The sequence below is a fragment of the Sphaeramia orbicularis genome, chromosome 21, assembly GCF_902148855.1.
Source record: "Sphaeramia orbicularis chromosome 21, fSphaOr1.1, whole genome shotgun sequence".
Lineage (NCBI taxonomy): Eukaryota > Metazoa > Chordata > Actinopteri > Kurtiformes > Apogonidae > Sphaeramia > Sphaeramia orbicularis.
In genome coordinates, this window is record NC_043977.1 from 43,845,556 (window position 1) to 43,917,644 (window position 72,089).

At 36.7% G+C, this 72,089-nt stretch overlaps 2 protein-coding genes across 2 annotated transcripts in view; one reads left to right on the forward strand and one right to left on the reverse strand.

Moving 5' to 3' along the window:
- The first annotated feature begins 1,347 nt into the window (after positions 1-1,347).
- Positions 1,348-58,363, forward strand: LOC115412752 (integrin alpha-V-like). Its single transcript, XM_030125392.1, is given in 33 exon segments — positions 1,348-1,901; positions 4,581-4,708; positions 19,761-19,852; positions 20,726-20,840; positions 21,756-21,817; positions 22,483-22,531; positions 26,625-26,747; positions 27,330-27,374; positions 27,467-27,510; positions 28,507-28,563; positions 29,459-29,511; positions 31,475-31,550; positions 32,051-32,180; positions 32,300-32,397; positions 34,068-34,161; positions 34,277-34,322; positions 36,697-36,804; positions 37,175-37,230; positions 37,791-37,945; positions 39,170-39,307; positions 39,492-39,559; positions 39,733-39,877; positions 44,004-44,096; positions 44,363-44,442; positions 50,080-50,160; positions 50,324-50,429; positions 51,825-51,983; positions 52,085-52,216; positions 53,421-53,534; positions 54,691-54,798; positions 54,957-55,017; positions 55,020-55,075; positions 57,908-58,363. Coding segments are annotated over 33 exon segments (3,132 nt in total). The 5' UTR covers positions 1,348-1,734; the 3' UTR covers positions 58,001-58,363.
- Positions 58,364-65,068: 6,705 nt separating this feature from the next.
- LOC115413064 (alpha-aspartyl dipeptidase) overlaps positions 65,069-72,089 on the reverse strand; it is a 16,366-nt gene continuing 9,345 nt past the window's right edge. The window contains exons 6-8 of the mRNA XM_030125820.1: positions 69,271-69,327; positions 68,196-68,278; positions 65,069-65,243 (exon numbers count right to left, since the gene is read on the reverse strand). Coding sequence (XP_029981680.1) covers positions 65,177-65,243; positions 68,196-68,278; positions 69,271-69,327 — 207 coding nt within the window. The 3' untranslated portion in view covers positions 65,069-65,176. The remainder of the gene's footprint in view (positions 65,244-68,195; positions 68,279-69,270; positions 69,328-72,089) is intronic.

Below are 72,089 nucleotides of genomic sequence, written 5' to 3' on the forward strand. Positions count from 1 at the left end.
GACGTGTGTTGCAGACTTCTTGACCCTTGTAAATGATATCTCGATCTCAATCAGTCTTTATCTGGTTAAAAAATGGTTAAAAAAAACAGTAATGATAAAAAAAAGTATGTAAGTAAGGCAAGACAAGGCAGGTTTATTTATATAGCACATTTCATGTACAAGACAATTCAAAGTGCTTTATATAAAACATTAAAAGCTTTACAGCATGGAAGCAATAAAAAGTATAGGCATGAGAAAAACAAAACAAAACAAAAATCAGATAAACAGATAAATGGATAAAACAGACAAGCAGACAGACAAGCAGACACGCAGATAAAACACCAGCAAATAAAACAGATAAAAAGTTTTAGCTTAAAAGGAACAGTGCAGATCTGAACTGATGAATAAAAACTCTTTTCAAATGCAGCTGAGAACAGGTGGGTCTTTAACCTGGATTTAAATAAACTGAGTGTTTCAGCTGATCTGAGGTTTTCTGGAAGTTTGTTCAGACATGTGGAGTACAGAAGCTGAACGCAGATTCTCCGTGTCTGGTTCTGACTCTGGGAACTGACAACAGACCGGATCCAGATGACCTGAGGGTAGGTAGGTAGGTAAGTAAGTAAGTAAGTAAGTAAGTAAGCACATAAGTAAATAAGTAAGTATGTAAGTAAATAAATAAATAAGTAAGTAAGTAAGTAAGTACAGGGGTTGGACAAAATAATGGAAACACCTTAAAAAATCAACAAAATATAATTTAATATGGTGTAGGTCCGCCTTTTGCAGCAAATTCCAGCCTCAATTCTCCGAGGTATTGATTCATACAACTTGTGAATTGTTTCCAAAGGAATTTTAAGCCATTCTTCAGTTAGAATACCCTCCAACTCTTTTAGAGACGATGACGGTGGAAATCGACGTCTTACTTGAATCTCTAAAACTGACCATGAATGCTCAATAATGTTGAGGTCTGGGGACTGTGCCGGCCATACGAGATGCTCAGCTTCATTAGAATGTTCCTCATGCCATTCTTTAACAATTCTAGCTGTATGGATTGGGGCATTATCATCTTGAGGTGAAGGTGTTTCCATTATTTTGTCCAATCCCTGTAAGTAAGTAAGTAAGTAAGTAAGCAAGTAAGTAAGTAAGTTAGTAAATAAATAAATAAATGAATGAATGAATGAATGAATGAATAAATAAATAAATAAATAACAAAGATTATGTCAGTTTCATTAAATATATGATTATTACACTGTACACAAAAGGCACATGTTTGGTGTACTTTGTTTTGTCTTTATGTGTGCTTTTATTTTGAAAATTCATTTCCGGATGTAACGTTTACTTTCCTGTCACTTTCCTGAATGTTAGTGATTGTGCGATGACACACTTCCACACACTCACATACACATACACACACCGTCACGGCCTCTCCCTGGCTAGTTACCGTGTTTCTACTGTTTCTGTCGGTTAAAACAGCTAAACCAGACCGGACCGGGACCGTAACAGCCGACAGTTTCCGTTACAAACCGCGGAAATGTCGTTAATGTAACAGTTACATGACTGCGTGTTGCGTTTAGGGCTCCGGAGGAGAGCGTCTGTAAGGCAGTCTGAGATTTTAAACGGGCTTGAGGACGCGCTGTCGGCGGATACATCGTTGAGGACTGTCCCGGACGCTAGCTAACCGAGTGTCATCCTCTCCCTCGTCGGTGTTTTCATCCCCAGTTGTCCCGCGGTGGTCTTCACCCCTTCACCCCGGCAGCCATGGCAGGAGGACGGACAGTTTTCGGTTTGCTAGCGCTGCTCTGTTTTGACTTCCACCCCTGCGGCTCATTCAACCTGGACGTGGACAAACCCTCCGTGTTCTCCGGACCGGACGGAAGCTACTTCGGCTTCTCGGTGGACTTCTTCCAGCCTCCAAACAAACAAAAGTACGGCTTCAGTCACACAAGATGATAATAAAGAGGAAGGTTGCGTTCACTGCCATGCCAGTGTAGATGTTAGTATTATGTTGTGATGCAGGAGTTACTACATGCTTTGTAATTTTACCTCAAAATAATGGAGTTAAATTAGTGTAAAGTAAGTAAATGTCTGGAAAAACAGCAGAATTAGATCCCAGATTGTCTCTTAAATACTGATTAGGATATTCTGTCTGCCTTTGTTTATGAGTAGATAGTGTAAACATAAAATATAAGGTGTGGTTACGCAGACTGCTCCATAAATGTTCAGTGAATTGAGTCATAAAAATGAGTATAAGAGGCCTGTGGCTACAGTAAGGTGATGAAACAAGACATGATTAGGTTTTTGTGGAGCTGTTTTTAATGCTAAACTGTCTCTTAGTGCATGTATTGGCACCTTTTTTTTTTAATAACTTCATGTGCGTGTGTTACATCCCTCTCCAACATCATGTCCATTTTAGTAACAGGATTGACAGCCTTACCTCTCCTTTCCATTCATTCTGTGTGTTTAAAGGCAAAATATAACCAGGCATATTCCGCTATATCCATCAAAACCAGTCATAACATGCCAATAATCACAACTTTGAACATGCATCTGTATGTTTTTGTGTTTTCAGTTCAAAGTTTAAATAGAAGAACTAAAAGCAAAAGACAGAATCTCTCACTTTTATCATCGATGGCTTATGTAAGTGTTTTATGTGTACTACAAAGTTAGTATTAGATGCACAAGCAACTGAATATAGTAAGGAATATATTCTGTTGCTTACTAGAAATTAACACTGTGTCAAAAAGTCTTGTAGAATTGAGTTTAGCTGTTTTCATTACACAGACAGACTGTCCTGACAAATTACAACCCAACAGCATCAACAGTCAATATAATTGATTCCATCTAAATTAGTGGTGTCCTATAATGGTGCCTAACAGAGCCAAAGCCCCACAGAGCTTACACAGTTAACTTTTTTTTTTCCTCCCCTGTGCATTATAATCCTCTGAGCAGCTCTTTTGCTTTGCAGCCAAATTGGGAAGATAAACCTAGTTTCACCCCTGCAAGTAAATGAAGCTGGTGTGACTCCAGTCTATACTGTGTAACAGCGCTGTGTGTGATACATTTAGGGAAATCATGAGTCTCCATAAAAGCCTCACTAAGATAACTCATCATTTGTTGTTTCCATGATGATAATGATGGAGAGTGTGTTAGCATATATCTACTAGAGTCAAACAAAAGGGTCCAATCCGGCTTGTGGGGTGAATTTTTTAAATGCAAAAATTACACTGAAGGATGTCAAAATCATTTTAGTTCAGGGTCCACATTTAGACCGACATGATCTAAAGTGGATCAGACCAGTAAAATACTATCATAATAACCTATAAATAATGATAACTGCCAATTTTCCTCTTTGTTGTTGTGTAAAAAAGTAAAATTACATGAAACTGTACATTTACAAACTATCCTTTTACAAAAAATGTGAATAACTTGAACAAGTATGAACAACCTGAAATCTTATCAGAGAAATAAGTGTAATTTTACCATTATTCTGCCTTCTACTAAATGTTTTGTGTATTTGTAGATCCACTGTGATCTGTCAGTTATAATGCACATTTAAATGATAAACTGCGACATAATATTGTTAAAATTGCTTAGTTTAGTTTATTTTGAATATGCAATAAAACAAAATAATCCTACTTAGTCCTTATAAATTAAACAGATTATAACTAGAAAAGCACTCAGAAAGTGCAGACCTCCACCAAGGCAGATCAGCGCCCCCCCCCCCACCCCCCACCCATCACCACCAAAATTTAATCATTTGTTCCTTGCGCCAGTATCAACATTTCCTGAAATTTTCATCCAAATCTGTTCTTAACTTTTTGAGTCATCTTGCTAACAGACAGACAGACAAACCCCGATGAAAACATAACCGCCGCCGTTACAGTAAGCAGAGGTAATAACACAAAACAAACAGACAAAAACCTATACATATACATGAAAACAAAGTATGACTTCATTTACATATTCGAAAAGGAGTGGGAGGTAGTGCTTGTTTTTCTTAAGAAATTTTAGGTTGTCCATGTTTTTGACATTTTTAAAGGATACTTTGTAGACGTAAACATTTTACTTTTTTCCACTGTTATTATTCTTTTGGTCTGGCCCATTTGACATCATATTGGGCTGAATGTGGCTCCTGTACTAAAATGAGTTTGATGCCCAGACTTAGAGGATACAACCACTGGGTGCATTGGCTGATCAGTACTTAATTGTACCTTGATGTAGACTGGAGTGTGTCCAGCTGTGGTATTTGCTTGGTTTATTTGTTTGTTTTACACATCACACCTGAGTATGACTCATTTGGTTGTTTGCCAAACCACAGAGGGGTTTATGTGTTTTGTGAAAAATGCTGCAAAATTACCTTATTCTGTGATGTGATGTGTTAGTCAGTCATGACCGTAACCCGATTCATCTATTCCGCTATGGATAACATTTTCTGTGTCCTCTGCAGTGCTCCACAGCTGAGTGGTAATAGGTTGCTTTTACTGAACATCATGTTTATTCCATCATGGTGAAAATATGCAGTATTACTGACATTAGCATTTTCTGACAGTTTGTCTCTAAAGTCGGTATTGGATAAAAATGGTCCTGTTTGCTCTTCTCGTCAGGTCGGATGTTCTGGTTGGCGCTCCTCGGGCCAACACATCGGAACCCAGCAACGTTGTGGAGAGAGGGGCTGTGTACAGTTGCCCCTGGAGGAGCAGCAGGTGTCAGCAGCTGGTGTTTGACAACTCAGGTAACTCCAGATGTTTGGTGAAAAACCGCATTCTCAGATTAACACTGTGAACCTGCTACACACGTCACCATGCGTATGACTGTCAGTGTGTGCATACTCGCACTCGTGCACTAGAAGTAATCCAACAGTGCACGTCGTCACACCCTGGTAGAAATATATTTATTTTCTGTTTCACCTTGTTACTGTAATGCACAATGACTGAATAAAATGTACTTTCAGTCAACTATGATGTAATAGATCTTCCACCCCTTTTCGGGAGGCAGCCATAATCTATGGCAAATAGCTAGACATAGCTGTCTATGGCTAGGCAGACAGGCAGACAGACAGATTCTTGTATAATAGGCTGTAACACCATCAGGACATAATTTTTTCTATTGACCTTCCCTATAGCCACTATTTTCGTTGCAAATTCTGAGTTGACAGGCTGTATCTGATAACCACATTTGTCACTTTATTTTTAAAATTGAACTAAATAAGATTCAAGATTCAAAAGTTTATTTGCTGTTTGTGCATATACACATAGGAACTCTTGTGCGGTCACTCATAGAGTCAGATAAAAGAAAAAACAAAACAAAACATAATTCTGTTTTTTAAAAAAAATGCCATGTACACACACACACACACACACACACACATATATATATATATATATATATTTATTTATTTATTTATTTATATATATATATATATTAGTGCTGGGCAGCAATTAAAATTTTCAATCGCGATTAATCGCATGGATCATGGATTTCTGTGATTAATCACAATTAATTGCATAGTTATGGGGGGTGGTTGCTGGCATCAACAGCGTGTATTGCCTTTAAGTGATATTTCAGACTCAAAGTACTCTGGTGATAAAAAATAATTCCACATTGCAGTGCTTACAAACAACTTTGGCCTTCTCAACCCCACCATCTGAAGACATTTAAAATGAAAATGTCCGTGGAAAAGACCGGTACTTTTCTCCATGTTTATGTCCCCACCAGTTTATTTCCGGTTGTGAGTGATTGACAGGAGTCTTAAGCCCACTAATCAGTACTAATACTAATAAGCTCAATAATATGTGATGTTCAGTTGTTAAAAGCAAGCAAAGGGGGCCCTCTAGTGGTCGGAATAAGTTGCACTAACGTATGTTTTGTACTTGCGGTGTTCCCATAGCCAGTTCAGACATAAGAAGGAACTAACAGACACGTTTCTTTCACTCTGTTTGTATGGCCTGAAAAAACATTTGTGTGTGAGTATTTTATGTTCAGTTGTTGTACGAATGAATAGTCTAAAATATCTCTGATGCGAACCTTTGTTGCTGGATAAAAAGACGTAAATCTTAAATTAATCTGTAAATGCTAATTGTTAGCGTGTCTATGGATTTTCCCATTCAAGTTAGCATCGAGCTAGCGGTCTTTTTCCCATTCATTTAAATCTATAACGCCATGTAAATGTACTAAGGCAATGAACAGAACTGAGACATATTTTGTATGTGTGTTGCAGTTTTACAGTGAGTCTCAAGTAAAAGATTTGGAAAGAAGTTTTTGGCAACCGGCTTTTCTTGGGAAACCTGTTGTCTATCTGGTGAGCTAATTGCTATGCGCACACAAGCAGGGGCAGAATAATATGAGTTATAATAAAATGGCATTAGAAAGAGATAAAAAAAATTGTCGGCGTTATTTAATGAATGTGTTAACGCGGTAATAACACGTTAACTTGCCCAGCCCTTGTGTATATATATATATATATATATATATATATATATATATATATGTATATATGTATGTATATATATATATATATATATATATATATATATATATATATATATATATATATACATATATACACACATATACACATTAGGGCTGCATGATTAATTGATTTTAAATTGAAATGGGATTTTTTAATTTGGACGATTTTTAAAAAAGGAAAATCGTCAAATCGTTTTCATCTCTCTCGTGCCTCCAGGCCGCGTGCCCGCGGGCTCCCATAGGCTCTTCCTCCTATCTGTGAGAGCGGTCTGTCACAGAAGTCTGTATAATGACCGGATTTTAAATCTGTTAATGAGCCCGGAGTAGTGATACCAATGTAAGCTGCGGTTTCACACACGGATCCCGCAATTGAAATATAGCTACATGGGGATCACTCATATTACGTGGTCCACGCTGGACTGATGCCTAACTTATCATTTCTGTGGGCCCAGATACCCCAAAAAGGAAAAAAAAAAAATTTTTTTTAGAATTCATTTATTTCTCTTACCTGCTAAATTTTTCATTCACAAATGTAAGTTCTGTAACACAAAACCAAATATTATTTATTTTTTTGAAAGATGGTGAACTTTATTTAAAACTGTTAGATAAATCTGGAACCAAAAAGACTATAAAAACCATCAATATTTGCTCTGATTTGGACATTGTATTGTAGTGTGTTTCCCCTGGCAAACTTGTTATGTTATTTTCTTGTGTATACATTGCTTGTATACTCTACTACATTCAACGAAGATTTAATGAAAAAAAAAAAAAAAAAAACTTCTGTGGGTTCATCACGTGATACCATCACAGATTTGAGGAAGGGAGCAGTGCCTTGCATTGTGGGCTGCTCACGAGAACGACATGCTGACTTCTGTCGTCTTTTGTAGTTTTACCCAAAAATCGGAATCGAAAATCGAGTTTGTAGAGGAAAAAATCGGGATTTTATTTTTTGCCAAAATCGTGCAGCCCTAATATACATACACACATACATGTACACACATACATGTACACACATATATACACACACACACACACACATATATATATATATATATATATATATATATATATATATATATATATATATATATTCACACACATTATATTGCACTATGCCCAAATTATTTTGCGTTGACCAAGAGCCTCACTGTGGCAGGGAAGAAGCAATAAAACAATGCCAGGACTTGAAAATACACACCTTCTTTTTGCAGCTCTCTCCTCTCAGTCCAAATCAACAGACTAAATGTAAAGATAGCTTCCCTGATGCTGTTTGATGCTGTTATGGAGCAGTGATCCTTTTCCACATTTCCGCATTGAAACACAGAGCAGTAGAGTCATGTTCAGGTCGCATCTGATAGAATCTGATCAGTGACTGGTCATTGCAGCTGTCAGTCACACATTTAATCCCCCCACCTGTCTGAGATTAGCCAAGAATGGGACGTTACTGGGTAGATTTTCTACAGCTTGGAGACACAGGGAACGACGCTGAAGGCTCATGTTCTCTCAGATCACTCGAATGTAGTGCTGCAGCTATTGATTATTTTTGTAACTGATTAATATATAATTTTTTTTTCTTTGATTTGATTAATTATTATGACAAAAATGACAAACTTGTCCTTTATTCCAGAACCAGCTGAAACAACGACCATAAAAAGTAGAAAAGCAAAAGGATATACAAAAATATCTGAATAGAAATGACAAACAATAACAAAGTAAAAGTATATATAAAAACATCTATAGATATGAACAATAAACAAATGACATCTACAAACAATATGTGTGCACTGATGTATTCATCACATTTGTATCCAACCTACTAACAAGTTAAGATGGAATTAGCATACAACTTAAATAATAAAGCTAAATATTTTTAATGTTTGTGTGAAAGCTTAAAACTTTTAAAGGATAAAGTGTTGGTTCTAATGAAGAAAAGAGAACATATAGATATTTTCTGCCTTTTTTGTTGTTGTGTTGCTTGTGTTGATACTGGCGCCATGTGCATCACAATAGGGGAAACAACAGAGGAACCAATGTTTAGCGGCAGCAAAAATTAAGGAAACAAAGCTTTTAATCAGTAATTTTTTAATGGATGTGAGTCAATTAATCAATTCATTGTTTCAGCGCTACTTGACTTACAATACACCGAAAGGGAATTATAGAATTTTTGACCAGTGACACTAAAAACATCAGTCAAGCACTGCAGCTTTAAAATATCAAGTAGCTGCTTTGTTTATGGTCCTTCATTTATCAAGTTTGGTTCTTAGTTCTGGTCTCTGAACTCTAGTTTAGTTTCCTTCTGAATGTTGATGTGGTTTTGAAAAAAGGAGGAACAAGGAGATGTTCCATTAAAATTCATGGCCCAAAGAACTGATCAGTAAAAAGAAGCTGCGTGTCGTGGCACGACTGCAGAGTTTCAGAAATCGAGTGACGTGCGAACTTTGCTCAAACTCCAGCTTTATTCACCTTAAGCCTTTTATAGTCACCCTCAGACCCTGGGCCCCTGTTTCCCTGAATAAACCCATTAACCCTGCTCCCCAACCAGGCTCCAAACACACACCCCTCCAGCCCAGCGTGTGGTAGATTTTTAACTGTTTTTTAGATCACCTTTGGCTGTTTTTGTGTAATTATTTAATATACATAACATATCTCAAACCCTGAAATTATTTACATTGGTAAAACCTACCTCTCCTTTCAGTTTTTGTTATTGTCCTAGCTGATAATAGTAGCCCACGCTAGCTTTCACATTTTGCAGTAACAGCGTCTTATTGATGGGATAATAAGCACTGAGCTCAGCCTGCTGTTCTTATCTCATGTCAGGACACATTCAGGAATGTAAGCCTGAGGTGTGTGGACTCGTCAGTACGCAAGCTCCTTTTCCCTGTTTTACTCTGTTTCTATTTATTGTTAAACTGATCTGCTTCCAGAGGCATATTTATACAGTTTAACTCATAAAGACCCAAACAGCCACCGGCGACCAAAAGCATCTACTTATCTAAAATGTTTAATAATTTCTGATCCACTAATTCTATCAATACATGTCAATAACTGATATAAAATACAGATTATCATCTTTTCATGGTCATCAGATATGACCCATTTGGACATTCAGACGCTCCATAGGGAACATTGAAACATCATCTTCTGCGACATTGATTCACTAGTAAAACCCATGGACTTGGATCAATAACAGTGGATGGAGACATTTGTTTTTATGTTCAGTTACTGATATTGTTGCTAAAAAGTCACTTTTTCTTTAGTTTTCTCTGTTTTTGATATAATAATCCTCAACTTTAATCTGAGTTTTAATGAACATCTACATGATCAGTAAATTAAATATGGGAAAATAGCTGATTTTCACTGAAAAAAATGCAAAATACAGAGGATAATATTATAATGAATAGTGATAAATCACTTAAGAAAGGTTAAGAGAAAAAAGAGGTCTTTATGGGTTAAAGTTCCGAGAAGACCAGTAGAAAGATAGCAGTAGGTAAATACAAATACATTTATAATAGTTATTCAGTTATTCTTGCACAGATGGAGAAAACATGGTAAAATGTTCCAGGTGTGTTCTCTTTAGGGTCTTCTCAACATTGCTATGGTTCCTCTTCTGTGAAACCAGTAAGATAAACATTTTGCAGATGTGCTGGTTTAATGAGAGGCCATGTTAGGTCTGACTCTGGACATTTCTAAACAGTTACATGTGGAGCTTTAATAGCGTCAGATTCACTTAGCTCTCATTTCCTGTTAAGTTTAAAGGATTAAGTATATTTTCCAGGTTGTTAATGGTAATGGTTGACCCATTAGAAATGATAAAAACTGTATTTGTGACTGTTTCTGATCATTACTTACCTTTCCAACCATGTTATTCATCATTTAACCACTCACTCAATTGCACTTATATCAAAACTTACACTCACATGCACTTGCCTTAAAAACTCTGACGTCACTTGCTTATTTGCAGACAAAATGACAAGCCTTTACATGACTACACTAGTGTTTTCACTTCAGTGTTTTGGCTGTACCGTATTGTTTGGAGAACACAGGCTATTTCAGATTCACTTTTATGGGATTAATATGACTGAAGCATAGTGGTACTTTAAGGGTAGATATGTTTATTATAGGGCTCATTCAGAATGGAAACATAAGTAATATAGATTAAAAATGAATGATATTTAATTGTGATGAATCGAAATGAATCCAAAGAAACCCTGTGATTTAGCTGATTAAAAATTTTAATCGTTTGTCAGCACTAGTTTATTATAAATTCATTATGCACTGAATATCTTTTTTTTTTTTTTTCCAGAGAAAAGCTTTCGTGGTTTTGTTTCTGTTGACTCCATGTTACTTGCCACTTTAAAATGAAATAATAGAAGAGCATATGAGGAAATTAGAGGTTTTTTTTTTTTTGCTTGGGAAAAAAAAGATGTGAAGTCCTGATATTTATGTCCTGGCTCAGCCTGTTTCCTGAGTTAAACCAACTCCAGTGTTTCATGTAAAACAGGAAAACCACTCGACACATACTGTGCATTGAAAGACTTTCATGATCATGTCACCCAGGCAGAGAGAGAAGCAGCAGAATCAGTTTGTCTGCCTTAAGCCAAGCCCTTAAAGCCAGTTGCTGTCCCAGCATCCTTTGCGTACTGTTTTTTTTTTTTTTTTTTTTTTTTTTTATGGCTTAGGTTACATATATAGTCATACCATTGGAAGCAAGGTCATATAAATAAACACTAAACCTACACAAATTTAGTGTAGAACCCAGTTGTGTTTCTAAATACAGTATGTCAGGAAATAGATATAAAACAATCACCAGACGTACTGTAGTTCTGTTTTAGGTGCTTTAGGTCTGTGAGCCATGAATATGAGATCGTATTTGAAGGTACTTTGTCAAAGGGGGAGGGTTTAGGTTGTTTTTTTTTCACCACCTTCTTTTTTAACATGCAGGTTATTACTTTGAAAAGTATTTATTTTCTTTATCTTCACGTTATCTGATGCAGTTGTGTCCAGTGTCGTTGTCGTCTTCGTTGTTGTCTTTGTTGTCGTCTTCATTATCGTCTTTATTGTCGGCTTTGTTAGCAATTTCTTCAAACATCTTCTCTGACGAAACTACTGGTCGGAGTCATTTCAGATTTTTATGTAGCTGCCTTGGGATAATGTCTACGAAGATTGTTCACAGTTTTCAGATACTTGGATTTTAAAATTTTTGACGAACTTTTGAAATGTTTCAAATTTGCCTTGACTTATAAGGGGCCATATTTTCATGGCTTGTAACATGGAAATGGTTACAGATATCAATAAAGTTACTACTGAGCTCTGACAGGAAGTCTTATATGGACTTTCATTCAATTAGTCAAGTTCCCACCCACTTCTATTGGGAGATTGATCTCCTGCATCCAGACCACAGGACTCTAACAGAGCAGCAGAACCTGACAACCTCACAAATTCAACTTGTTATTGATCCTTGATAGAACATGCCGGTGGGATACAAGGCCATTGGTTCTATTTTTTGGCGTGTCATAATTCAACATCTTCTGCCAGTGTTATTGAAGGACTAGGTACAGCTTTGAATGATAGAAAAATGTCTGCAGGGAAAACAATGAGACTTTTAGTTCTTGAACTTTGGGCACAAATTAGGTCTCTCTGTATGCAACACTATTCAGTGCCATTTAAATACACTTGTTGTAGGTTTTAGTGTGAAAATTTTTTACACAGAGAGCTGCCATAACAGCACTGCTTCATTTCATATGTTGCTAAATACCAAGGCTGTCAACCTCATTTCTAAATTACTTGGAAAAAGCTATTGCACACCCAGTTTCAAATGCAAGGAATTTGCAAAATAATGCTAACTCACAGGTAGCCTGTTGTCAACCAGAACAATGTATGTTAGTACAGAATAATATTATTTATTATTTATTTTATGATATTATTTATTTACATAAAGCCACTGTGCAAAGTGATTCTGTTTGCTTCCAACTTATCAGGGTCTCATATTAGAGACTTTGTCCTCTTATGTTCCAGACCAGTTACACATTTTAGAACCATGCAGAACAAAGGAAGCCTGAGTAAACGCTGCTGCTTTATTGCTGTTTTATCTTCTGTCCTCAGTCGTACTGGGTGTGGTCAGTATGTCCACATGACAGAGATTACGCAGATGAGGATTATTATTAAATAGAAATATTTCACTGCGTGGTAGCGTCAAAAACATCTGAGCTTCTGTTGACTAGATTCAAAGAAGAGATCGATATGTATCACTGTTTCCCCTCAGCAAGAAATGGGAGGATTCTTCTGTCATTTTGTCAATAAAAAGTCTGCAAAAAAGTACCTTATATACTTGGACTGGTCTTCATTATCAAGAGGATTATGAAGTTAATGTAATAAATTTGTATTAACAAAACTACAAAATGAAACCAACATGGAACCAATAAAAAATAATACTAATACTACTAATACTATTACCACTACTAATAATGCAGATTTAGTTACACAGACAACCTTTATCTTAACTTGGCTTATAAACTATGATGTAGTGAATGGCATCTCCCATCAAAGCAGTGGTAGGTTGTGATAGTTTCTCTTAACATTATTTTCATCAAATAAGGGTCAATTCAATGAGATCTGTTTTGAATACTAAACATTTAGTGATTGGCTGAAGCCTGGTAAAAGTAAGAATCCTGAAGAAAATGCTCAAATTAGGAACTTTTTAGATTCAAAGGGCATCCAGTAGAGCTATGAGACTTTCATATGGGTTCATAATTGTCTTAAAAACCCTTTCATCAAACTTGTACAAACCTGCAGAAACCCTGTGTGAGAAAAATTGTCTCCTTAGGGCAACACAGTATATGAAGCAACATCTGATTAATGCCCAAGTGATGAAGGTGATGCAAGTAAGCCCAACGGCAGCAGGATTTGTGCTGTGTTTCAATTAGTTGTGATTTATAGAGATAGATTTGTTCTTGCTTTAAGCTGTGAAGATGGGCAGAAAGACACCTGGGTCACATAGGATGTGACTTTTACTTGATGGGGGTATTTTGTTTCAGCTGATATCACCCTTCATGAAAAAAAATCCACACTGCCAGAAGTTGTGTGCTATTTATTTTATTTACTGTATTTCCTTAAATAAAAACGGCTTCTCTATTACCAGTTTTTTTGATGTCTGTCATGTAGTGTCCTGCCAGTTAAAAAAATGTTCACCTCTACAAGTTTTATTTAATGTAGTCAAGAATTTAATCCGTCTTTTTTTTTTTTTTTTTTTAGCACGCGCTGTTCTAGATCACACATCTGAAGTTTTACTGTCCAGTTTCAGTCACTGCTGAGGTATCTTTTACTTTTTCAATGAAACTTCTATTCACTACGGGACGACAGTGCTTACACAATAAAAGCTGTTAAGTAAGGGTTTCTATGCACCAAAATCCTAGAGGACCTTTATTTTATAACAGTTAAAGTGAATCTGGAATGGTTGTGCTTATGACATTAATTGTGTTTTGTGTATTACTTATAAGGATAAATGGATAAATGAAGCAGCCATTGCCAGCCATAAGTGATGTGTCATCATTAGCCCCTTTTACACAGCACTTCTGTTATTTCGCCTATATTACGGAACGACGTCTGTGTAAACAAAATGATGGGATCTTTATCACGGCTTTGTAACGCCTCTGGAGGTAGTAACAGAATCGTGATGAAGGTGGAATCATAATTCTGGAACACTATAAAAGGAACACCTCTCGTGCTGCAACCAAAGTGTGACGTTTTGATGAAGTATTGCGTGTGCAACCCCCACACCGGGGGGGATTTAAAAATGATCGCTGGCCGTGTACAGTACACAAATATATCACCGCGACCAGAAAGATGTCAAACTGGGGAGACGCAGAGATCCGCGAGCTGTTGTCACTTCGGGCGGAGGACTCTGTCTATGCTAACATTTGTGGAATGGTGAAAGATGGGTCCGACTCTGGAGGGGTTAGCAACACTGCTATGCACGAGGTATTTCCGAGGCGCAAGGTATACATCACACCATATGCTGCGCTGCATCACCACCCCGCAGGTGGTGATGCAGGTCCGCTCTGTATAAGTCCAACCTGTCTCACCTCTGTTACTCCTGTGTCTTGGCTGTGGAAATCGGTCAGTGGTGGAAAAAAGTTGGAATCATCATCTCACCTTTTTCTGGGATCTCTGTCTAAAAGTGGCTGTTGATTCCGGGTAAATCGAGTGCGAGTAAACAAGCAGCAGTCAGTGAGCGAGACTGAGTGGAAAGCACATGTTCAAGAAACAAATTATGGGTAGCAATTTTGAGGAAATGGGTGTAAATGGTTACCTATTCAATCCGAAAATGTGTCATCTTAGACTGATGTCTGCTGCATGGGGTCAGTGACCAGTTCATCTCAGCTCTGATGAACCCATGAGGGAGGCAACATGTCTGTGACCATACCTGACTGACGGAGCAGTTACTTAGTACTCGTGCATACTTGACATCAAGCTATAATGTATGTTCCTGGACGGAAACTGATGGCACGATACATGATCTTTTGAGATAGTTAGCAATGAAAATTCACTACAGGTACCCTTTAAGGAAGTGATGTGTTTGTAGAAAAGCCTATTGCAGTAATTTTAGTTCTGTAAATATGAGCAAAGCAACAATTTTAACAATTCTTACATATTTAGAAGAAGAAATTAGAAATGAAGACCTGACTCCATCAAATAAAGGCCTGGTACCCTCTGCAGCTGAGGTAAACACAGACCCTGGACAGTGTTTGACAAAATACAGTATTAACAGTTACAATCGGAGTAACTGTTGAAATAAACATCAAGCTAAAAGTAAATAATCAATCTGGAACCTTACACCAAATTAACTGTAAAGAGCTTAGGTGGGTCCCATTTTTCTTTGCTGATATTTGATTTTCCCTCAGTAATTCCAGTAAATCAGACTAACATTAGCTCTAAGCCAAATGACTGAAACCAGTAGTTGAAAAACGTCCTATAGGGTAAGATTACTGTGTCTGTCTTTATCTACATTAATACTCGGTAAAAGTGACACAAAAGGAGAAGGAACAGTGATGTGCTACAACAAAACATCAAGTGAAATATAAAGTGGTTGTTTGAGGCAATGTGCAGTTGTGACTGATGCGCGGTGTGGTTGGTATTTTAAGACAAAAGTCAGCCACAGATAGGAAGTGAATACAACCCCACAGTGATGCCAACACATAATACACACCATGTTCCCACGGTACCACCAGCATACAAGACTGGGGAATATGGTTTTAAGGATAAATGTCAAAGTCTTTCATTCTATTTCAAAAGTTTATTTTTGGTTCTGAGCAAAAGTTGAGGAAACGGATCCTAGAACTCAATCTATGCATAGAAAAACATTCAAAACATTTATATTTCTAAAGCATCAAAATATACATGATGTAAATCTAACAAAAAAGTATCTGTTTTTGCTAATGTTTACTACAAAATCATTTTACATTGTGATGAATATTATTGTAGTATCATCCAGCCCCAACACACTCACACACTCACACACACACACACACGCACACACACACACACACACACACCACATCACACATTTGTATCAGACATAATCTATTCTACTGATGTTCCTTTGAGCCAACAACCTACACCCTCTGTAGGCACTGAAAGAGCCTGAGACTGTCCCTCTGGCTGAACACTGTTAGTGCCTGATGACTGAGTGGCCTAGTTATGATTTTGTGTGTGTGCGTGTGTGTGTGTGTGTGTGTGTTCCTGCCACAATAGAAGTCTTTGTTGTCAGTTTGACCTATGTGCGTGATTGCTGCAATGGGCAAAGCTTTACTGGACCAGAGAACAGAATTAACTGGAATTCTTCTGTTAGTGTGGTGGGTGTTTGTTTGTGTGTCTTTGACTCAGTCCTTCCTATTTTGACTGTCTAACCATCATGCACCACAAGCCATTGTTCCTACTGGGGGTTTTATATTTTTTTCAGTTGTGTGACTCCTCCACTCATGGTGCAGTGTATGTACATACATGCACATATATGTGTGTGTGTGTATATGTAAGATTTTTTTTCATGTAGTATGTTTTCTTTTTTATCTTTTGTTGCATTACAGTTGTAGGATGAAGGGAGCGAGAGACAAAATCACAATCAGACGCTGAATACTGTTACTGTGGTTTATCTTCAGTGTCTCTGTTTTCTACTTGTTTGTGCCTGTTAGCCTTATTGTGGTGACTGGCTGATATTTATACACTCATAATTCTGAAGCAGTTAGTCTATGATAAATACTATGGGAAAAATGTGGTAAATATTTGTTGATGGTAAATCATAAAGCTTGCAAAAAGTGTTTTTTTTTTCTTCAGTAAATTGCAAATAACAATGAAGCTGTTTTCATCGTTGAGTAATTTGCCAAATAATTTCTCTTATTAGTCTATTATATAAAATGGTGAACGCGCCTGTTGTATCCAAATCCCAGAGTACTGTCTTCACATTCCTATCATCACAAATTCCTGCGTGAATGAAGGGAATCCTTCATTGATAAACAACAAAGATGCTGTTGTCATGGTTACAGCGCTGTTAAGATGGTAACTAGCTGGCACAAATACTTGGCATTGTGTCCGACTGGTTCCCCACGCTTAATGCAGGAGCAGGATTAAATGACCGCTTTATTTTCAAACTGGAGAAGCTTATGTTTTTTCACTGTTTGGGGTTTTGTTGGATATCAGCCCAAATTAACCCTAAAAACCCAAACAAGACTTGAAATTCAGCAGCAAACATTTATCAGTAGGCAAAACTGATGGGAAGATCCCTACATTTCGTCACTCTCTGTATATCATTACCCACCAACAGAAACCTTAATCTGCCTTATCCTTTAGTTGGGACAGATTTTCAGGAGACGACTACTTTTTTTTGAGTAGTAACTTTGAGCTCAGTGGTGTTCAGTCACTAGTGTTTTTTCATATTTGACCTGGAGCCAGGTCCAGAGTGTGAGCAGTGCAAGGGCGGCTGCTCGCTGCCTCTTCCTGGCTTTTACTGCATTCTCTTACAGAGCAGAACAGTGCACAGGGTCCAGTAATTAGAATTTTTTAATTTATATTTAACATTCCCCAACTATTTCCTTGTGTCAAATAGGAACATAATTAATATTACTGTTTCAAATTCTAATTAGTATTATTAAAATCATGTTTAATTACCGCACTTTGAAAAACTCACAATGATACTGCTTATTTCCTGGACAAGAAGCAGTACTCCAGGCGTGCATGCAGTTTGCAATGTTTGGCCTCTGAAAACATAGCAGAAGGCACCCGCATGGACAATACTTTGAGTGTTATGCACATTTGATTTCTACCTTATAGAGCTGCACGATAAATCGTTTGAGCATCGTCATCGTAATGTACATGTGCACAATAGTCACATCGCAGGTCCTGTGACGTTGGAGGCAATTGATCTCAGTGTGTTCTCATCTGATTTCAAGGGTACCTGACACACACTGTGCGCAGCGATCCACCAATCACATTCATTCTTAATCAGTTTGTTGAAACAGACCACCCATGTTTTGATCATTTATTTTTTAAAACTTATAAAAAAAAAAATCTACAAGTGTTAAACTGTACTGATTCCAGCCTAAATGAGTACTCGCTAGTTTCCCAAAGCCTTATATAACAGTGTATGAAATACTTTTGGGATTTAAACTGCCGCTTAGAAAAAACAAACCACTAAAACATGACATTTTGGGCAAGTGGGGATAAATGTGGTCAAACTTTTGACAGAACTGTGCTTTTTAGTGGACACTTTGCTGCTTTTCTGCACTACATTACATTAAAAAATGATCTGATGTGGATATGAAGCACCATGGTTGGTTGGTTTCACACTCCCTGTTGCAGTCAGTAATTTGAAGATCCGGTGTGTCTGTTAGAATGATTGATTTCTCAACATTTTGACAACTAGCTAAACCCCAAATCTGGCCCCTTTTTTAACTCATAAAAGATCCACTGCTAATTTTGTGGCAGTTCCAAAATAGTTTGTTTTCTGTATTTAGCTTTTTTAAGTGATTGATCAACCTTTATTATAATATTGTCTTCTGCATTTTGCAGTTTTTCAGTGAAAATCATGTATTTTCCTGTATTTCATCCACTGATCATGTAGATGTTTATCAAAGATCAGATTAAGTTGTGGGTTAGAAAAAGTGACCTTTTTCAGCAAAAATATCAAGAACTGAACATGAGATAAATGTCTCCATCCACTGTCATTGATCCAACTCCATAGGTTTTACTGATGAATCAATGTTGTAGAAGATGACTGTGTTTCCAAGGTAACTACAGAGCCTCAGAACATCCAAATGGGTCATGTCTGATGACCATGAAAGATGACAAACTGTATTTTACACCAATTATTTGCATGTATTGATAGGATTAGTGGATCACCAGGTATTAAACATTTTAGATCAGTAGATGGTTTTGATGGACGGTGGATGTTTGGGTCTTTATGGCCCTAATAATAAACCGAGTACTGGATTGTAGTTCCTGCTTTTCTAGTTTCTCTCAGACATTCATCCTGTCTGTCCATCTGTTGACTGATGTAAAGGCTGAGGACCATCAAAGCAAGGGAATGTCATTTATAGATTCAGCTGTGTGTGAGGGCGGCTGTCAGTCCACTTCTAGGGTTGTCTAGACATACTCTATTATTGCATATGGTAATGGAAAAAAAGTTTTTTGGACACCCTTAAAATTTTACACAATCTAAAGTATTATCAGGAAATATTTTAATTTCAGAAGGTGTGTGGCTGCGTCAGATAGACACAAGCAAAGTAGATTTTTAAATACTTGTTAATAAGAAAACTTAAAAAACCTAAATTCTTGACAATTTCAACATGACATATCCTGGATGTGTTTCATTATTTTGCTGAAACATCCAGTTTTGACTTTGATGCTCAAGCAGAAGGGAGTATGTCTGTTTGGAGAGAAGTGCAACACTGTTCAGTGACTTAAGAGTGATTCTTAATGTGATACATCACAAATGCATGGGGTTTCCAAAAACTGTATAGCCCTGTTTGAGAGGTATGAGATAGGGTTTGTTCAACTAATACTATAAGGTTTGGTTTTACTGGACTTGACCCAGATTTTTTTTTTTTTTTTTTTTACAACATAGCATGTTAATATCATCCTCTCAGGAATAAACTTGCATTTCCTCTGCACCCATACACAAAGCATAACATATAAGGATGGAATATAGAAGCAGGGGTCATCGGGACGATTTAGGAATCATTGTTGTTAACCTCCACTGGGCGTCGCTTACCTCTGATGGTGTTTTCCATCAGGCCAGTCTGTAAAAAGTCTGTTTGTTTTTACAGATGACAGGATCAATGCAGATGATGTACCAATGGAGTTTAAGTCCAAACAGTGGTTTGGAGCTTCAGTCCGATCTCATGGAGAACACATCCTGGTAAGAAACACACAATCACACAGTCCTGCCGTCATCACTCTTCTGTAAAGTTTGCATGATTATAAATAAGAGGCTTTCAGGGCCTTCCTCTCAGGCTTTGAAAATGAATGTTCAATGGCCCTGACCTACCAGGTGGTCATTTAATCCAAGCTTTGGCAAACATTAAATGAGTGATTTTTTTTTTTTTTTTTCTAAATGGAATTATGCATTTTAAAATATTTCCCTGGGGTCTACATAAACTGTAAATACTATGCTTGGGTCTGAATTCTCCATGAATTCAAGTCCACAGGTCCATCTTCAATCCTATTTCTGAGTAATGACATCAGAAAGGTCCTTTTGAGCGCCGGCCCTTTAAATGCACATGAGCCACTTTACGCCCCACCCCCTCCATTTTAGGTAATCAGCTCAAAGTTTGGACATATTTTCAGTATGGAATTCAACCACTGCTGACAAACAATTATGGCGTACTCTGAGAAATGTTCGTCGGAAGTTTTGACCTTATATGTGCAAATGTCATGACGTAACTAGTTATAGATGTAACAAATTAAGCAGGAATTGGAACAGGTTGTAGAAATCTACTTGATTTTTGCCAAAATGAATATAAAGATAGCTTTGCAGCACCTGGAGGGTTCAGATTAAAACTTTTTGAACTATTAGGGCCCAAATACACAAATAAATGAACCAAAGACTAATAAATGTGGGTTCAGCAAAATATGATGCCTTTAAATATGATAATTACAATTCTGTGCTGCAGTCAGTAGTCCATCAACTTTACAATATGAAAAATGATATGGAAGGATATGTGTTTGATTTATTTGATTTCTGAAGCTCTTTTGGTCTGTGTGCTTTTATTCTGTATTGTGTGTTTTCCAGGCCTGTGCTCCTCTGTACCAGTGGTCGACCTTTGGTGTCTCTGAGCGAGAGCCAGTCGGAACGTGTTACCTGAAGAAAGGAGGCACCGTGGTCGAGTATTCACCCTGCAGAACACGTCAGTTCTCACTTCTCCATTCCCTCTTTGTTATCCTGCTTTTGTGAAAAGGGTTTACTCAGTCCACTGCAGGCCAGGAATATAATTCCAGCTTCACAGGTTGAAATATCTGCACTGCAGTTACCAAAGATGACAAAATTTAATACTCAGACAGAAGCATGTTAATAAAAACTAATTAAGATTTTGAAAGTGAAAATCTCCACCTTATAACCACATAATTATGATTACACACAACTATGTTTTGCACACTTATATTTCTTTAATTATCATATTGATAATATATTGTCTAGTACATATTGTACAAATTGCTGTGTTAATTTTGTGTCTTAATAGAGTGTTTATATATATATACACACACACACAGAGCTATGTATGTGTTTGTCTATGTCAGGGGTCTCAAACTCAGATCCTCGAGGGCTGGTATCCTGCATGTTTTAGTTGTTTCCCTCTTCTAGCACACCTGACGGTCGTTATCAGGCTTCTGCAGAGCTTGATGGTAGGCTTATTGTTTGAATCAGGTGTGTTGGAAGAGGGATACATCTAAAACATGCAGGATAGTGGCCCTCAAGGACCGGAGTTTGAGACCCCTGGTCTATGTACAGATTTATATATGTATATATTTTTTTTCTTTTTCTGTTGTATTGATCATTTCTGTCCTGATTTATATTAAACTTGAACAGAGTGACTATAGCACCCAATAATTTCCCCCTGGGATTAATAAAATATTCAGATTCTGATTATTCGCATTCTAATCAAACTCAGTTACATACTAAACTTTGATGGCTAAGTTGCATTAATCATCTCCCAGTGATATGGTTCAGTGTTTCTAACCACAGGAGTTTGTAGTGTAACATTAAGCTCTCACTTCTGCTTCATCTTGTTATTTCTGATGTTCGATTACTGTTTTATGTCTAGGTGCCAACTCACCTGAAGGACAGGGGTTCTGCCAGGCTGGCTTCAGTGCAGACTTCCTTAAGGTAGGTCAGCTATCAGTCAGGTTGAAAAAAGTGTCTCTCTCAAAACTTTAAAAGACATATGTCCGTTAACAGACATTTTATATGTCAGAAATATATGAACTTTGTATAAAAATACTGTACACATGACTAAACAATGACCTCCTGTCTATGTAGAAAATTATGCCTCACCCACATGTATAGAGATATCATTTAAATCCATTTTCATTCTTCTTTTTCATATGAAATCCCATCCACAAAAGCACTAACTGTTACAAAGATCCCTAAATACAAACACAAATACTATAAAGAGCATGTACGTACACATACTGACATAGGGAGTATCATAGCAGACTCTAAGTATCTTCACTGCAGAAGGAGTTTTCCACAAGATGTAATTACAGTGACCTAATATTGCGTTTTCACGTAAATGAAGAGAAGCTGCATTTTAAAAAACAGCTGTGTAGGTGTGGACGAGGCCTTAGAGTTATGGGCGGGGGTTTGTTTGTAGGCCAGCAGAACATGCACTCAGGCTCATGTGGTTCTGGAGACCGACACATAAACTGTTAACCACTAACACCTCCAAATACAAGAATTAGTTCTGTTGTGAATAAAGGGACCGAATAAAAGATGGAACGTCACACATTTTTCCTATTTCCCTATTTCCTTTTTTTCCTTTTGCGGTGCAGACGAACAACAGAGTGGTAGTGGGAGGACCTGGCAGCTTCTACTGGCAGGGTGAGTGTTTTGTGTGTGAGAATGTGTCTGTGTTGTTACAGTCTTAAAGCAGCTTCAGAGACTGAAAGAGAAAGTTCAGACCAGGCCAATGAAGGCCATGCTGTCTTTCCTTCACTTTTTCTTGCTCTTTCTCTCACATTTACCTTGTGTCTGTGAAGGCTGAACAAACACGGAACATATATTGTGTCAGCTGGTGGCTTCAGGCAGATTGATTGTAGTTTCTTATCACCAGAGCTTCTAAGAGTATTTTAAGATAATCCCTTTTTATTATAACCTGGCTACATCTATTTTCCCCTTTTTTTCTCTGTGTGTTCATCATTAATAGAAACATTTTACACACCAAATAAATAATGAGCTTTCCCTTTATAAGTAACCTATACAGCATGACAAAAGTATCAAAAGTACAACAAAAATAAAGAACACTTCAAAATACTCATCAGTACATGGCCGTAATTGTCTGTTTAATCTGATTAGCACAAAATTTTAAGAAGGAAGGTAAGAGAATGCATTTGCAAGACTAAGTTTGTGTATCAGTATAACAGTTTGAGCAAATTTGAATTCACTTTTTGTTGCTGATCAGTGTGCCATTTCATACTGCATTTCTATTGGTTCTTAAAGCAGTGTATGACTTTCATCAAAAAAAAATATAATTTGTAAAACCCCAGTGATAGCCTAATTATCACAAATCCATTAGTCTTTCAGTACTTACGCACCTGAATCACTTCCCTCACGATGAACAACTTCGAAGATAACTCCATCATAAACACAGTCCTCTTGTTTACATAACAAACCAAAACATCACTCGGGCCTTTTCGGAAATTTTGTTGCAAAGTGCATTAGGGGAAGCGACAGTGGTTTCTCACAGTTTCAGCAAGAAAATGAGCCAGATCGCTACAACGTAAAATTATACCATCTACCAGGGTTGTCTTAAAGAATGACTGTAGTCGGTGGATGGAGGTAAAGGCGACATTTGGGTTTAGCACTCATGGAGAGACTGAAAATGCTGCTGCATGAAATTCCCATTCCCACAATGCACTTCGCGACATGCATCACCCGAAATGTTGACCTATTTTTTAAAACAACAAGCCAGATATAATCACAATGCTTTATTTAATGTATTTAATACTAACACAGTGTTATTTACACCTTGTGGTGGTTCATACTGATATACACTACCGGTCAAAAGTTTTAGAACACCCCAATTTTTCCAGTTTTGTATTGAAATTCAAGCAGTTCAAGTCCAATGAACAGCTTGAAATGGTACAAAGGTAAGCAGTGAACTGCCAGAGATAAAAAAAAAAAAAAAAAAAAGGTAAGGTTAAACAAAACTGAAAAATAATGTACATTTCAGAATTATACAAAAAGGCAAACAAAAAATGGGTTAACAACTTAAAGCAGTTCTGCAGCAATGGAGGTTGATCAAGCCTCGAAAGTTGGTGCTACCAATTCCTACAGGTGTCCTAATGTTTCTTAATTACTTCCAACCCCCTCTGTCTGCATAAAAGTAGTGTTGGAACACACTTTGGTACCATACCGTTGGGAGCATTATTTTTACAGTATTGTACTGCAGAAAGTAGTGTGTTACTATAAAAATGGAAAAGAGGAAAAGGCAATTAACGATAGAAGAGAGACAGACCATCAGAACACTTAAAAATGTAGGTCTTTCCTACAGAGAAATTGCCAAGAAAGTCAAGGTGTCAGTAAGTCCAGTTTCCTTCACCATCCAAAGGCACTCAGAAACTGGGGGAAATGCTGACAGGAAGAGGTCTGGCAGAGCCAAAGACACAACAGAATCAGAAGACAAGTTTCTGAGTCAACAGCTTGCGTGATAGGCGACTCACAGGACAACAGCTTCAAGCACAGCTCAGTAGTGGTCGTAGTAAGCAAGTCTCAGTTTCATCTGTGAAGAGAAGACTTCCAGTTGCAGGTTTGATCAGTCCGTAACATCTTCTTCCAGTCTTCAGTAGTCCACTGGTGGTGTTTCATGGCCCAGGCAAGCCTCTTTTTCTTGTTCTGAAGTCTCAGCAATGGCTTTCTTGCTGCAACTCGACCCATCAAACCTGTGTAGGTAAATTACAAATAAAGACTGATCTCTCAGTAACAGTTCACAGATAGTCTTTTTAAATGTGACAGATTGATTACATTTTCACATTTTTTTAGATTTAATTTTTTGCGTCAAATTCGAGCTATATGTTTATGTCTGAGGCATGGCTATGGTGTAAAAGGTACAATTGATAAAACTGGTTGTAACTTTTTCTACAATTTTACAATCTTACAATTTTTCTACTATTTTAAAAAGGATAACAGTTCCATAAAATACAGATCTTTAGCTATAAAATGAGCCCACTTGATAAATGATGTATGCAAATACTTTTTCATGTTGATGTTCACTTTCACTTGATAGGACCCTTAAAAGACAGTTTTTACAGTATGCGCTTAAGCTACAGAAGTGAGTTTGTGTTCGGCGTCTCTATACAAATCTTACATATGGTGAGCAGCCTGACAGCTCATGGAGTTGGCGGTGTTCCTACAAGTTCAGACTCATCAGCCAGCATTACCTCCCACTGAACCGATGTGTGTATCATCACAGCTTTAAGAGTTTAATAAGCAGGTGAGGTCCGGGCAGGTTAGGGTTCAGACAAGGTGTGGGTTTGTATCGGCATCGTTTCATAATCTGTGTTTGTCTGGTCGTCTGACGTTAGGGTGTGACACAGAGGCCGAAATGTGGCCCTTATAGCCCAAGTGCTGACTCAGTCTCTCTCACACACACACACACACGCATACACACACACACACACACACACACACATACATGTTTTCCCTCTTCTCCTTGTATGGCCAGGCTCTTCCTGGGGTGTGTTAGTCTAATTATTATTTCCTGTTGAGTCAACACTCACAACAACAAACCACACACTCGCGTACGTACTGGCACACAGCTCTGTTTCTGATTAGACAGTTGTTAACACTCTGAGTCTGTGGCAGCTGTGTGGCTCATTTAATTAGAAGCTGTGTGTGCTTTTCCTTAACCAAAACTGGATCAGCCTGTAAACAGACTTCTGTGTTCTTTTTTTCCTGCTCCATACTTGACTACGTTGTGCTCTTCCTCCATATATTGTTTAACTCCTGCTGCTATTTTCTGTTCTGAATTTTCTCCTTTTGCCTTGTTCCAGTCCTATGTTTACACTGTACATCTGGTGACTTCTTTCATACTCTACTCTTATCTTCCTGGGCATATGCTTCCTTAGCACTCACATTTTTTGTTCCATTCTTCTTGCCTTTTTTTTTCATATTTTTCCCTAATTCTCTAGGTTCCTTCGTCGTTCACCTCAGTCTCTTTAGCCTGTATCTTTTTCCCTTTGTTTTTTTTTGTCTTTCAGAAAATATTCAATTTTGATATCAAGATTTCAGAAAGCTGTAGCTTGGAAATGGTTAGAGATAGTCATACTATAAATGAGAAGAATATTAGGTATGACCCAAAGTTTATGAGGGAGTAAATGTACTCATCTAACTTGCATATTGTGACGTCACAGGGTGGCAGCCATATTACATTGTATAACTTTTAGTGAAATTGAACTTTGAACAAACTTACATGGAAGTTTTCTTTGTGTTTTGGTTTTTTGTCATATTTTCCTTGAAATAAATGAATGTAATCACTAGTAGAAAGTAAAATGCAATAAATTTTAGTAGCTTTTTAGCCAAGCACCAGAGTAGCTAAATATGTTCTTATCTAGCAAAACTAAAACAAACAAACAAAAAAAACAAAAAACATAAACTTTGCTTAGTCACTAAACTAACTTTGGACCATACCTTTCGAACTGGATTTTCTTCTTCACTTTGAATAGAAACATGTCTTGAAATGGTGTTAGGATTGAAGGGGTACATGTCCGCCATTTATTGGTGGAAGGTGATAACAAGATTTGGCAACTCTATCTGGAGCTATGGTCAGTGTCATTCATTTATGTTGCTTGTTGCAATATTGTGACTTTGGCGCTTAAAGGGTAAATGCTGTTCTTTCTGTTTTTTTTCCCCCTCATCTTCCTTTCTTTCACCTGCTTTGTATCTTTTGTTCTAATGAGCTGTTTTCTCTCCCCAGGCCAGCTGATTTCCGATGACATATCAGAGATTTTTAACCGGTTCAGCAGAGATTACATCACGCCGTATGGAAACACCCTCACCACCAAGTCAGCCAGCGCTCAGTACGACGACAGTTACCTAGGTAACCACACAGTCACACATATCTTTATTCAGTATCATCTTTCAGACCTTTAAGTTAAAGTCTGAGAACATATTCAGAATGCAAGTAAACTTAATAATTAAAACATGAGCCAACTCTAGAAAAGATCACATGGAGGTATAATATTTTGTGAAAAAACTCAACATTTCTGACATTTAAGATGTAATTTAACCTCCTCATACATTTGTACATCATTGAGTTTAATATTTTCTTTTTGCAAATGTATGACTTGATAACCTCAGCAAATATTCCAGATTTTCTCATAAGTTTGTGACTTTTTTGGTAAATTTAACAGTAATACCTCTTGGGTTTTTTGTGTGAAACTGTCAGGAACTAATGGTAGTTTTTGGATCTTAACTTTCAAAACGGTATCAAACTGCCATTATTGTTATTTCATGCACAATATCCTTTCACTTCCATGTCAAGTGCTTTGGGTGCCTTGAAAAGAGCTATAGAAATGCAATCATTTTTATTACTATTATTAGTTAGTTTTATCCCTAAGTACTTCTAAAATAACTGCATGCCTCTGCAGTCTCTGAAGTCACGTCTCTCTCTAATCCCCAGGATACTCCGTGACAGTCGGAGACTTCAATGACGATGGGAAGGACGGTAAGAAGGCTGTCTAGTTGTTCTTCAGTGAGTTGCTTGTATAAGCACATAAATAGTCACAAACACTGAGCTGTGTTTTTTCATCTCTATAGATTATGTGACCGGGGTACCCAGAGGGGACAAAGCAATGGGATATGTAAGTCTAAAAAAGTATTAAGTCATATTAAAGCGCATGAGTAGAAGAAAGAGTCTTAAAGGAATGTAGATCCCTGGTTAAGATAGAGACTAAATGTTCATAAAATGGCTGTTGATGTTATTTTCAATCTTAATTAACTAACTTTCTATTGATATTGATTTACTGATTATCCAATACAGTCTGTTTTGCTGCTAACTTATCCAGTGTAATCATTGTTAATTATCTTTTTAAGAAGTTTATTCAGTGAGAAATGAAGACATTTAAAAGATGATAAAAGATGTCCTTTTTTTGCAATCCAGTCCTTAGAGGGGTTTTCTGCATTTCCCGCAAAAATCTGAATTTTAGGCTTTAAAAGTACTGAATGTTTAAATTGCAATTATAGTAGGTCTTTTGGTTGTGTATAGGTTAAGTAGTAAACTAGAAGAAAACAAAAACAAACAAACAAACAAAAGACTTGACTTGAAACTCATAATTATGCAAACTTTGCTGCCAGACATTATTAGATTTATGTCTTTAGTTTGTTTTAATCTGTTCTTATATTATTCATATTATGATTTATTTCTATTATGATTATTTCTGTAATTAATTACACTGTTTTTTATTAATTAATTGATTGTTTGGTCTATAAAATGTAACAAAACTGTCATAGTGTCCAAGATAGCATCGTCAAATGTCTGATTTTGCCATAATCCAAAGTTAGTGAGTTTACTATCACAGAGGAAGAAAGAAACCAGAAAATGTCAGCATTTCAGAAGTTGGAATTACAGACTTGTGAATATTTTTAAACTGAAAAAAGTACCATTTTGTAACTATTCAAGTCAGTTATTGATCATCAGAACAGAATAGTTCGGCTTCAAGTGATTGGTCTTAAAAAGTCTTACATTTAACTTGAAACCTACAGAAACTTCTCATGTGTATCAGATATCACCAGTCTCTGTAACTACTGCTCCACATTTCTGAAGCAATTTGTTTAATACTCTGATTTTGATGTTTTAGGTGAATATCTTCAACGGCCTCAACATGGAGTCCATGGTCAACTTCACAGGACCGCAGGTCTGGACGGACATGTGTAGCATTATGCTAAAAGCTAAAGTGCAATTTATATTAAAAACCAGGGAATATGAGCATCAGTATGTTGAATTACAGTAAAAGGTCAGGCAGGGTTGGAGAAAGAAGGAAAAAGGACAGAAACATGGAGGGGAGGATAAGCTGTTATTAACACATGTTGGCAGAGATAATAACAGACTTCCTCTGCACTGTCCTGTCCTTCCTTCCATCTTTGCAGCTCTGTCTCAAATATGATCCTTATTCTCTTCTGAGTCTGAAATGAAAATAAATGCTTTTTTTTAAATTTCCTCTTTTTTAAGCATAAGAGACATATCATCTTCCAGTCACATTAATCTGTCACATATTCCTCACAGTGCACATATTTAAATACACATTCTCCATCAAACAAGGTGCAGTAAGGCTAATACGTTTCTGGTTGTCTCTGTCCCACTTTCTTTGGGATTTAGCTAATTCTCTCTATCTTTTTTTTTTTTTTTCTTCAAACATCCAGAGAGAGAGAACAGCATGGACATATCTAGCTTTGTAAAACATTCAGTGAAAAAGAAAGATTATGAGCAATAATACAGAATAAAAATAAAAAGTATAAAAAGGACATATTATATCGGATAGTTTCCTTTTATGTAACTAAGGTAACATTTGGCATGTATTGTTTCACATAGTTTTCCCATTTTTCCCAATGTTTGACAAATATTTCTAATTTTACAGTGAAGGTGACTTTTTCCATTTTGTTAATGTCCCTGGTTATTTTAGCCCGTTGCTGAACAGTTGGCTCATTTTGTACCATCCATTTTTGTGGAAAATCAACACATATTTAACATATAAAAGTAACAGCAGCTGATCTCACACTGATGACAGTGTTGCTCTACTCTCTGTTTTGTAGATGGCTGCCTACTTTGGACACTCTGTAGCTGCCACTGACGTTAACAACGATGGGTAAGACTGTGTTCTGTCAGTAATTACAACATTTTGTATCGTGGGGAGTCACATGTTCATAATGGTCGACTCTAATGAACTTGAGCTCTGTCATTATCTGCTGCCACAGCTTCTGGCTACTCTGTTTAAAGGGACTTAAAGTGTCTTATAACATCCGTTAACCTCTATAGGAAAACGTTACTAGAAACAAACTGATGCATAAGCTTTTCCCAGTCAGTCAGAGCTGATCTACAAAAATATAAACTGGATGGGAGAGTGTATCATCATTTAGAGCAGACCTTCCCGAATTTTTTAGATACTTATGTGCCATAACATCTGCATTTTTATTGACTTAATGATTATCAAAATATCACTGAATAAATTCACTCTGCTGCCTTCAAGTTGACATGAACTCACAAAAAAATGGACTATTTCTATTAACTGTAGTAATGAAAAAGAATGCTCTTCTTGGCTTCATACCATTGTTATGTATTTTATGCTGCCAATTTGCGACTTAATAAAAATGGCGTCTGTGACCCATTTTCAGTTCAAGCACTGTGCTGAACTTTACAGTAGTACTGTAAGTGAGGTTTGTGTGTAATCTGAACTACCATTCAAGATTTTTTTTATTCTTTCTGCAAACAGTTTTGTGTCAAAGTATTGTAAAGTAGGCAAAATAAAGTGAAAAAACACGCCATTTGACATTATCATACTTTTAACTCCTCTTTCTTGGATTAGCTGTAAAAAGGAAGGCAGATATTTAGAAACAGAGAAAATAATTGGAATATGAATTATTTTCTTCATGTATAATAAACACATAAACATGGTGCTGACTAAATGCATATATCCACTTGGTCGTGGCATTTACATAGTCTTAAAAATAGCTAAAAGTTAATTGAAAAGTCACAGCTTGTTGAAAAACCTAAATAGATTTTTACTGATGTGCAGATTTCTGTTCTGTCGTATTTAATGTTTTTCTGTCCAGCACCTACAAAATACACTATTTAAATTCTGCTCTATTATGCTAGAGACTATGATGTCCTCAGTTGTTCTTTGGCAGTAGTAATGCACTTTAAATACATCAGGTTACCAGTGGAAAAAAAGGTTAAAAAGACCACAAATGATTTCAAACACACAGTTTTCTGTTGTATTTGATGAGGGAAAGAAATGTATTTGTGCTGTAATATATGTATTTATATACGTATATACACATTACAACATTTGTGTGTGTGTTTCTGTAAATGCATTATATCTGTAAAGGGGCAGGTGTTTGTGGTCAATAAAACCACCAGCAAACTGGGCTCAAAGTGCAGCATTAACCTTAGAATTAGTTTGAGCTTTGTGGGTTTTATCCAACATCACTGACACACATGTTCTGCAGCTGTCCCTAAGATGATGAAGGATACTATGGAGACAGAGCTGTGGGTCTGGACACACGAGCAACAGTCTTTGGTGTTATGGATCCTAATGTAATCCAGATTACTTCAGTAGGCATTATGAAAGTAGTTCCTTACATGTAGATTAGTGTTAAACTCGATGCAATAATTGTTTAGACTTAGAAAAAATTTACAGACATAAGACATAAGATACTTTATTGTCATTATACAGGAATGTACAATGAAATTCAGGTGCGCTATCAGTATACGGACTCATAAAATAGCAATAGTAATGAATAGTATTAATAACTGTAAAATATAAATATATAATAAAAACAAAATATGCATCACTCACATATCAACATCCATACATTCATTCCCTCACACATCCTCCTTCTTCTCCAGGATAGTAGATTATTATGTAATTGCTGCAATTATGAAGCACGTCAGTCAGACCAGAAATGAAAGTATTTGTCTCCCTTATCTTGTATGTTCTTGTGAATTCTGTTTGTGATGCAGGTTCAGTATGGTGTCCTCAGGTCTTTTTCCTTCATTATCAGTCACTGCAAGTGTTCATCCTTTATGTTTTCTTTCCTTCTGTTTGTCAGTTTGATAGATCTGTTGGTCGGTGCACCTCTTTTCATGGACAGAGGATCAGACGGCAAACTGAGGGAGGTGGGACAGGTAGGACAAATGCAGAAATAATTACCTAAAAATTAGAGGAAAAAAAGGGTCGAATTACTATGTGAAAAGCATTACTGTAAATGTGGTGTCTCACAGACTTTGTTCAATATATACATTACACTTCTTCTCACATCTAACCAGGCAGGATATGACATTTTAAAGTCATCATTTTCTCCAGAGGAATCGGACTGAAGATTAGAGTCCAAAGCTGTCACATCTGATCTTTAAGCTTCCTGGAGAGAAGCCACTTTACTCTGAAGTCACATAGATGATATCATATCCCACATAATCAGTCACTGAACATCTGTAAAAATCTGCAGACTCTTTCCACATGAAAAGAGTTTCATAACTGTTAACTTAGGCGTCCTTCAGTATCATAACTTAACATTGTGTAAAAGAGCTTGGTACTGACATTCTATTGAAATTTGACATATTAGAAAAATAAATGGAAACCATATCAAATGGTGACAGGCATGACAGGTTTTGTGTATGTCCTCCAGGTGTCCGTGTTCCTGGGTCGAGGTGGGTTTTCGTTTCATCCATCCCAGATGCTGACAGGGACGGAGGTCTACGCTAGATATGGCTCTGCCATCGCAGCGCTTGGAGACCTGGACATGGACGGCTTCAACGGTTAGACAGACCACCAGAACTGCACCCCCCACACACACACGCACCACTGACGTGTCCATGGGTAAAACCCTGGCTCCAGCCTGAGGATATCTGATCTCATCATTTTCTTTCCCTTCCAGATGTGGCCATCTCTGCCCCGTACGGAGGTCCCGACCACCATGGCTTAGTCTACATCCACAATGGCCGCCCCCGGGGGCCTGACCCTTCAGCCTCCCAGGTAAATACCACAACCACATCACTACGTCAAACTAAAGAGTTTTGCTCAGACAGATGCATGTGTCTCTGTTGTGTTTTTAAAGGCAAACTCTGTAACTTTTCTGCCTTGTCTTTGGAAACAGAACTGTTGTATCCTGGCACCTCTTCACTTTGAAAATGGGGGACAAGCAAGGAAAAAAAACTGAAATAGAAAAATATTTCTTGATTCTGCCGCAGCGGTTATATTCTAAAAACTCAAATAAACACACCCACACCTTTGCAAAACTCTATGGGAATGTTGTAGAGGTAAAACACAGCTGACACACAAGCTCATTTCTGCTGTGTGTCATAACAGGTCAGTTAGAGGAGAAAGAAGTGTGTGGATGTGTGTGTGCTTTGCCCAGAGTTTTGCCTCTTAGACAGAACTGAACAGTGAGTGACAAGTGCGAAAGAGGAGAGAGAGTTATTAAACAAGTTGCTTTGTTTTTATTCATATTCTTCTGGCGCACAGATGCTGAATGTTAAACGCGCTATCTGACCACTGATGCCCAGAACATCCTGAACACAGCAAAGCAAGAGGAAAAGGAAAACCCAGGGGTTGAGAGAGATGATTAAGAAGGAGTCTGTTTAGTGTTTTAGGAGAAAATGTTACATGTTTTTCCATTAAATACTAACATGGGTCATTACACAGCAACTCTGGGTAGACCCTCACAGTTCAGTTCAAATTGTAGATTTTATTTGGGGGGGGGGGGGACCAAACCTTGAAAAATATTTATATTAAGTTGATGGGAACTTGTATTTGCTGTTTTAGATTTGAATGAAAATCATCACTAATATGTGTATTAAAAATGTCACCAGTGACAGTTCTGAAATTAAGTTAATGAATATAAATAATTTACTACCAGAACAAAGAATCTTTCTTTAAAAACATAATTTCTCCACAAGCTTTCAGTTTCTCATTTTTTTGTGTAGTATTGAAATAGTTCAGCCAAATTATTATTATTATTCATTCATTCATTCATTTTTTTTAAAATTTTTTTTTAAATATATATATATATATATATATATATATATATGTATATATATATTTTTATTCTTACATGATAACTGTCTTTCTGGTAGGAAAAGTGTTATGAATGAATGAATGAAATAGTTCAGCCAAATTATTATTATTATTATTATTTTTTATTTATATATATATATAATATATATATATATATATATATATTTTTTTTTTTTTTTTTTTTTTTTTTTTTTTTTTTTTTTATTCTTACATGATAACTGTCTTTCTGGTAGGAAAAGTGTTAAATCCCTTACAGATATGTAACAATTTCAAAGATATATTAATCCATTATTTAATATTTCATCAAGAATGACACATTTTTGTGCTTGTCACTGACTGACATGTTTTTTTTTTCTTTTTATATTAAACTTGTGACCCCAGATTGTCTATAAATGGCTCTCACAAAGGATATTCATCAGAACCACGTGTTGCATAACTTAATTTTTCTAAGTGGATTAAACCAGTAGTCTGAGCAGTCTCATGATGCTACTCTGGCATCTTTTATCGACTGATCAGTCACATTCACATCTTTCTTGTACATCGTTGATATAATGAGAACAAAGCTCAGAAAAGTTGTCTTCAGTATTTCACGTTTAGATTGATGTAGTATTTTGTGTCTGGTCTCACAGGTCCTGCAGGGTAAATGGGCATCCAGCTACATGCCCGCTAGCTTTGGATACTCCATGACAGGAAATACTGACATAGACCAGAACGGATACCCAGGTACACACTTATGCTCACCAGTGCAGGAGCGTACGCACCATCACGGCAGGAGACTAATCAACACGTGTTCACTGCTGCTGTTAAAGAAAAAGCTGATGTGTCTGTTGTCTTGCAGATTTAATAGTGGGAGCTTTCGGAGCAGACAAAGCTGTTTTATACAGGTAATCAAATTCTTTATCATACAGTGTGTGTATTTGTGTTGATGTGTGCAATGCGGCCTCCCCTGCTGTGGATGTATGAAGCTGCTTGTGGAAGCTGAGACATTTAATGAGCAAGGCCACCTCTGATATCAAAGAGCTGCTGCTTTCATTCACTCTTCTCCTACTGGCTTTATAGACGCCATTAGGATGCATTAACCCGTTCAGTGCTGCAGTAATCCTTTGAACCATCAGCGTTTCTGCTTCTTTTCTGTCTCTATTTACTGGCTTTTATCGGAATCAAATTACTGACCAGTTATGTTTAAGGACATATTTTATACCAAATCTGTTGTGTGGAGTCTTGAGTGGAGTCAACTTAAGTACCATTCCATCAAATATAAACATGAAGGAAACACAATATTGCATCAACACATTGACTTAATATAAAAGGGGCTCTGTGTCATGCAGCGCATGTTTTAAACCATTAAACAAATATGAAACTAGAAAAGCACTCGGAGAGCGCAGACCTCCACCAAGGCAGATCAGCTCCCCACCCCCCACCCCCGATCACCACCAAAATTTAATCATTGTTCCTTGTGCCAGTATCAACATTTCCTGAAAATTTCATCCAATCCGTCCATAACTTTTTGAGTTATCTTGCTAACAGACAAACAAACCCTGATGAAAACATAACCTCCGCCATTCCTTGGCAAAGGTAACAAAGTACTCTCTATTAGAGGTCGACCAATAGTGCATTTTAAAGGCTGATATATTAAAGGTAGTTTAAAGCAGGCAAAAATGTTAAGACTCTGTTAACCAAATTTTAATACATATTTCTAAGTGATAATAAGAATATCTAAATCAAAGTATGAATACATAAATAAATACATAAATCTGGATCAGTGAATGTAAATCTTTAATTGAAGTAATTATTCAATAGATCTAATTGCAATTAAGGACTGATCATTTCAGTCTGTTCATGTGTAATCTGTTTTCTCGATTACAAGGAGTTGTGGCAAAAACAGGTTTTGTTAAGTCACAATGACTTTGACTTTTGGTACACCTGAACATCGGTGCCAATTTTAATGAAATTCCTTGAAACTGTTCCTGAGATATTGCATTTTAAACATCATCAGGGCCAACAGACTTTCTGACCAACCATAGATACACATAGAAATCAAAGCACAGGACTGCCCCGGTGGCTCAGGCATCACAGCAGCCACCTGGGTTCCATTCCTGGTCCACGAAGGATCATTTGCTACACATCGTCCCCCTATTTCTCCAGTCTCTTTTTACAGCAAAAATGCCCAAAATACCTACATAAAAAATCTATACATCAAACTGCTAGCGGTAATTTTATTTTACCAGCTATTAATTTTCCTTAAATTCAGTCAATTTCTATTTTCTTTGGATCAGGTTATGCTTCCTTTGCAACAGCAACATTTGCAAACTAAACTGCAGCTATAAATAATAAGATCAAGAAACGAGCAGAAGAATAATCGGTGGCTCGTGTCAGTGCCCGAGCCCCTAATTACATGTGAGAAGGCTTTGTTTGATCGGTCAAACAGATGGTGTGATGCTGCAGGGTGAGAAAAGCTGCACCATATTGAACTATTTTTACTTTAGAGAAAAGCCCATTAAACAATTTATGGACAGTTTGTCACAGTTTCAGATTCACTCTGATTTAGGCTCCTGTTTTCCCCTTATTCCCCATTGTTTTTGGGATGTTACATCCTCAAGCAGCATTAAAGGTAATCTAACTGAATAAATGAGTTCGCTGGTTTAAATGTACTTATTTAAGGAGTATTATTCTGTTACTCTGAATATGATGGCATTATATTTGGATAGGCACAACATAAACAGAATATTCTGAATCGTGCCTTTTTCTGAATGGAGCAATTTTCAACTAAGACATGGAAATGCTGATATTCTTGTTTTATGATGATTCGTTGGGCATGCGTACAGAATTTTTAGAATATGCATCTCATTTGTGGGTTTTACTGCAGGTGTTGACACAAACCCTCCTGTTTATGCTCTAATGGAATGGAGATAAAGAACCCCTCTGCTCAACATGCATACACTAAAAAAGTCCACATTAGTTGGATGGAAAAACATCTACTTTAAAATATTATGAAACAGGATATCAACAGGTTTTTGGAAATATTGAAAAGCCGACCTTTTAAGAAACAGCTTGAAAGAATGAAAGAGGGAGTCTTTGTTAACACACTTGAACATCTGCCATCAGTGGAAGGCTTACATAAACAGGAATTATTGTGGAATATTAATTTTCAGTCGCCGCTTGAACAGCTTATCAGAAATCTCTTTTGGAATAAGTGTCATGTAACTGTCGCTGTAATGTAATTGTCTGTCTATGTGTGTGTGTGTGTGTGTGTGTCAGAGCCCGTCCAGTAATTGGTGTGAATGCAACGTTAGACATGACACCTCAGATCATCAACCCCGAAGAAAAGACCTGCACAATCCCTAGTACCAGCACACAGGTGTCCTGGTGAGTTCACACATATTTCATATTTTAATAATCATATCCCATTATTAGTCTGGACATCAGTTAATTTCCCATTAAGGATCAATTGAATGTCTCTCATGTCATTAGTCGCTGCTAAACAAAAAGAGGAATTACTGTCATTTGGTTTTCAGTGACTGAATCTTAATCTGGAACTTTTACACTTCATGTTGTTTACAATATTTTAGCTTATACTGACATCAGAACATAAAGTTGAATACAGTATAAATGTTACAGGTTTATATTCATATGTCAATTTTGAGTTTGTGAATATGCGATTATTAAATTTTCCTGCAAATATAAAGAGAAACAGTAATATGTGGGAGTTAGTGATTGCTATATTTGTGTTTTTCAGTTTTAAGGTGAAGTACTGCCTGAAGGCTAGTGGCCGAGGGGCTCCCGATACTCTCAGTAAGTTAAACTAACGTTAACGTATCTGCCAAATGATGCCATAGAAAAATGTGAAGTGAATGCAGATCCAAATTATTCAGTGTCAAATAGACACAACCACAGCTGCAGTAGTTAATTCATCATTTCTCATGTGATCAGGGTTTTTCCTTCTACTACAAGGCTTCAGCACACCCAAACCATTAAGTCAAAAGAATGTCAGATCAGCTCTATTTACACAAAGTTTTGTATGTAATTATAGTAATAATGATCCTGAATTAAATATTTTGATTGAAAAAGCTGCTTAACTCTTAAAGAAACTTAGGAAAAGGCATATGTGAATATGAGACCTTTGAATGTCACTGTTGACAGATTTCTTTTATAAATATGTAATGGCTAATCAATGAAAACTACATGACAGAAATAAAAATAACAGAAATAATTTCTTTTGAATAGATTACAACCACTTGCAATTCTTGTCTTGTCTTATCTTAATCACCTAAACCATCTCACCCACCCACCCATCAAACCCACCCACCTCTTTTTTTTTTTTTTTTTTTTTTATTACTCCTTTCACACACTAGCATTCCGCGTGGACCTCATCTTGGACCGTCTGAAGCAGAAGGAGGCGACTAAACGCGTCCTCTTCCTGCACAGTCGGACCTTTCAGTATTCTAAGAACATGACGGTGTCGAACGGCAGAGGTCCGACCTGTGAGGAGCAGCCCGTCTTTCTGAGAGTGAGTTAAGTCAACAGCAAACACCGACACTAAAGACTAGACTAGACTAGAGTCACATTGACAGCATTTCCACGCTGATATATTCACAGCATGCACTGAATAATCATTTGATTATAAGGTGGCTTGATAATGTGCGTAACTCATTGAATATTATTCAACTGTTGTTAAAACAACAGCCTTTCCTTCTATCATTGAAAAACTTGGAATATCTTCATATATAAATATTTTTAATTTCTAAAATTGACCTTTTGGTTGTTGGATGTTTCCTGCTTCCCGTTGTGCTCTGATGACTTCAGTTTTTCCTCACACTTTTAAAAGGTGAACCCTAGATCACAACTAGCCCCAGAATTCATGTGATCATTGTCACAGATCCTTTCTGTTGTTTAGATTCAGATTTTTGTCAGCACAGAGAAAGTGTTTTCTTTCAGCAAATGAAAGTGACAAAACTTGTGTGGTGTCAAAGTCTGACATCATCTTGCATAGTGAAAAATCAAAGATTACGGCTAAAATAAATTGAGAAATACTGCCTTTTGTGTAGTCGATCATGAAAATCTTTGTACAAAGAGCTCCAGAACCAAACTTAAACAAAATTTGACCAGTAACAACAATAACAGCTAATCAAGTCTCTAAAATATAGTTGATAAAAAAAATCTTTGAAGTCTTGAATTTACAAATCTGCATCTAATACCTTAAAAAAGATTTTAAAATGTATTGAATTTGATATTGTAAGTCATAAGTTATGTTTCCATAAATCCCTTTGCTGTATTATGTGTAAATGTGTCTGGGAAATGTCCAAGTTGCAAAGAAAATAACATTAGTCTACTTAGTTCCTCTTGTTCCAACCTCACAATTTATATTGAAATTAGGAACCAATTATCGCTAACTTTGCAGAAATGATCACAGAACATTCAGCCCGACACACATGCAGCCGTCATTTGTGTGTGTTGCCCAAAAAAGCTGACTTTGGAAACTTTAAGGGATGGCTCACAAGCAAAAAGTAAACAAGAGGAAGTGCAAATTTAATCATTCCTGGTTGGAGAAAAGATCATTCTCGACCTAATTGACACGAGAGGAGGGGAACGGCTGTGAAATGGGCAGTAAATTCTGTTCTAAGTAGTCTTACAAAGGTTTTGAAATTTAACTTATAGGAAACGTAGGAACCCTGTAAAAGATTCACTTGTATCAGTGAACCCTGTCTGTGTCATGTCTCGCTCTTTCTCCCAGGACGACCGAGAGTTTCGGGATAAGATCACCCCCATCTCCGTGGTGATGGAGTACAGTCTGGACTACCAGCAGGCTGCGGACCAGAGCGGACTGTTGCCCATCCTGGACATGTCCGCCCCATCCAACATCACCAAGCAGGTAACACTGTGTGTGTGTGTGTGTCTGCGTGTGTGTGTGTGCGCGCTCACATATACCATGTAATTACCATGTAGGATACTCCGCAGATGTTAATCACATGTTTTGATAATAGCGGCTGGTATCACTTGGAGTCTTCCCTTTTCTTCTTTCTTTTAAACTATGCTTCCTTCCTCTCTTCCCTCAGGCTCACATCCTGTTGGACTGTGGAGATGACAACATCTGTAAGCCGGACCTGAGGTTGTCAGTGAAGAGGTGAGAAACTCCTCTTAGTCATATCGTAACATTCATATCTTAGACTAAATGTCAACAAACCAGCTGTGTGTTTTTAATTAGAAATGGAAGGGAAACCAGACCAAGCTAAAGAAAACAGTATAATCTGTGTAGCACATGCTTTCCTTCTGTAATCGGTCCTTTGTTCGTTACAGTGATCGACAGCAGATCTACATTGGCGATGATAATGCTCTGACGCTGGAGGTCAGTGCTGAGAACCAGGGAGAGGGGGCTTACGAGGCCGAACTCCACGTCTACCCTCCTCAGCAGGCTGACTTCACCGGAGTGGTCCGCAGTCAGGTAATAATGTAACACACCAATAGAAGAACATAACCCTGGTTCTGTGTTCATTATGATTAAGAAGGATCTGATCTGCACGTCAGACGAATGGTACCTCTGCGTGGAAAGAAATCATCCTTTGAATGGGGTGGTCTGCAAACACTGGGGGTACCATGATGCTAAGTGACACAGAGTTACCTGGAAAAAATGCTCAACACTGCAAAAATCGAAATCGTTCCAAGTGTATTTTTCTCATTTCTAGTCAAAATATCTCATCACACTTAAAATAAGGGCATAATCATCTAAGAGTAACTTTTCAGTGAGATATAAGAACTTATTTTTAGACAATAGATCTTGAAATCTTAGTTCAAGAAATCTTACCAAGATAATTTTCACTTGTTCCATTGGCAGATTTTTGTTTTTTTGCTTAATTCAAGATTTTTTTGCTTAAGCTGCGGAGACTTTCGTGACCAATTTTAACAACCTTTGCTTCCCACAATGCACGTCGTGACAAAATTCCGAAGATGCCAGTTACCTCCTGGCTCTTGTAAACACATGGTTTGTTTATGGTGGATGGCACTTTGAAATTGTTCACTGTGAGGCAAGAAATTCAGGTGAGTAATCACAGAAAGACTTACAGATTCATGATACTTAGGCTATGACTGGGGTTTTATACAGATTTGATGAAAAAATTGGTCACGAAAGTCTCCCGCACCTTTAATTCAAGCCAAAAAATCTGCCAAGTGAAAATGATCTTGGTAAGATTTCTTGAAATAAGATTTTCAAGATCTATTGCCTGAAAATAAGTTCTTATATCTCACTTACAAGTACTCTTCAGGTGATTATGTCTTATTTTAAGAGTGATGAGATATTTGACTAGAAAAGAGAAAAATACACTTGGTAACATTTTGATTTTGGCAGTGAAGTTGCTACATCATTGGACAGGACACCTGAAATGTACATTGATGATGAATGACTGTATAAAACCAACCATAAATTAAAGCTGCAAGCAGCATTGGGCGGGACCTCGCACCAGGCGATCCGCCTCCCCCGCGATCCACCTCCCGTGACCGTCGACACCTCAGCTCCACTCGCACCTCTCCGTCCCCATACCAGTTCCCACCCTTTAGTGTCCGTCCTCCTTACATCTGTACAGAACACCAGTAACCCTCTGCTGAAACCACCATCACCTTTAAATGAGACTTTTATTTTGGAAACCCTACTGTGTGTATGTGCATTTGTTTTGTATGTGAGAGAAAGAATCAGTTTAAAAAATGAATTGAAATTGTATGAATAACTCAGCATAAAAGTGATGATTTATCACATTTAAGGCTATTATTTTGGAAAAACCCTATTGTGTGAGCATGTGTGTCTGTGAGAAAGAGTACTTTTGAATGAAGAAACATTGTACAAACAGTTGAGCGTTTGGTCATAAAAATGAAAAGAAGTTATGTAATAGACATTATGTATTATTTTTGATAAGGGTTTTATTTTGAAAAAATGTAGTCCGTGTACTTTTTAATGTGTGTAAAATGTCCAGTATCAACAATACAATGCAGCAAAACGTGTTTTAAAATGTGAGAGGGGAGAGGGGAAAAAAAAAAAAAATTTCCTTGGATAGTTTGGGATTTGAACCAGGGCCCTTTGTTCCATAAGCAGAAGCTCTTACCACTGCACTATACACAGACACTGCCAATATGCACCAGCAAGACATTCATAGGGATTTGTCATTGTTAAATGTGAAAAATGTAGTCCGTTTACTTTTGAATGTGTGCAAAATTTCCAGTATCCACAATACAATGCAGTAAAACCTGTTTTAAAATTAAAAAAAAAAAAAAAAAAAAAATTGGATTGCCTGGGGTTTCAACCAGGTCCTCTTGTTCAATAGGCAGCTACACTAACCCACTGTACTATAGACAACACTCTTGTAAGAGTGCACCAGGAAGAGTTTTACAGGGACTTTGTCATTACGAAAAGTGAACACTAAATATAGTCTTCAAAAAATCGCCATAATTCCATACCGTAGGTTGTATCTGAAAAATTCTTTCACTTTTGGATTCTGCAGACTTGTGGGAATTTAATGAGGTATAACTTTTGTGTCAAAAGTCTGAAATGAATAAGCAGTAATTGCAGAAACGTAGAGTAACTTTCAAAGGCAGATTGCCAACTTCCTGTTGGAGTTAGCTCATGAGTGTCAGTGTATGATTTGTCGGGCTCAATCAGACCAACATTTTGCCATTTGTTTCATGTTTCTGTGACATTCCTACTGGCCGCTAGGGCAGATTTTGTGTGTTTTTTTGTACAAAGATGGCGCCACAGAGTCCATTTTGGCACCCAAGGGGTTAATTTTGATATTGTATGAAAGTGTTCACCAGCCATGACATACATGGCAAATTTGGTGAGTTTTTGGAGCATGTTAAGGGGGTCAAATGGCAGTCTAAAGTGGAAAAAGTATGAAAATAAACAAATTGCTATAAATCAATAACTGTACATCCTATCTCAAAAAATTTTTGCATGTGAGAGTTGTGCTGAGTCCCCTGAACGCGTAGATGTGTCACATGTGGGGAAAACTCCAAAGTGAAAAATGAGTTCCAAACATCGCAACTTTGCGGGCTTCTAAAAAAAAACTAAGACAGTTATGGAAAAAGTGCGAAGTAACTTTTTTGAGGAGGGTTCACTCTATCTTTTGGTGCTATTTAGAAGTCAATACGACAAACGGTGTAATCGGAGTTAGTTTTAAAAATTTTATTTTTAAAGGCATATTGCGAACTTCCTGTTGGAGATAGCTCATAGGTGTCAGCGCGTGATTTTTTGGGCTCGATTAAATGAAGGTTTTGGCATAGGTTTCGTGTGTCTACGACGTTCCTACTGGAAGTTAGCAATTTGAGCATTTTATTTTGAAAGACAATTTCTTGAACTTCCTGTTGGAGTTAGGTCATGAGTACCCGTGCATGATTTGTCAGGCTCGATGAGACGAAATTTTGGCGTTGGTTCATGTTTCTACGACATTCCTACTGGGTGCTAGGGCCAATTTTGTGCATCTAGGGGGCGCTAGAGAGCTCATTTTGGCACCTATGGGTATAATTTTTACATTTTATCAAATTTTTCGCCAGACCTAACATGTGTGCCAAATTTGGTGAGTTTTCGAGCATGTTCAGGGGGTCAAAATCCAGGTCAAAGTGGTGTGTGAATAATAATATAAAAACGAACGAAAAACAATAGGGCCTTGTTTGCAGGCAAGGCCTCTCACTGTGTGAGAGGGCCTTACCTTTCGGCTCGGTCCCTAATTACTGCTTTGTTTCTGGATCACCGTACCCACAGATAAAATAGTTACTTGATTTCATTATGGAATTGTAAAAATTAAATTCCAAATATATTAAGCATTAACATTCTGAATTCCTGTGACAAAGTAAAATGGCAAGACTGATATGTTCTTTTTCCATAGCAAGTACCAATAATCTGCTAAAAGTGTTTGTACATGGAGCAAAAAGGCGTTTCACATTCTCCCACAGGAGTATGCAGCTTTAATAATAAAACCAAAAATACTCCGGTTACATCCACACAAATAAGTTTCACTTTGAAAAGGTGTCACTTTTGCTGAGATTGCACCTAGTGGCAGGGTAAGTTGGCAACACTGCTGACCCTGTTTTAGACTATAAACTCCAGGGTTGTGTTGTAGATGAATGGAAACAAAGACTTCTAGAAATGATGACTCAGACACCCACATTCACATCAGAAAACAAGATGTCAGCCTTGGTTACCAGCTGGTAATTCAACATGGACAGGAAATTCTGCCCTTATTGTCTCCATTGGCTGTTCGCAGCTGTTGTGTAGTTAAATTCAGCTTTTTATAATATTACTGATTACATTCTTAGTAGATAAGCTGCTATTCCAGTGTCCAGTGGTGTTATCAGTTCCATTGGTCATGTGATAGGTGGTTCAGGTATGTTGAAATGCTCAGTTTATTTCTGAACTTTGCTAAAACTAGTGTGGGCACAGATCTCCACCCACAGTAGTTTCAGCCATTTTAGAATAAAAACACAGTATTGTTGATGTGACCTCACACAGACACCTTTAGAACCAGAGAAAACATTGGATTCAGTCGGTGAAATGTGCTCTTATCTGTCCTGTGTTTTGTTTTGAACAGACCCTCACCAGGCTGTCCTGTGCTTACAAAAAAGAAAACCAAACCAAGATGGTGGTGTGTGATCTGGGAAACCCCATGAAGGGAGGAACCAAGGTTAGCAGTGACTGCATTTACCAACTGCTGATTCATCTTATACTCAGAACAGAGTATTTCAAGAACCTCTTTATATCTACTGGCTAGAGCAGATGGTATTTTTGTACTTGCCACCATTTTCTAAGCTTTTGTAAATACTGAATGTAATAAAAATACAGTTGCATTGCATTAATTCCACCTCTACTCTCTCTACATGTGCTGTTCTGGTCACTTAATCACTAATTTTATTCCTGCTTTCTGTCTTTTCCAACGTTGCGTTTGTCCAGGTGTTGGCGGAGTTGCGGTTCAGTGTTCACCAGCTGTCGGAGGAGGACACTTCAGTCAACTTTGAACTGCAGATCGTCAGGTACGGTCCTGTCTGTCCTCTCAATCAATAATGGACTCATGTCTATTAAGGCCCAGGCACCTAGCAGAGGGTCCTTAGACCTAGTCCCAGGCCATTTCTCAATACGTGTTCTTGTCTGTTCTTCTGTTCTCACAATTTCATGAAACGTCATCAGTCGGCGCCCAAGTTATGTTCCATTTGAAAGTTCGCACAAACCAAGAACGCATGAAATACCTGGATGTCGTTCTTGTCTGCTAGCTTAAACTACGGGATGCACTTGTGTAGACTTGGCTGGCAATATCCCAAGATGTATTTTGTTCCACTCTGGAATTCTACTGCAGCTTCTGTGACAACTTAATTCAGAAATGTTTAATTGACTAGATGACTCTCATTAGAGGATGTGATATAATGTTAGAAAATGAGCGAGAGGCAGAATAGCAAGAACTATATCTTTCTTATCATAATGTGGGATTCAACAAAATGTATTCCAGTTTTGAAAAATATACAAAATGTGTAAAACATATAAATGACATGTAAATAGTACAAATGTATTGAAATCAAATCGAATAACATTGTGGTGATTTGAGGGAAATATGTTAGGGAGCCAATGATGGAAATATAGCAGACACAGGGAGGAAAGTTCAGTTATACACAGCCGTTCCAATTATAGAGAGACTGGTGTTCTTCGGAAGAGCTTTCTCTGGAATCGTTCTTAACAAGACCGTACTCACCAAGTTCACAAGACCGTATGCTGCGAACTTGATATTGAGAAATTGCCCCAGTCCCTCCCCATGATGCTACCCTTAGCCTTTGAGCACCATCTGCTGGGCAGAGGGCCACAGCCCTTATGGAGTGAAAGGAGAAATTAGGACACACTTGGTACATATGATTATAGTCCGGTACTATACAGTTTATTTTAAAACTCCTTGCTTGTTGGTATAAATTTTAATAAAAAATCAAAGCAGATCTACATGCCAGATCAAGGTGGATTAATCTTTTGGTAACATCCAGGAAACATGTTTACACATTAGTGTTTCACATGAGAGGGGAAATGCAAGAAATGTACTGCTGTTATAGTTTTCAAGCTTCAGACACGGATCATAGATATAACTGTAAACACACATTGTGATTTACATTAACCCATAAGGACCCAGTGTGACTTTTGTATCAGTTCCCAAATGAATTTTTCTCTATTTAACCTTTCCTAAGTGATTTATCACTAGTTATTATAATATTATCCCCTGAATTTTGCATTTTTTCCAGTCAAAATCCTCTATTTTCCTATATTTAATTTACTGATCATGTAGATGTTCATAAAAGCTCAGATTAAATTCAAAGGTTATTATATCAGAAACAGAGAAAACTGAAGAAAAAGGGACTTTTTCAGTAAAATATATCATTAATTGAACATAAACCCAGTGTGTCCATCCACTGTCATTGATCCAACTCCATGGGTTTTACTGGTGAATAAATGTTGTAGAAGATGACAGTGTTTCCACATTCACTACGGAGCCTCCTGAAAGTCCAAATTGGTCCTATCTGATGACCATGAAATGATGAATAACTGTATTTTACACCAGTTATTACTTGTTTTGATAGGATTAATGGATACAATCTCCATATTATAGGCAAACATATATTAGGTATTCCATCATCAGTAAATGAACATATTAAGAAAGATTTAAATTAGCATTTTTCTGTTTCTTTTCACCAATAGCTGCAACTGCCTCAGTTCATAAAGCATTTCTTTTTTTTCTACCACTCCATTCTCTGGTTCTACGTTTCTGCTTTGGCCTCTGAAATCGAGCTTTAAACAGAGGATGTTTCATTTTAACTGATGCAGTTGTGATGTTGACAGTGACTGGTCACACTACAAGAGAAACTAATGTAAATGTGAAACTGAAGAGCCCACATGTCTACGTGGAGACGGTGTAAACTCTGAGCGGTCACTGCTGCAGCGTTGTCGACATTTGTGCATTTCCCTCCACAGACTCAGTCTTTCTGTCGATGTTCATTAAAGCAGAGCCGTATTCCCCTCAGCTTTCTGCTCATTTAAATGACTAAAGACACTGAATGAAGGAAAACGGCGCACAGCTCTGCTCAACCCTCACACACAACAATACTCCTCAGTGAATTTATATCTGCATGTGTGTGTCTGTGCATCTCAGTCTGTTTGTGTTTCTGTGGGAGAAAGAGAGAGAGAAAGTGATAGAGAGAGGTATGTTAATGATGGGTTTCAGTCTGACAGCTCAGCCTTCTTTAGCTCTGCTGCTCGACAAACACTCTGGATCTTTGGTGATAGTAAAGTCCTTTTTCTGTGGATTTATTTAGCATTAGGCATGTTGACTTTTTGTTGTTTGTACAAGGGTCATATTTGAGCCACAAAATTGACAAGTTGCAAACATTTGAGGAAAACAGAAAGCAGTTCTGTGAAACAATTATTATTTTTTGTTATTATTATTTTACAACAGATCATATGTTTTAAGATTGAATATGTGTTCATCCAGTTACTCTGTTGCAACAGAAGAAACTAATCACATTTGGATTTAAATATCTGACAGAATAAGTGTGTTTTGTGTAATAATCTTTAGAGGCCTTTAAATTATACCCACAGGGGTATATAAATATACTAAGAATTCCATGCATCTGTCCGAGATTTTTGTCCAGCTGATTTCTCGGGCACTATTTGCAGTGCACAGTTTGATGGTGGAATTTAAATTTTTGGATTTTTTTCAAAATTTATGAAAATTTCAACTTAGTCACCTTATCCAACTGATTTCTCAAACACAATTCACCCAATTCTTTTCAAATTTAACACATTCTTTACATGTGCCTTTCTCCTGTTTTTTTTTTTTTTTTTTTTTCTCAAATCTTATAATGTGGTCCTCCAATGTGAAAAACCCAGTCCATTTTTCCATACTGCTTTTGGTGTTGGTTAAATTACTAAACATTTACAGAGGGAGGGAGACCGAGACCAAATCATGACCAAGACCAGGAGGTATCCAGGACTTTGTGGAAGTGTGAAGACTAGAAAGGAAACCCAATGAGGACAAATTAGGAACCATAGTCTTCAAATAGTTACAGAAGAATATGATTGATGTGGCCAAACCACTTAATTTTCTCACCATAACAGACACAACAATAATCTTGAAAGTAATGTAACTATGCAGGATTACCAACCTCAGATATGGAGTTTTGCTGTCGTCCTTTCACCACATTTTTTCTTCTGAAGTTCATCCAGATATCTCATGATCATTGCATTGCAGAATTAATAAGCTGCTGTGTGTTTTCTCTTGGATGGTTGAAAAGTTATTTGGGGTACCCTAGTGGTTCACCTAGTAGAACATATGCCACATAGACTCAGGTCCCTTCACAGCAGTCGGGGTTCTGCTCTGGCCTGAGGCTGTTTGGTGGATGTCATTACCCTCATTTTCTGCTGTTTCCCTCCACTGAGTCTCTCAGTAAAAGGCCAAATTAGTTACTGGATGCGTTTGTGAAAGGAAGTTTTACATTGATTCACAATATTAAACAAATAAGTCACACAGTGAAAAGACAATTCAGCATCATCCCATAGTTGTAATAAAATACTGTCCTACTTGTATGAGACTGAAGGAAATACTGACTGATATTTCCATCTTTTTTGTCTTGTTTCAGAGTACACAGCTTCATGATATTACTGTAAATTGCCACTAGATGCCACTAAATTTCAAACAGTGGATTTTCAAGGGAGCATCCCATAGATTTTTCATGTTTTAGTATTACCAAGACATACAACTATATTTAGTCTTTTTTAATATTAAACAAAAATTTATAATTTCAAAATCCTAATGTCATAGAACAGAAGCCAGAATCACACATTATTTTCTTGGTTGCTTGAATAAAACCACTAGGATGGTCCTTTAAAGCCTAATATTAATGTAGTTTGGAGGTTCTTTAAACATTAAATCAAGAGATTCCTCATATACAGTCACAGAAAAAAAATATTAGACCACTCTTGTTTTCTTCAATTTCTTGTTCATTTTAATGGCTGGTACAACTAAAGGTACATTTGTTTGGACAAATATAATGATAACAACAAAATAGTTCATAAGAGTTTAATTTCAGAGCTGATATCTATCCATTTTTCATGATTTTCTTGGTAATAACCAAAATCACTTCAGTTCTTACATCAGTATCTATGGCACTGTACTGCCAAAACAGTGCTTTTAGGCATTCCATGTTTTCTTTTTCTGTCTGTTTTAGTCACATGATACAATCAAGTTAGTACTTGATTGGATAACCATTGTTTTAATGACTTTTGATGGTCTAATCATTTTTTCCGCAACTGTATATAAAGATATACTCTTTATGCTTGAGGAAATGAGACGGAACAGAACAGTAGATTGTCCTGTCTCAAAGTGAAATTTAAGACCATCTGTGAAATCTTTCAGGTACATCGAATAGGAAAGCACAAATGCATGTAAAGGTGTTCCATGAAAACATTTACACAACAGCTGAAGGCTATAGGCAAGCTGGCAGTTCTCTCTGAAGTTTCCATCAGAGGGTAAAACACGCCCCCATGTGGCTGATGATAGCATAGCAGCTACATGGCTTAGTGCTTTATGTATCTGACCTATAGGTTTTCATTTTGTCTGTGTATATTTTTACCTCCGCCAAGGAGATTATGTTTTTGCCAGGGTTTGTTTGTTTGTTTGTTTGTTTGTTTGTCTGTCTGTTTGTCTGTCCGTTAGTGTGCACATAACTCAAAAAGTTATGGACAGATTTTGATGAAATTTTCAGGGTTTATTGGAAATGGGATAAGGAAGAAATGATTAAATTTTGGTGGTGTTTCGGGGGTGGGGGGGCCCATTTCCAACAAACCCTGAAAATTTCATCAAAATCTGTCCATAACTTTTGAGTTATGTTGCACACTAACAGACAGACAGACAAACAAACCCTGGCAAAAAACATAACCTCCTTGGCGTGGGGGGGCCCACGGGGGGGGGGGCCACTGATCAGCCTTGGCGGAGGTCTGCGCTCTCCGAGTGCTTTTCTAGTTAATCATGTTATGATACAGTATCTCATGTCACGTAACCCATAAAGACCCAGAGCTACTTTTGTGGAAGTCCAATTAATTTTTTCTCTCTATTTAGTCTTTCTTGAGTGATTTATCACCATTTATTATAATATTATTCTCTGATTTTACATTTTTCACTATAAATCATATGTTTTCCTATGTTTTCATTTCTATTTTTATTAGATGTACATGAAAAATCAGAGTAAATTCAAAGGTTATTATATCAAAACAGACAAAACTGAAGAAAAGTTACTTTTTCAGCAAAGATATCAATACTGAACATAAAAACAAGTGTCTGCATCCACTGTCATTTGTTCAACTTCATGGGTTTTACTGGTGAATCAATGTTGTAGAAGATGATGGTGTTTCCATGGTAACTCTGGAGCCTGTGAACGTCCAAATGGGTCATATCTGATGACCATGAAAAGATGACAAACTGCATTTTACCACCAATTATTACATGTGTTGATAGGATTAGTGGATCAACAGGTATGAAACAGTTTAGATCAATAGATGCTTTTGTTTGCTGGTGGATGTTTGGGTGTTAATGGGTTAAAGATGACAACATCCTTTCACTGTTGCTTTTCTGTCTCTGTGTTCAGCTCTAACCAGTTCGACAACACCAGTCCTCGGGTCTCCACCACCACCAAGCTCGCTGTGCTCACTAAAGTTTCCATAAGAGGGTAAAAACACATATACATTTAAAGTGTGTATATTATGATCTTATATTACCTGTATGACTGCTTCCAGGTGAGGAGTGTGAGCGGTTTTATGCTGATAATATCAGCAAATACTACAATATACAATCTACAAGTTGTACAATTCAGACATGTTTTTTCTTCTCAGAACGTCGTCTCCTGGACAAGTGCTGCTTCCTATTGCAAACTGGAAACCTAGAGAACCTCCAGTGGTTGGAGATGATATCGGACCACAAATATTGCTTGTCTATGAGGTACACACACACACACACACCTCAAGTGATTATACAATTTTTATCTTGTACTTATTACCTATGATTAAATCTAAGATGGTTTAAGTCACAGGCTTGTATTGAAATTACTCAGATTTGCTTTTCATATTTTTTTCTCTTTTTTTCACTGCCAAAAGAGCTGCACTTGAAATCAATAAATAAATAAATAAACTGTTTATAAATATTATGAAATTGTCTTGTATTAAGCACAATCAGGGTGCTTGTGCTGGTCTTGAAAGTCTTAAAGAGTATGGAATTTTGAAACACTGTTTTCCAGACCTTGAAAAGTCTGGAATTTTGTGTGAAAGTCTTAATAAAGAACGGAAAAAAATTCTCTCATAGTTGAATACACATAATCTTGTAAAATAAGAAATACACAAGGAAAGCATGTAGAAAACTGGATCTGATTTCACTAACCAGTCAGTACTGGAATGATTGTAGTGAAACTTCATATCCATGCACTTTTGTGATTTTTCATATGTTTTGAAAACATTTCTGTCAGTAAAATATAATTTACTGCAAATTCTGTATTCTTTCATTCATATATTTATTAAAATGAAATTTTCTACTACAGACAACAGGTACAATCTCAAAAAAAAAAAACTCAGCACCCAAGTATTAAAGTACATAAACTCATGGTCTTGGGGAAAAAACAGCAGTTTTAAAAAAAAGTCTGAATTATATTTGGATAAAGAGCAAACACCAGGACAATATATCTTCCTTTTAGTAATTAAATAAATTAAAATAAAAGTCTAGTCACTAAAAAACACATAATGGACCTTTAAGACTAGAAAAAAATGCTTACATTTAAGAAAGGTGTTTATTACCAGCAGATTTAAGATGAATCCAATTTTTAATTGAAAAGTTGTGTATGATAAGAGGGAAACTAATTGTGGAAACAGTCTTGTTCTTCAGCTGTTTCAAACTGTTGTAGCAGCTTGTTACTGGTTACATTTATCGTAATATTTTTCAATATTCTTTTAAAATGAGGTGACTGGTCTCATGAATAACATGCTTATCAAGATTTTATTGCTTTTTGAGGAAGAAGCAAGATTACTTTCCTATTAACAAGGATTTTTTTTACTGCACTGAAGGTCTTTTTTTGCAGGTTGATTGTTTTCTCTGTAACCCTTATCTCTATCAGTTCAGTATAAATAAATATAGTTTGAACTATGTTAAGCTTGACTTTTTATGGACTTCATTAAAAATGGATTTGTAGAAAATGGTGGTCATATCTTTTAGAAGTACCAAACAGTATCGGTCTCCTGAACATTAGTGTGAATGTCAGTAAACAGATGAATAAAACTGAGAAGCAGAAGATGGTTGTTTCGAACATTATTTCTTGGATGAATAACAGCCTTGTGGCGTCTCCTTCAGCTCCTGAACAACGGGCCCAGTACCTTCAGTAAAGCGGCTCTGGAGGTGAAGTGGCCGTACCACTATAGGAACGGCTCCCTGCTCTACATCACCAGCTACGACACCGAGGGACCCATCAACTGCACCACCGACATGGAGATCAACCCACTCAACGTTTCTGTGAGAGACTCTCACACACGCATACATGACTGGAACACATACAGACTCATAAAAGAGAAATGTCTAATCCAGGAAATATGTTGTACATGTGATCGTTTCAGAACCCAGTGACACCAGAGAAGAACAACACCCTGGTTCCATCCAGAGATAGAGAGACTGAAGGACGAAACCGAAACCATGTGCGAAAAAGAGACCTGGAGTCTCGAGACGCACAGAGTGACCTGCAGACACTGGTAAAGACACACACACACACACACACACACACACACATGTTGTTCCAGTTTGTGCTGTATGTGTTTTAAGACTGAATAATCAGATAATCTCTTGTTGTTGTTCTTAATTGTTCATTTCAGAGTAATTATCCAGTTCATTTAATAAATAAAGGGCATTGCTGTCTGTCCTCTACTAATGTTCATCTTAAAAGTACCAGTACAAGTATATTATTTTACAGAGGGTATGGTATAATGGGTTGTTTGTCATCTTAGTGCAGTTGAGTTAGCGCTAAAAGTGTTGATGGGTTTTTTTCCCTTTAACCTTCAACGGTTAGTGTAATGTTTTTTGCCAACCCTGAAAAACTGTTGACTAAAAAAAATGACAGGTTCATCCAGTGAAGAATTACAGTTTGCAGCCAATACTAGTTGGAGGTGGATGTCGGTGATTGATGCACAGTAGTTCTGATTTTATAGCAGCGGGGCAAAACACAATGTTCCAGACCAGGTAACAAATACACAGATACTGTATTTGTTACATAGTTAGGAATAAGTGGACCTGGTGTTTCAATGAGCAGGTGTGTTTTAAGTTTCTTGACGCTAAAGTGAGGGAAGACCTGAGACCAGGCGTCTGTCAGATCATTTGGAGGTTGTTACTGTGTCACTGTGTGTTTACTTCAGGGTTTCTGCGGGCCATTAAAAAACATTAAAAATCATTAAATAGATTTTATGAAAATTAGGCCTTAAATGGCATTAAAAAGCATTAAATTCAATGTCCAGAGGCATCAAAAAGTTAAATTCACTTGATGGAAAAAAGCATTGTACTCATGATTTATTTTGGTTATATACACATTTAATAATTTTGATCAGAAGTATAGTGTGGTGATTGACAGGCGGACCCTTTAATTGCTATTAGTTACGGCCAGTACATGAAGTCACAACACCGGATGGTTGGAAGGCAACGTGCTGTGAGCGTGCTCATGCTGTGGTGAAAGAGCGGAGGGAATATTAGCAAATGTGGAAAAATGGGAAAATGCAAGTTTCGCAAAAGTGATTGGAGGAGGAACTATTCAGAACCTGTCAATGGTAAACTGTCATAAAACTAGATATAAAACTGTATCTGCAGTTAGACATGGGCATTAAATTTGTTTACCGGTGACATTAAAAGCATTAAATTAGATTGCTGATACCTGTAAAAACCCTGTTACATGTGTTTTTATGTGTGTAGGACTGCAGCACAGCAGAGTGTCTGCGGATGAAATGTCTGGTCGGTCGATTGGAGAAGGGGAAGAACGCCATCCTCTTTGTTTACTCCAGACTGGCTGTGAACAACTTCCTCAGGGTAAATGTGTGGAAATTCACAATACATGCTGCTTTGTTTATGTTCTGTCAGTCAATATCATATCATTTTGAATATGTTCACTCACCATTTTTTTCACAATAGGACCACATGTGATGATTCTTTTAGTGATTAATCTGATGAGTTTGTATGTAAATACACAGTTTATTACAGTAGAAGTACAGACACATAGAAAAACAGACTGGTAAAAGTAGGACTGAGTTGTCTTCTCTACAGAGGGACATTTGTAGCAGCTGTTTCTGTAACTGAAGTTTATGCCACATTAATATAATGTAAATACTATTAGTTTCAGTGTGAGCCTGGTTCATGAACATGGTCCATGTCTTTTGTTTTGCTGCATCTTTTTGTCTTTTTTTCTTTACTTTTTCCATTTTGTTTAATGTTGATGCTATTTTTTTTACATTTGTTTGCTTTAACATCCTTTTTTGCATAATTGCTGCAGTGTTTATGTTTCACTATGTGCAACATATTATTTTCATGCTTTTTTAGGTTTTTATCTTGTTACATCTTTTTTGACATAACTTCCCTGACATTTTCCTTTCATTTATTCTTGTGTTCCATGTCATTTTATCTTGTTGTATCTTTACATCATTTTGTTTTTGTTAAATCTTTTTGGTTATTACATTGTTGAAAGACCTAAAACCCCCTGAGATCCCAGGTTACATCACTGATGATGTGTCCAGGAGCACCACAAGGTGTATCTTAGAATCGAATGGTTATTGCATTACTTTGATCTTTCTGCAATTTTTACATTGTACTTATCTTCTGTATGTCATTTTTTTTTTTTTTTACATGCGCCAATGTCTACAACAAGGCATCATCTTTTAATGTGCTTTTTTATGATCTCACATCCATATTGGACAAAATTAGTCTTGATGTTGTTAAGGCTTACTGTAATGCAAAATAAAAAAATACTTGATAATTCCCTCAAATTCATTAAAACTAATGCAAAGAGCCTATTTTGAAAATACGAGGGAATACAAAATACAGATACTCATGGTAAAATATAAGGAATAAAAGTGAAAGGTTGTCAGAAAAATTCATACTTAAGTACATTAAAAGGTATTAGTGCTTTATTCTATTGGTTGGAGCGAGATGTTCCTGATTTGTGGGTCTTTTTTATTCCTTTTTGTTTCAGGTTGAGAATCAGAATCGGTCTTATGTGGTTCAGTCGACGGCTTCCTTCAGCGTCATAGAGATTCCATACAAGAAGCTGGAGTTTGACCTGCCGTCGAATAGTACAACTGTAAGACATGAGCACACACAAGCCTACGCACTGCAAAAAAAACCAAAAAAACAAAACATGACGTGCAGATAAATGGAACTTGAAAGAAAATGACTTACATCATTCAAGTGTCTGTGGACAATCTGTCCCTGTTTGTAACATGGCTGTGTGTGTTTCAGGTGAGTGTGTCGGTGCTGTGGGTGGCAGATGCCCCTCAGCCAGTGCCTGGGTGGGTGGTGGCTCTGCTGTCCTGGCAGGACTGCTGCTGCTGGCTCTGCTCATCTTCATCATGTACAAGGTAAGAGGCAAACTCGACTCAAACTTTACTTATAAAGCACTTTAAATACAACATAGTTGACCAAAGCACTGTACGCAGACATAAAAACAATAAAAGTTATTATACATTAAAACAATAAAAGCCAACCTCTCATACTGAGTTAAAGTCAAAGAGAAAAAATGTATTTTAGAGAAGATTTAAAAAACAGACATTGAGTCGGCCTGGCCTGATGTGCAAAGGAAGTTCATTCCATAGTTTGGAGCCAGCGACTGATAAAGCCCTGTCCCCACCAAAAGATTTTAAAATCAATTCATAAGCGAACCTAGAGCCAGTGAACTGATGCTTTTTTGGCACCAGTTAAAAGTGAGCAGCAGCGTTTTGAACCAGCTGCAGCGAGCAAGGGAATTGTGGCTAAGCCCAACATAAAGTGCATTACACAGGGTGCTGGAGCAGGTTTTGAAAGTCTTAAAAAGTATGGAATTTTGAAACACTGTTTTCCAGACCTTGAAAAGTCTTGAATTTTATGTGAAAGTTTTAACAAAGTATGGAAATAAGTTTCTCTCATGGTAGAATTTTAGAGTATGTACAAAGCAGCATTTCCACTGGTAAGGTTTTGCCTTGGTACTGCGCCACGGCAAAACCTTACCTCCACACCATACATTTGATACAAAAATCATCACTGTCACATTAGCGTCATTATACATATGTACCTCACAGTCAATGAAACTTTGAGACCATATGTTTCGACATAATTTTTATTTTGAAACCCTAAATTGGAATTTTTTCATATGAATCATTTGTTTAGGATATTGGCATACAGAAACAAAAATCTAAAGTTTCAAGAATAATTTCAAAACAAAAAACTTAACAAAAGAAAATGGCACCTGCCAAACACAAAGTCACAACAGTAGCGGTCCTGGTCAGGAGTTGTCACTCTCTCTCTCTCCCTGGATGTGGTCTATCGTCAACAGAGCCTGTGGTGTTGTGGCGTTCAACCAGGTTTCTGATTGTGGGTTGGGAACAGCCCATACATAGGCCTGGCTATATCACTGTAGCTCAAACCGGCCTCCACCATACCCAGTGCCCGGAGACGTTGTTCACGTGATAGACGTGGCATGATGCTGTTCACTGGACTAACAATGGTGGCCTTTTTTGGGCCTTTATACAGGCCTTTAAAATCAATCCTCAAATTGTGCAGATACCCACTGAGTATTGCTCAATGTGTATTTGGTCCACTTTTGCAAAGAGACCAACCCATGTGCAATGAACAGTGATAACATGACAACTCATCATTATCTCAACTACCCGAGCACAAAGTCATCAATAAATCCGCAATGAATAATTACAACCCCCTACAAGTAGAAATATGCATACATTTCTACCCTCAAAGTTCTATTGACTGTCAGTATATAATATGTAATAGGCCTTGGGGGCCGGTTTTTGGGGGGGGGGGGGCATAAACAAACGTCCTGCACCCACAGTTGAAAGTTTGCAAAGTTTCAGGAGGTAGGGAAAAGGTAAATGAGCTTCCCAACAGCAGGAGATGTAGAGGATTTAATAACACATGTTAACCCATTGTGAGGTACGCAGACCACACTGCCCCGCATACCCCCCCCTTACAAATAAATAGGACGGAAACCGGCAGACCCGCACCCCTCCTTATTGCATACTGCCACACCAGAGATCCACAGGAAACACTGGTACAAAGGTACATAATCTTATATGATATTAAATAGGTGAGGAAAACATAAACAAACTTGATATGATTTCACTAACTGGTCAGTACTGGAATGATATCCAATCAAAGCTCGTGTAGTCTACATGTTCAACTTGAGAAGGCCATCATTCGTCATGTGTTTGAATCCGGGAAGTAAACATTACACTTTTGGGAAGCAAAAAATTATATTTTCATAAGTTTTGAAAATGTTTCTGTCAGTAAAATATAACTTACTGCGAATTCTGCATTCATTCATTGATACAAAATTAACTTTTCCACTACTCACAACAGGTACAATCTCAACCAAAAAAGTCAGCACACAACTATAAAAGTACATAAAGTCAAGGTCTTGGGGGGAAAAATAGCAGTTTTGAAAAAGTCTGCAATTTATATTTGGATAAAGAGCAACCGCTTATTACCGGTAATCTAAGCAAGTTGTGACAAAAGCATGGATTAAAATCTGAAAATGATGCAGAGAAAGAAATTATGCAACTTTGACCAGCTGTCTCAGTTGAAAAAAGCTGGACTTTACCACTGATTTAATCTGTGTATTAAGTTTGAGATCACTGTCCAGCCTTAGACCCAGGTTTGTTGCTGAATGTGTCAAATATTGATGCAAAGGACCCAGATCAGCATCAGCTTTGGAGCCATCACCAGGCCCAAACAACATGACCTCAGTCTTTTCATCATTCAGGTGTAAGAAGTTTAGTGACATCCATGCTTTAATTTCTGCAGTGTATTGAAGTAGCCGTTTTGCCGAATAAACACTGAACTAAATCAAAGAAGGACCATGAAAGTGAATGAAAGTCCATATATGGTTTCGGATCAGTGCTCAATAGGACCTATATTGATACCTGTAATCAATTCTATGTTATAATCCATCAAAATATGGACCATCATAAAAAAGGCAAATTTTTTATATTTCAAAACTTTGTCAAAAATTCAAAACTCTAAATATCTCAAAACTGTGAACAAGCTTCGTAGACCTTGTCCCAAGGAATCTACATATAATATTTGAAATGAACCACCAGTAGTTTCATCAGAGAAGCTGTTTGAAGAAATGAAATAAAATAATGGACAAAGGCAGATGTGTTGCAGTGTTTCTAACCCTTGTTGGTGTTTGTTCTCGTCTTCAGTTGGGCTTCTTCAAGCGGGTCCGTCCCCCACAGGAGGACTGTGCCGAGAAGGAGCAGCTCCAGCCGGAGGAGAACGGCAACACTGACGCCTAGAGGAGACTCTGAGCACCCCTAACCCACCTCCCACCCCCAACCTGCCTGTATACAATGGACGTTCAGGAGAGAGAATTTCAGGTAAAGTTCCTTCGGAGAGAGAATAATGAATTTCACTGTATTCACTGTTAAAACGGCCGATAATGGTACTGGTCAAGTGTTCTGTTTTTCTTGTTTTACTACATATGCTGTGTTAGCGCCAAACGCAAAGCTCACACTCACAGGTGCAACACTCATAGCTTTAGTCCAGGGGTGTCAAACTCATTTTCTGTCAGGGGCCACATTCAGCCCGATATGATCTCAAATGGGTCAAACCAGTAAAATAATAGCATTATAGCCTATAAATAATGACAACTTTGTTTTAGTGCAAAAAAGTAACATTAAATTAGGAAAATATTTACATTTACAAACTATCCAAACAAATAAGATGTGAATAACCTGAAAAAGTTACATTTTTCTTGAAAAATAAGTGCAATTTAAACAATAGTATGCCTCAACTTATCATTTATACATCAGATCTACAAAGACAAAAACATTTGGTACTTTATAATACTTTTAATAATAATAATTAACAACAATGATAATTTTAATACTTTTGGTATTTTAATAATATGATTCCTCAGTTTATCATTTCTACATTCGCATTACGGATCAGATCTACAAAGGCTCAAAACATTTAGTAACAGGCAGAATATTGTTAAATTGCACTTAATTTCCTTTAGACATTTCAGGTTGTTGACATTTGTTCAGGTTAGTCACATTTTATTGTTAAGGGATAGTGTGTTGATGTAAATATTTTCATAATTTAATGTTATTTTTTAATTTTATTGTCATTATTTATAGGCATAATGTAATATTTTTTTCCACATTTAACCAAGAAGAAATTTCAGAGTCATTATTTATAGATTATTATGTTGTTATTTTGCTTGACATTGGTCTGTATGTGGAACCTGAACTAAAACGACTTCAACACCCTTGACTGTTAATATCTTTAGTGTAGTTTTTGCACTTGAATTTATCCTGCAGGCCGGTTTTGGCCCGCGGACCGCATGTCTAACACCCCTGCTCTAGTCTAACATGATAACCAGCACCTCTGAATTACTCCATCGTGCTTCTCTGATGCAAAAAAACAACAACGTAGTGGTGAATTTTCCAGAGATATGAGGCTTGTGTCTGACAGTGTGAGTGTGCAGACAAACAACTTTAGAGCTTGGCCTGGAAAACCCTGTGTTTCCGTCTGCCAATCACTATTTAAGTGTATGTCATTTGAGTTGAATTTGCACATTTTTTCCAAACCTAAAATTGTTGGTGTTTGCTCTGAAAGTCCAGAACTGCTGTTAAGTAGGTGTGTGTAGGACCCTGACTAGTACGTGGGCCTCCAGTGGGGGGGGACACACTCTCCTGTTTGCCTGACATCAATCCAACTTTAATTGAGTATCACCATTGTGCTTTCTTTGTTTTCTTTTCTTTTTTTTTTTTTTTTTTTTTTTTTGGTTCTTTTAGTTGTCTTTTTGGTGTCCGCATAATATAGCTATTTGTAGTATTTTTTTAAATCACAAAAACAGAAAATGCCGTAAGTGTGGTGATTTTTGCAGGAGAAAGGTAAAAATGACAGACAGATATGTAATTTAAAAAAACACAACCATGAAGCTCAGTGGTTTGGAGAATATATGATATATTTGTGAAAATCTAGATGAAATCACAAACCTTTCTTAACAGTCTCTGAGGCATGATCCTGATACGGAGGCACGGTAGTAATGGAATCTGTTAATAAGAATGGACTGCCAGCAATAAGTACATCTTACTGTACATGAAGAGGCTGCTGAGCTGCGTTCAGCGCTCAACTTTTAGAATAAAGATGGTTTAGTTTGTTACGGTGACAGATGGGATGAAGCGGGGTGTTACAGTAATATATATATATATTATATATAACATATTACGTCTTTTTATTCTTCCTGCTCTGTGTGCGAGGGAGGAAACTGAAGAGAAAATCGTCTTCAATCAAGTCTTTTCTGTTTTGCTTCGGGATGCTGGTGGGGTGTTTGCGGTATTTTATAAAACTATTTTCTACAAAACAAAAAAGATGATAATTACAGTCCAGCTCATTTCATAAAGATCAGGCGTTTTCCAGAGTTGGTTTCCATTCTGCACTGAGGCTTCTTTGTGCTCCCGTCTGTTAGGATTTTTTTTTTTTTTAAGTATTATTTTTCCTCAGATTTCAGTCCTAACTGGCAGCTTTGCTGAGGACAAAAATACCGCTCAGTCTGAATGCAGGTTGCTATTTTATTTGAATGAGTGCGTGAGTGGGTGTGAATTTAATAAAACTGAAAGGAAAAAAAAATGTTGCTATGAATTTACCCATATTGGGTTAGCATCATGAACTGGTGTTTAAGTCTCTATATTAATCCAATTAACTGCTATGAAATAACTCCACAGGAACACATCAATGGACACATTTTGTGTAGTTTTCTTTCTCAGTGCTTTTGTCAGTTTGTTTAGTAGGATCCTGGTTTAAACAGATGTTTGGGTGCACAGATAAAACTGATGCTGGACACTGGAAGTTCAGGACATTAAGTTATTACCAGAGGAGTAATTCCTCTTTTTGGACCAAAACTGAAGGATATTCACACCTCAAGTGATTTGGGAAAGTAATGACTGTTTATTTGATTTTATTATTTTATTTGGGATTTTTCTTGATTTTTATTATTGTCCTCAAATCCTAAGGAATGACTTTAACACCAGCAAACAGTATCAGTCATGTGTCTGTACTGATGTTTCCACTCTGTTTCTTTAATAACAGAAGTACAAGAACTCTGACTTATTCTTAACATTCCTGATGGTGTTTTTTTTAAACCACTCCATAATACAGTCAGTATTTTCAACAGTATAATATTTATGTTGGATAGCACTGTCGCCTCACAGCAAGAAGACCCTGGGTTCGATTCACACCAGGGACCGTTCTTGTGTGGAGTTTGCATGTTCTCTTTGTGTTTGTGAGGCTTCCTCCCACCATCTAAACACATGCACTGATAGGTTCATTGGTCAACCTAAAAAAACTGCCTGTGAAAGTGCTTATTTTGTCTCTATATGTCAGCCCTGCGATGAACCGGTGACATGTCCAGGGTGTACCCCGCCTTCAAACATAAGTATCTGGGATAGGCTCCAGTGAGTGTCCTAGAGAAGGTTCAGAAGATGAATAAATGAATGAATATTTAGGGAGTAATTATTAATTAGTCTGCATTTAATTTCCCCATTAACTGTTAAGCTTGAAATACTAGAGTCTAAGAAAACACTCTTCCAAAACAGTTAGAGTAATAAATCTGTTCATCTGTGCGGCTTTATTGGGGGCATGTGGAGCCACATTACAAATCTGTCAGTTCAACTCTACGTCCCAGTGGCATTCAGTGAACTGTTTACAAACTCATGAAGCTTTTCTGAAAAGTCTCATCATAAAAGCACCAAACACTAATGAACATATAATACCCTTGAGTTCATTATGACCATTAAAAGGTGTGGAAATGATTAAATTATGTTTACCTCCTCTTCTTTTTGGGCGTCAGTGTGGTGTGTGGTGTTTTATTTTTTTTTCCTATGAGTAGTGCATAACCCTATCACACGAGTGTGACATGTGCTCTGTTTATTGGGAAGACATAAGAACACATGGGGGGATCAGTGGTATCTGTGCATCCCAACACAGCGGCTCACCGCACTCTGGAACTTTTCTTCTAACGTTTTCCTTTGGACATCTGTAAAAAGTAGGTTAGCTTCATGGATTTCTGTTGTGGTCAGAGCTCAGCAGGGCTGTAGTCACTTCACTGTCTTATTATTCGCTTTTAATCGTACCCAAACACTGAGTCGATTTAACCTATAAAGACCCATAAAAATAGCCACTGAAACCACCTACTGATGTAAACTGTTTAGTATGTTACATTAATATTAAATGTTGATCAATCCATGTAAATAATTGGTGTAAAATACAGTTTGTCATCTTTTCATGGTCATCAGATATGACCCATTGGGATGTTCAGAGGCTCCGTAGTTACCGTAGAAACACAGTCATCTTCTACAACATTGATTCACCAGTGAAACCCATGGAGTCGGATCAATGACAGTGGATGGAGACACTTGTTTTTACATTCAGTTATTGAAATATTTGATGATAAAGTAACTTTTTCTTAAGTTTTCCCTGTTTTTGAAGATTTTCACTGAAAAAATTTAAAATGCAGAAGATCATATAATAAATGGTGATAAATCACTTAAGAAAGGTTAAATAGAGGGGGAAAAAAAAGGTGACGTGGGAACTGCCACAAAAGTAGAACTGGGTCTTTAGGGGTTGATATAATATTTGTCTTCTTTTTTGGAAATCAGTACAACACATTTCCCCTCTTTTGATTTTTAAAGCTGACATTTTCTGCTGTGACCAACCAGCGCTGCAAAGAATCCACACCAAGGAAAACCTGAGTGATGAGGGTGAAGTGACACAGCCCCACGGGCGTCTGTTCACTGTGTTTTCAGCATCTGTTTTCTGCTATGACAAACTGTCGACTATTTTTGATGTATGTATTCTTTCACCTAGAGAATAAAAATTAACTATTTCATACAGAGATGATTTCACATTTGAACTGAAATAAACTGATTTGTTCACATGTTGCTGTGTCGTCTAATTTAAACCACTGAGAAAAAGCAGGGATGAAGTGATTCTAACAGTTCAGAGTTCAGATATAGTTATGAACTGTATACAGGGTGGGGAAGCAAAATTTACAATGAACATTTAGTTGTTTTTTCTCAGCAGGCACTACGTTAATTGTTTTGAAACTAAACATATATTGATGTCATAATCATACCTAACACTATTATCCATACCTTTTCAGAAACTTTTGCCCATATGAGTAATCAGGAAAGCAAACGTCAAAGAGTGTGTGATTTGCTGAATGCACTCGTCACACCAAAGGAGATTTCAAAAATAGTTGGAGTGTCCATAAAGACTGTTTATAATGGAAAGAAGAGAATGACTATGAGCAAAACTATTACCAGAAGTCTGGAAGATACTATTAAAGAAGAATGGGAGAAGTTGTCACCCCAATATTTGAGGAACACTTGCGCAAGTTTCAGGAAGCGTGTGAAGGCAGTTATTGAGAAAGAAGGAGGACACATAGAATAAAAACATTTTCTATGATGTACATTTTCTTGTGGCAAATAAATTCTCATGACTTTCAATAAACTAATTGATCATACACTGTCTTTCAGTCCCTGCCTCAAAATATTGTAAATTTTGCTTCCCACCCTGTAATCAATAATGTAAATATAATTCATTAATAATGGTTGAAGATCGAGGTCACTCATGAAACAGGTTTTTGGCCCAGAATTTCTACAGTAATTATGAAAAAACACATCTGTTGTAGAATGACAGATTACACTGGTCTACAATTTTTTAGAAATGATTTGCTTCAGAGATTAAATGTGCTAAACGTTACGTATTTTAATAAGATTAATTAGAAAATAAATGACCAAAGTGCCGGTTTGCTGATGTTTTCAAGGTATATGATTAAGTGTTATTACACATATATATTGGTTTATGTACATTTATATAATAGTTTTAGAAATCTTCCACTAAATAGAACCTGTAAAGTGAATGTATTCTAATGTGCAGACAGTGTTTTGAAGTAGATGTTGTAGCTCTGAGACAAATATTCCTTTTGAGTCAAACCCATTCTGTCGTTAATTCTTGAATTTCACATTTTGACCCAAGGCTGTATCTTGGAAAGTTTCGCCAACCAGCATTTTTGACTTAATTTTTCTTTATCAGTGACTCTCGTGGTAAAATTTCATTACTTTTATTCTGGAAGCATTTTTCTTGTAGACCAGTGATATCAATTATATGTCTGATGATTTTTTAAAAATTATTTTCATCTAAAGTACATACAAAATAGTTAAAAAAAAAAAAAAAAGCAAAAAACATTATATTCTTAGTTTGAGGAAGGAAGAAAACACCCTAAGTGCTGTGTTACATATTGTATCTGTGCGTTATTCGTATATGTTATTTAAAAGATGTAACAGGTAAAGTAATGGCTGCTTTAAACATTTTACTTTAGCTGATTGTGATTTAATACTGAAGTACATTTTAAAAGCTATATATTTTTTAATATTGATACCTTTACTTAACCCTCCGGTATCCAGGTGCGCCTTTTAGGCACACTTTGCACTTTGTGTTAAAAATTCAGATTATTTTTCACAATTTAAATAAGGTTAGAATTCAAAAGTTGTTCATTTTTGCATGATCTTTAAAATTCTGGCCACCAACTAAAATTTGCACATTGTAAACAAAAGAAAATTACAAGACTAGCATCTGTGTCCCAAGTGTGCCTAAAATGCACTATTTCTTCCATTTGATATGTAGGATTAGGGCTGACCTGGATTTACAAAAATAAAATAAAATTAGAGCAGAAAAATAAATCAATATATAATATTTAATAGTTTGATTTAAAGGTGTGCATTTTACGCACACTTGGTGACAGATGCTAGTATTTTTGAACATTTAACCTAGCGCCAAAAATAATGCAAATTAACCAGTGTTGGAGTTAATCACTGACATACAGGGTTGGACAAAATAATGGAAACACCTAACATTTTGGCATCATAGAAGGTGTTTCCATTATTTTGTCCAACCCCTGTATGCCAGGATGCAAAAATCAAATATGTGATCCACTTTTTATGTAGTATATTGAAAAAAAATATTTTTTTGTGTTTTTTGCATCCAAAAAAATGGTTTGTTTACATTACAAACAGCATTTAAAGGGTTAAAAAATGTGACAATTATGGAGTATTTAGTATTTTTATTTACGGCTCAAATTGATGAAAAAGAAAAAAGTGTAAAAGAATTAAAAACAAACTGTATGAAAATTTTTTGACATTATTCCACAAGTGTGCCAAAAAGGCACACTTGGTGCTTAGTAAGGGCCTTGCTGGAAGGGATACCGGAGGGTTAAGGATCAGGGGGGAAAAAAAACCCTTAAGACCCCTGTTTTAGAATATTCAGAGCTTCTTTTACAGATAAACAACCACAATGTGTCTTAAAAATATTTATTCTGTTGTCATCCTGAACAGTGTTGTGTCCATAAAGGGTCGGACTCTGATATCTGTGACGATGACCGTGGTCTATTTCTTCTCTCTGACTGGTCAGTGTGCGTCTGTCAGCAGGAAGCTGAGGTCACTGCCGGGGTCGTACTCCACACAGGTCTTTCCTCTGCAGCACAAACACAAGAACAAACAAGGACGCGGTGGTAAATGTGTTTGATCAGGTGATCCAGACCCACAGGCTGCAGTTTACAGTGGTTTTAGAGCAGCCTCAAACATGACTCTGCTCAAAAACCGCAACAGGGTGTCCACAAAGTGTCTTTACAATTTAAAAAAATGTATAAAAGCAGTTGATGAGATATGTTAATCAGATTTGATCTATGTACTCAGGGGTTATCAAAGTTTTTAATCACGTTTAATCCAAACATTGGTCCATTTTTCTTCAACGACAGATCAATTCCTGCAAATATTTTTTTGTTCAAAGTGTTTTTATTACATATCTAGTCACAGAAAAGTATACTACAGTCATTGTTTTTTGTTTTTTAACCCAAACCCCAAACATTCCCACCCTGTTGCACCAAAAATAAAATTAAAAAATAAATAAATAATTGACAATAGTAAATAAATAAATAAGGAAGACAGATATTAGTCACAGACTCGTATTAATAAGACTCCTCTGGATTTTTGTCTTTGTTTTAGTGTAAAAAAAAAACCCATTAAATTATGAAAATACTTACTTTTATAAACTACCTAAAAAGTAAAAAAAAAAAAACCCTAAAAAACTAAAATTTAAATTAAAAAACGTACGAAAATTTAGTGCAATTTTAACAATATTCTGCCTCCACTTCTCATTTCTTCATGTGCATTATGGATCAGATCTACAAAGACATTAAACACTGAGGAACAGGCAGAAAAATTGTTAAAATTGTGCTTAATTTTGTTTAGACATTGCAGGTTGTTCATATTTGTTCAGGTTATTCACATTTTAGTGTTACAGGATAGTTTGGAAATGTAAATATTTCCATAATTTAATGTTATTTTTTGCACTAAAACAAAGGAAAAAAAATTAAGTTGTTAATTCTAAATTTTTTTGGGCTTAATTGTAGATTTTTTTACTTAATTGAAGATTTTTTTTTTTTTTTTTTTGCTTAATTCAAGATTTTTTGTACTTAATTGAAGATTTTTTTTTTTGCTTAATTCAAGATTTTTTGCTAAATTTGATATATTTTTTTTGGCTTGATTGTAGATTTTTTTACTTAATTGAAGATTTTTTTTAATTTACTTAATTCAAGATTTTTTTTACTTAATTGATTTTTTTTTTTGCTTAATTGAAGATTTTTTTTTAACTTAATTGAAGATTTTTTTTTTTTGGCTTAATTCAAGATTTTTTGCTAAATTTGAGATTTTTTTGGCTTAATTCAATTTTTTTTTTTTTTTTTTAACTTAATTGAAGATTTTTTTTTTTTTGGCTTAATTCAAGATTTTTTCCTTAATTCAAGCTAAATTTTTTTTGCTTAATTCAGTTCAAGACTGTGGAATTTTTGCACTTGGCAAAAACATCCCAGGGCCGAACTGGACCCTGTGACGAGCCGCATTTTGGCCCCCGGGCCGCATGTTTGACACCCCTGCTTTAGACCAGTGCAGTCTGTGAACCACTTTGAATTGAATTACTCTGTGTCTTAAACAGATTGAGGATGAGTGAATGTTGTGAAGTACAGATTGACATACATCTTCAGAAAACTGTGGCCAATTCTTTGTCCCATTTTCTTTGAACACATGCCAAGGGTTCCAAATTAGAGGAATTGATCACAGTGTATATTTTACCAATTGTCCCTTTGGAATGTGGATTTATGTCCAAAATAGTTTTGAGAAGTGAGTCAGGTGTCTGGGAAGGGAAGTAAATACTGCAAATGTTTAACACAACCTGTTGACTGAAACTGTGTCACCACAACTGGATGACCTTCAACCAACCATCATTGTCCAGGTAGACGGTGCACCACCGCTTTGGGGTCTGCATGTTGGTGGGCTCTAAATCAAACATTTCCAGACTGGAAGGGATGGTCCAGTTCCCTGGACACCTCGTTCAAAGTCCTAGATTACTGTCTATGGGGTTATGCTAAAGATATCATGCATCGAACAAAGATACGGGACATCAACGACCTAAAGCACAGGTGTCAAACATGCGGCCTGGGGGCCAAATCCGGCCCGCCAAAGGGTCCAATCCGGCCCATGGGATGAATTTGTGAAATACAAAAATGACACTGAAGATGTGAACAATCAAGGATGTTAAACTCATTTTTGGTCAATTTAATCTAAAGTGGATCAGACCAGTAAATTACTATCATAATAACTTATAAATAATGAAAACTGCACATTTTTGTCTTCGTTTTAGAGGAAAACAATGTAACATTACACAACACAGTTACATTTACAGACCCACCTTTTACAAAAAATGTGAATAACCTAAAAAAATATTAACAACCTGAAATATCTTAATAGAAGTATGTAGAATTGTAACAATATTCTGCCTGTTGCTAAATGTTGTATTTGTAGATCGACTGTGATCTATAAGTTGTTTAAATGATAAACTAAGGCATAATATTGCTAAAATTGCACTTATTTTTCTTAGGAATTTTCAGGTTGTTCATATTTGCTCATGTTCTGTTCAAATACAGTTCATAGCTGTAAACATTTTCATTACGGAATTTGACTTTTTTCTCTCAAAAACATAGAGAAAACTTCGGTATCGACATTATTTATCAGTTCTGATCCTATTATTTATATTATTTTCCTGGTCCGGCCCACTTTAGATCATATTAGTCTGTATGTGGCCCCTGAACTCAAATGAGTTTGACACCCCTGACCTAAAGTAAAAGATCACTGATGTCACTGATGAACATGGACAGAAACCCAGTACCGTCTGGATGTGCTTCGTGTCACTTATGGTGTCCATATAAAGGTGGATTAAATGAGGCAAAAAAACTTCAATATCTACTTTTCATTTTGTAATAATTTCCACAGATTTGTCTATTTATTTGCTTTTGAAATAATTAAAAAAAATATATATATACATATATGCATACGTGCAGACTTTGTGTGTGTGTGTGTGTGTGTGTGTTACCTGGTGAAGAGTCTGGCCTTGGTGCTTCCCAATAATGTGGCTTTGTTTCCCTCCACCAGCAGCATGCATCCTTCTCTCAGACCCTAAATTCATCACCAGACCATAAAATTATTTGACACATTCTATCATGAATGTGTTCAGATGTTTTTCATCAGTTTTGTAAACTGTAAGTTAAGGAGACTCATGGAGGAGAACTAGTTTGGGTTGGTTAGTGTTCTATTTGACTGACTGAGATGAGCAGATAGGAGACAGACTGAGAAGACAGAAGGGGGGGGGGGGGGGCTGTTGTCTGAAAAAAACATTTTAATATTAAATGTGCCATTTTTGTTTCCATCTTTCTTTCTGTGGCACAAAAACAGGAAATACACAATAGATAATAAAAGAGTTTGTAAGTTGATCTACAGTATATTTTTAGATTAGATCAGACATAACTTTATTGATCCCAAGGGAAATTAAAGTTCCAGTCACACAACAGTGAATGTACACATATATGAACTGGGAAAGCACTTGGAGAGCATTGACCTCTGCCAAGGCAGATCACTGCCCCAAGCCCACCCCAACCCCCCCACCCCCCCGCCGATCACCACCAAAATTTAACCATTTGTTCCTTGTGCCAGTGTCAACATTTCCTGAAGTTTTCATCCAAATCTGTCCATAACTTTTTGAGTTATCTTGCACACACACAGACAGACAGACAAACCAACACTGGCAAAAACATAGCCTCCTTGGCGGAGGTAATTACAAAACAAAAAGAAAAGAAAATGCTAATAATAACTATAAAAACAGTCATGAAAAACATGCAATTGTACATTAGAGGTACTAGTAGAAATAAATAACAAATGAGTAATAATGATAATATTAAGAGAAGAACAATATTTAATTATGTTATAATATATAATAGTGATAAAAAAATATGCACAATATGTGTATATACGTATATAGTTTTATAATAACATAAATAATAATTATAATAAAGTGATAATAGTAACAGTGGTCATAGCAACAATATGCAAGTCATAAGTAATGTTAGTGTAAGTAATAATAATAATAATAAGTAATAAGAAAACTCTCTCACCAGAACATTTGTGTCCGTTTCTTCGTGGTACTGGGTGATCCTCTGCTCTCTGGTCTCCTACAGTAACACAGTAACATTACAGCTGTCAATCATCTGTCATGTCATTATTGTCAGAGGACACATAAAGGTCCTGTACATACAGACAGGTGACTGTGGTCTGTACCCTGTACCCATAAGGCTCAGGGGGTCACAGACACCACACCTCCATCCAACTGAACACCTTCAGGACTGATGGGTTTACATTTATCCCTTTCATTTGTCGTGTGTGTTTATTACCACAAGGGGGAGCTCCAGTACAAGTAAGTTTAACCCTCAGACCTGGAACAGCCACTACTGACCAAAAGCATCTACTGATCTAAACTGTGTAATACCTGTTGATCCACTAATCCTATCAATACATATAAATAATTAAAAGTTTGTCATCTTTTCATGGTCATCAGATACAACCCATTTGGACGTTCAGAGGCTCCGTAGTGAACGTGGAAACACTGTCATCTTCTACAACAATGATTCACCAGTGGACAGTGGATGGACACACTTGGTTTACATTCAGTTATTGATATATTTTCTCTGTTTCCTCTGTTTCTGATATAATAACCCTCAACTTTAAGATGAACTTTTATGAACATCTACATGATCAGTAAATTAAATATAGGAAAATACCAGATTTTCTCTGAAAAAATGCAAAATACAGAGTATAATATAATAAATAGTGATAAATCAATTAAGAAAGGTTAGAGAGAGGAATTTATTTGGGAACTGCCACAAAAGTGTGTTTTAAGTGATTGATTTATAACTTATTTCTCTTAGTGTATTCACAGCATTATGAAATTATGCTTTTTCTTCTTCTTATTATTATTATTATTACATATTATTCAACTGTTCTGTGTTTTGTCTAAGCTATATTGTAAATGAAGTTGCTTCCTCAATATATCTCCAACTTTAAATAAAGGTTAGGAATGAACGTTGCATGTTACGCATCAATCAATCAAAGTTTATTCACATACACATCCACATCATAACAAGAGTTATCTTATGACACTGTACATTTAGAGCTGATCTAAACCAGACTCTTAAGCCAATTCAAACACCAACAGAATCTATCACTTCTGTGTGTCAGCTACTATTACTCGGTTTTAGTTAAAAATAATAATTACCCCGCCCCCCCGAAGGGTTGGCATGGGGTATTGTTTCTGGTTTGGTTTGTTTATTTCTTTGTTAACACTGTAGCAGCAAAACTATTGGTTGAATTCATACCAATTCGGGCTTGTAGACTGTCAGTGACCCAGAATAGATGTGGTTACAGTTTCAGAAAAGTAGGTCAAAGTTCAAATTTTTTATGAATTTTTTAAATCTTTTTTTTCCTCCCATTTACTTATAATGGGCGAAATTTCAAATGTCTATAAAAAACATCAACTTTGTTTCAATTTATGTCAAACTTGGCACATATATAGAGGCAACTGATATGCTGACATCATCACACACAGACACGATGATATCAGCTGGATCGATGCCAAAATAAGCTACAATACCTATGCGAGGGGCGGGGCTTGTTGTGCCTGGGACCACTTGTGTGACTGTATCTGCTTTGTGAACTACTAGTGATTTCAGGATGGTCTTGTGTATCTTCACTCTTATTCCAGAGGTTATTTGGAAAAATAGAATCTATGACAACTACAAGTTCAACTCAGTAACCCAGTGATATTCACATATTCAGTGATTTAAAGAACACACCACCACTTTCAGACAAAAACCCACAAACTCAGGACCCACGTTGGTTTGCTGACAGAACTACTTTTTTGTCAACTACTGCAGTTCTTCCTACTTCCACAGATGAACAGTTTGCATAATTCTGAACTCTCATAGGACCATGTGATGCTGACATAAAAAACACATTAAAAAAAAACATACGTGGGCCTGAACATTTTGCCACAAACAGGGGAATATGAACATCTGTGAACCCTCTGGTAGTTAACCTGCTGATGTAGTTTAGATTGTGTTTCAGCCACGTATCAAACACACAAACTAGAAAATGTCCCCTGTCAAATGATGTCTAATGCTAAACTTCTTCCTCTTTAGTGAGAATTCTGTGAAATCAACAGATCCAGAACAGGCTGAAAATTGTTATCAGCATCTGTGGATTTGTGTAAAACTAACTTTCATTTTTAATCACATGATGGACTTCTACCTAACCTAAGCTGAGTAATAAAAACAGGACCAGTGTCCCTGTATCTCACCGACATGTTCTATCAAGAATCAATAACAAGTTGAATTTGTGAGGTTGTCAGGTTCTGCTGCTATGTTAGAGTCCTGTGGTCTGGATGCAGGAGATCAGTCTCCCAGTAGAAGTGGGTGGAACTTTCACTGGGGGAGAACTCGACTAATTAAATGAAAGTTCATATATGACTTCCTATCAGTGCTCAATAAAAACTATATTGATATCTGTAACTATTTACATGTTATAAGTTTTCAAAATATGGCCCATTATGAGTAAAAGAAATTTTTTTACATTTCAAAAATTCATAAAACACAGTCTGTGAACAGGCTTTTGTAGACATTGTCCCAAGGAAACTGCAAATAAAATTTTAAATTAATCCAATCAGTAGTTTCAGAGAAGATTGTTGGAATGTAGACACTGGTGACCATGAGTTTGACTTTTCAAGGTCATTGAAGGTCAAAGTTCACGGACCCAAATCAAAGTCCATATACGACTTCCTACCAGTGCTCAATAGTAACTATATTGATATTTGTAACCATTTCCATGTTATAAGTCATCAAAATACGGCCCACTATAAGAAAAGGAAAATGTTTAATACAGT